A 66,598-nucleotide genomic window follows, 5' to 3' on the forward strand; every position below is an offset into this window, starting at 1 on the left:
TTAAAACTCTAGGCAGTGTGTGTCAAGAACTGCTGCATTATCAACTTGACCACGCTGTCCTCAGAAATCTATACCATTTGCAAAATAAAATAAATACATTAAATACAATAGATTAAGATTTTATTAGTAGGCTAATTAATTTATCACATAATCTAGTGGTTTGATTATGTAGGGTCCTGGGTGTCCAAATCCTACACAAACTTATATCATGGTAACGGGTGGGATAGTTGAAAGGTAAGGTCGTCCCAACTATACTACTTTTTAAATGCTTCTTGGTTCCTATCCTTACAAAATTTTTAGATTATTTTTATACAATCAATATGTATAGCTTTAATATCAAATTGGAGTGATTGATAATAGTAAAAAGATATATTCCTTATATAATTTTTATTATTGAAAATTATTTTGGTTTTTACACTTCTTAAACATAGGGAATTTAAAATGACATGTAATTTGGTCTGTAAGATATTGTGCATAAATATCATGGTTCTATTATGTTTCACTGAGCTGTACAGGTTTTACAAAAGCATTAAGTTGTTACTTGCATAAGAAAGTTTAAAATATAAATAAAAGTGTAACAACTGTGTTATGTTGATATTTCTGCCATTGATTTTTTGTTTTATTTTTATTATTTTAGCGTGAGTGTATTTCTGTACATGTTGGCCAAGCTGGAGTCCAAATTGGTAATGCCTGCTGGGAATTATACTGCTTAGAACATGGTATTGCTCCTGATGGTCAAATGCCTTCTGACAAGACCATTGGAGGTGGAGATGATAGCTTCAATACCTTCTTTAGCGAAACTGGATCTGGCAAACATGTTCCTAGAGCTGTATTTGTGGATCTTGAACCTACTGTAGTTGGTTAGTGAAGAAATAAATTTATAAACAAATTAAAAAAATTTAGCAAGTCACTAAAAATAAATTTTTCATTATAAATTTTAATTTTTAGATGAAGTAAGAACTGGTACATACCGTCAATTGTTTCACCCCGAACAACTAATTACTGGAAAGGAAGATGCAGCTAACAACTATGCTCGTGGACATTACACAATTGGAAAAGAAATTGTTGATGTTGTTTTGGATAGAATCAGGAAGTTAGCTGATCAATGTACTGGACTTCAAGGATTCTTAATTTTCCATTCTTTTGGCGGTGGTACTGGATCTGGATTCACTTCTTTGTTGATGGAAAGATTGAGTGTAGATTATGGTAAAAAAAGCAAATTGGAATTTGCCATCTACCCTGCTCCTCAAGTTTCCACAGCTGTTGTTGAACCATACAATTCCATTTTAACCACACATACTACTCTTGAACACAGTGACTGTGCCTTTATGGTAGATAATGAAGCCATATATGATATTTGTCGCCGAAATCTTGATATTGAACGTCCTACTTACACCAACTTGAATCGTCTTATTGGTCAAATTGTATCATCTATTACTGCCTCTCTTCGATTTGATGGCGCTCTAAATGTAGATTTAACTGAATTCCAAACCAACTTGGTCCCATACCCTCGTATTCATTTCCCATTGGTAACTTATGCACCAGTTATCTCTGCTGAAAAAGCATACCATGAACAATTATCTGTATCAGAAATTACAAATGCTTGCTTTGAACCAGCTAATCAAATGGTGAAGTGTGATCCACGTCATGGCAAGTACATGGCTTGTTGTATGTTGTATCGTGGTGATGTTGTACCTAAGGATGTTAATGCTGCTATTGCTTCCATCAAGACAAAGAGAACAATTCAGTTTGTTGATTGGTGTCCAACTGGTTTTAAAGTTGGTATCAATTATCAACCTCCAACTGTAGTTCCAGGTGGTGATTTGGCTAAGGTACAACGTGCTGTGTGTATGTTGTCTAACACCACTGCTATTGCTGAAGCATGGGCAAGATTGGACCATAAATTCGATTTGATGTATGCCAAGCGTGCTTTTGTTCATTGGTATGTAGGTGAAGGTATGGAAGAAGGTGAATTCTCTGAGGCACGTGAAGATTTGGCTGCTTTAGAAAAAGATTATGAAGAAGTTGGCATGGACTCCGTTGAAGGAGAAGGCGAAGGTGGTGAAGAATATTAAACATTTAAATTATAGTGCATCCTCAAATATCGCTTACTGCATTAAATTTGTTTAACAATAAAATTTTTTTTTATACAAGACATTTATAGACAGAATATTAAAAAAATAACTGCAACTGAATTGATGTTTTAGTTATATTTCCTATGAATCTGATTTCTTTTCTTATTAAAATTTTAAGTATGTTTAAGTGGTGTTTTGAGGTGTATATGATGTATGTTACCCACTAATATATTTTTTAATTAACATACTCTAGAAAAATAATAGTTATGTGTTATTTATATTGAAGGGGTACTCTAATAAATCAGAGAATACCCTAAAATAAAACTAGGATTTTTTTGTGGTAACGTCACTGAGTATTAACAAGTACATAATTTTCTTGAAAGTAGGAAAGATAAATTTGACACTTAAATATTGGATATAATTAATTGATAATTTTACAAAAAAATAAATGTAGAATTTACCTTTTTGTATAAAATTGTTGAAACCTGTAATTAAGGGGTTACTTAAGTAATCATATTTAGTTAATATATTGTAACTAAAAAAGTATAAGTATCGATTGCATCATCTAGTTTCAGTAAGAATTATAAACAACTTAATTTAGTATTATTCAAATCTAAGCTGTTTTATTAATTTAAGCATAAATATTTTTAATTGTTTTGTATGCAAAATTCTGATGCATGTAAAAAAACTTGCTTACGATGTTTAATACTTTATACTGAGTAATATGTTAAACAAATCTTCCTAATATTAACAACTCAAATTAAAGTAATACTGTTTTTCGTCTCGGAACAGTATAACAATTGTTTTCAAAAATCTGTATTTATAAATGGACGTAATAACTAGGTTTTTATTGAGATTAAAATGATGTCCGTTATATGACGAAAGTAATCTTCGTTGTTTTCAAATAAAATCCTACTTTTATTGTTTAATAGATAAATGAAAACTAAATTGACCTAAGAGTTAGTTATCTTAAGTACATTAATTTACTAATAACAAAAAATCCTCTTTTATATTTTAATTTAGAAAAAAATTCAACATTTATATTTGTTTTATAGAATATTTAAAACGATTCACTTATGCTTCAAACTATTTTTTTTAGAACATTTTTTAAAAACTTATTTGGATTTTTATATAATTGTCAATAATATGAACAATTATTTTTCTCACTATTTTATTATTTTACACATAAAAAATTAATTAAATTTCATCATAGAAAATTACTCAAGAAATATATTTATAAATTAATTTTCTACATAAAATTTTTTTTTTTATATAAATGTTTTGTTGAAAGATATTTTATGAGTCCTTAAAACAAGTTGATTAATACATCAACAACCGTGCACAGAATCTTAATGTTATTTTGGACCTTGGCTATTGCAATGTAAGCTTGGTTATTAAGTCATTAAACTAGAACAATCTAACAATTAAAATTATTCAATTATATTTTTAAATAATATACATTTTTTATTATAAAATAGACGTTATATAATATACAAAATAATCTGTAGTATTTAGTTTAACAACACGTTTTTCATGTCTTTCAAAATTTGAAGTTGTTGATAAAGTCCTGTAATTAAACACAGCGATACATAATAAAATATTTTATGAATAACGAAGTTAATATTCTAAGTTGATTACTTTCGAAGATAATGTATTTAGGAATTTTATGCTCTAGAACAATGGTATGACCAGAAAATTTTTTAGAGAGGTTTTATGATTTTTTTTCCAAGAAGAGGTGGTTCAAATAATATTAAAAAAACATAAATGGATGTATGCCTCAACGTCTCTTTTAAGGGAACTTTCAGAGTCCATATTTCTTTATCTTGTAGATTTTTATTTCTAGGGAAATTTATTTTATATTTTAATCTATATTTAAAAGGAAATCCCTAAAAAGACTTGTTGTTTTATAACAATTTAGTGGCTTTTGAATCATAAATACAGTAAGATAAGCTAAATATCAGCACACCATATTAAAGATTAACTCCAGGACCTTCTTCTTTAAAAGTAATTAAATTTTTCGCGATGAAGAATCCTTGTTTAAAATGCTTTTCCTTGGATACCGATGATTCTACTTTGGTTTTTTCTAGTAACTCTTCCAACTTGTTATTTTTTAATTTTTCGGCGTCTAATTCTTTTTCCAATGATTTCTAAAATTAAATATAAGATAGATAAATTGAGTTATTGAAAAATAAAACAATAAATTATTTTGTAGACAATTCAATGGGGAATAATTTTTTAGAGAATGAAAAACATCAGTAAAACAAATGTTTGAAGTATTATTAATACAAATTTCGCAATAATTCGTCCAATTTTCATTAAGTTATTTTAGTATAAAGTAAAATTTAAAAATATCAATATCATCTGTTTTAAAACAACTGTAATTTTGTGGATCATTTTCCTTTATTACGAGATTCGAGGGGATTTGAATAAGATACTTATTAAAAATATATATTAAATATGGGCACCAAATATATTATTGCCCTAGTGTACCAATGACAGCATGATACTGATAACTATACTCATTATCTACTGATTTTGGTAACCAGAGTAAAATTCTGTTAAATTTAGTTAGGATATGGTTAATATACAAGTGTTTTATAAAGAATTTCATGCAATTCATCAGCCATTGACTATCTTTATATTATTCTTTAATTGGTTTCGCTGTATTATCTTTAATGTTTTTACAATTAAATTTGACTACAATAGTATCATTATTATTTTTATTGTTTATTTTGCATATGACAATCCATTATTATTCATTACTTTAAAACCTGACAATATATTATAATTTTTAATTTTTGTTATAAGAAAAATTTAAATAAAAATTCAAACTTATATAGTAAGTACGTGTTTTCGAGCGCAGTGAAAGATGTGAGTGACGAGGAAACAAAAGTGTACGTACGACTTTTTAAAAATCATTATGGCAAGCTACTTTGGTTTATTAGCAATCGAGGTTCCGCTTATACTTCGGTGATTTTTTAATAGTTTTGTAGATATCACAATATTATACATGTAAAAACTGCAACCAAGAGTCCTAGGAGTAATGGTCAAGTTGAGAAAACAAATAAATTATTAAATGTTTAGCGGTGATAACTGAATGTGNAAACAAATAAATTATTAAATGTTTAGCGGTGATAACTGAATGTGTGTTGAAGGAAGAAGAGGTAGAGGAAGACCAAAAACGAGATGAAGGAATGTTATTGAATGTGATATGAGGACAGCTGATGTGAGCGTAGAGGACGTGGAAGATCGTGTCAAGTGGAAGTTTAGGATAAGGGTGGCCGACCCCAAGTAGTTGGGATTAAGGCGAGGAAGAAGAAGAAGGAGGTGATAACTGAAAGTGAGGAGAACAGAGATTGGGATATAAAGTTAATGGAAGTACAATGGTCTGTAAATAATAGTATACAGACAACAAAACGTAAACCGTTTGACGTTATACATAACTATGATCAAATGGATTAATTTCTAATAGTTTGAATGGAGAGATAGAAACAGTTAGGTCAATAAAGAAAAGGTAGAAAATGTTAATTTAGCTGAATGTCTAAAGGAAATTAGGGAGAAAATGTTGACAATAATAAACGAATGAAAAAAAAACATCAAAGAACAATACAAGTGAATTAGTAATGGTTAGGTGGGATCCGCCTGCTACAGGACAAAGTAAAAAACTAGAACTAAAGTACAAAGGTCCATATGAGATAACTAAAATGCTTAGGTATGACAGATAAGTGGTACATGATCTAACAGGCGAGATAGTCAAAAACCATTCAGTGCTGTGATAGGCTATGACCATTTAAAATTGGTGAGCTCAAATGTAGATGAATTATTGTAAAAAGAAATATGTCTATAGATATTAATATCGCACTGTTGTTGTTAGAGGGGTCAGCTTATTGTTGCTATACTGGTGATCGACCGTTGTGTCATCCGTATAGATGGTAATGCTAGTTAGTTGATCTTTTACCGTCTCCATGCAGACTACCCGCGATATTCATTTACTATTAATTTGTTGTAAACGTAATATATATTTATTCTTTTATTATATACTAAAAGTCGATGTTCTATTACTTTATTATTAAGCACCTGATAGATTCATTAGTATTATTACATTTAATTATCCAAATAATATGTAGAAAAAAAAATTACACAGTTGGATGTTAGAAAAATTTTTTTAGAAAGCATTTAATATTACTTAATGACTGAAATTTTCTGTATTTGTAAAAATAATATTTTTAACTAAAATGTAAGTAAAAATTAAGTTGCAAATGGACCTAATGCAAAATAAGCGATTTTCTTTTAATTTTATGAACACATTATACAGGTGGCCCACCACTCACTGACAACTTAAATAACTTTTGATCCAGTTAATATTTTTAGCTGATTTTTTTTTTAAATAATAGTTATACGTTAGGTCTATAGCTATATCTCAATAATTATTTTTTTTACATTTTATTAAAAATATTAATTATTTTTAAATTTTAAATAAAATGTAAAAAAAAAATCTAAGATAGCTATTTTGTAGAGTAGAATTTAAGAAAAATTTTAGTAAAAAAATATCTTATTAATATTCAGTAGTAAATATTCTGTAGCGTTTTGAAGTTTGTGAAAATTTGAATTTTCATGTACTATTTTACGGTATTAAACATTGAAATACGTATTGAGAAAAGGACAGAAGAAAACGCTATCTTTTCATGATTACTGTGTATACATATGATGATAGTGTGTATACATTACAAACTTGGCATAAATACCATGATAAGAAATTAGATAAGGCAATTATTACTTATCACTCTCATTCAAAAGTATATTGAAAAGATAGCGTTTTCTTCTGTCCTTTTCTCAATACGTATTTCAATGTTTAATACCGTAAAATAGTACATGAAAATTCAAATTTTCACAAACTTCAAAACGCTACAGAATATTTACTACTGAATATTAATAAGATATTTTTTTACTAAAATTTTTCTTAAATTCTACTCTACAAAATAGCTATCTTAGATTTTTTTTTTACATTTTATTTAAAATTAAAAAATAAATAATATTTTTAATAAAATGTAAAAAAATTAATTATTGAGATATAGCTATGGACCTAACGTATAACTATTATTTAAAAAAAAAATCAGCTAAAAATATTAACTGGATCAAAAGTTATTTAAGTTGTCAGTGAGTGGTGGGCCACTCTGTATAGAAAAAAAAGTTGTATGCATTTACTTGATGATTTAAACGTTTACTTACGATTACGTACAAGCCCAAAATCTAAACGCGTGAAATATAAGATTTGGGGGGTATCTTATAATTGTACCACTACTGTACACTCAGTGGCATGGGGGAACAAAAAGTAATTAGATCACCCATCTTATATTATAAGAGCATTTAAAATTGACTAATTAGATTTTTAAGAACTTTGGTACTACTTTAATAACAATTAAAAGTAATGATTTAAGAGATTTATTAGGTAGTCCTAAAGTAATAAGGTAAAAGAAGGGGAAAATCGGGCATTTATAAAATACAAAAATGTGAAAGTTTTAATAAATGTGACGTAGAACAAAAAAAGAAATATAGGTGTCAAGTTTAAAAAGCATTTAAGAAACATTAAAAATCGAGATGTTGATAAATCTCCAGTGCCTGAACATTTATTGAAACATAACTACTCCATTAAAACCATAAAACTATTTAAAAATGTAAATAGTTACAAACAACTTAATAAAAGGGAGGTAATAGAAATGTTTAAAAATAAAAACATTTTAATTAATTGGGATTCTGGCCCACTGAAAAATTCTTTATTAAAATTGTGTAAACTGGCAAAATGTGATAATATTATTTAATAATAACGTCACTAGGGTATATCAGGGGTATTTTTTCGGTTGGGGTGTAAGTATATGTTAGCGTTTAAAATGGTAACGTTGTTCCCAAAGTATCCACGATTTTTTAGTAATTTTTTTTTTTGTGGCTTTTTCAGTTAAATATTTTTAATATTTTTTAGTTTTAAATTAATAATATTTTAAATATAGTTTTAATTTTAAGTAATATAGCCACAAGTGATCAATTTTTATTATACACGATAAGAACAGAAATTATATTAAAATTTCACTGGGAGTCCTGTAGTGTATTTTATTTTTAGTTTTGACGGTTATATAACGAGAAAGACCGGTATAAACCGACAGACAATGTGTTATTTTTTAAATTTCACGGATTTATTTCGTCTTTCATTATTTTAGCTTCAATATAAATCTGAGATGATATTGTTTTTATTATGGTGTGTTTTTTTATGTCTATCCATGATAGTACTCAACTCTTATTTGATCGATAACTTAAATTTTTTTTCGGCATTTTAAAGTTAATATAACTTAATTATAAAACAATGAAACTAAAAATATTGATAGAGTATATATAGTATATATAGTACTATAAACAGTAGGCTTTCTTTTATTATTATGTTTTTTTTTTTTGAGAAAATTCAATAAAAAACAAGTACAAAAAGGGTTTAAAAGAAACCACACATGAGAATTTGTTTTTTTCAACTTAATTTTTAAAAAGTGTCGGAACGTTTAGAGTCTTCAACCTTATACCACATTAAAGTTTTAGAAATAGACTAAATTAAAAAAAAAATTCCAACGATTGTTTTATTATGATAAAGTAGGCCGTCTAAGTAAAAAACATAGATATTGTGAAATGATAAATATAAAAATGATTGTAAAATTTAACAAATTCCCATCGAAACGTTTTTTATGATAGTGGTTAATCATTGTCAGATATCATCCATAATTATAAAATAACGTTAGTAATTCTGGTAATAAATGAAATAAATGTTTAATGAATGGTTATAACCTGTTTTTTATTTAATTCCGCGTTTTCATTTAGTAAAGCCAGCTCTCGTTTTTGAGCTACTACTAGTTGGCTTGCAAGTTCTTGGCGTGTTAATACAGTAGCCCGCAATCTTTCATCTTTATCGGAAATTTCATTTTCCAATGCTGTTAATTCAGTTTTAAATTTTTTTTGATCCTTTAATTATACATACCAATAAATAAACCAATTAGCCAGCGACTTTTTATTTTTATTTATAAAAAAAATACTTCAATTTTAGTTTTTTCCTGTTCTTCGCGAAAATGACTTTCAAGTTCTTCGAAAAGTTTTTGTATCTAATGAGTTATTAAATTAAGATAAGAAACAATTTCAATAAATCTCTATTAAAATATTTTAAATAAACATACATTATTTTGATGTTGAACTTCACGACTTTGTAAAAGATCTTCTAATTCCTGATGTTTTTCGGCAATCTTAGTTAAGTCTATATGTAAGTTTCTAAGAAACACTTCGATACGACCCACAATAACAGAGTTATCTGTTTCTGGCTGAGCAGCATTACAGATAGTTTCTAAATGTCCTAAACTTCTATGAATTATGAATATTTTTTATTATGAAGTTATTATTTTAAATAAATTATATCTACTTAAGTATGATATATTTAATAATATCTTAACAAAAGGTAACATGTCAGAAGAGCGGAGGAAAAGATTTGTAGTACCTGTATTTACAGTCAAAGGAGATATACAGGAATGTAGAAACTATAGAAGTATAAACCTTATAAGTCTTGTTATGAAGATTTGGGAAATGAAAATAGAGAATAAGATAAAAAAAATCAACGATGTAGACGTTATTTTGTAAGAAATATTTAAATAGAAAATGTAGGGGAAGAAGAAAAAGCTTAGTATGGTGTTCATAGATTTGGAGAGAGAGTATGACAGAGTACCAAGGGAGGATTTATAATGATTGTTAATGAGAAAAGGAGTTCCAAAAACGTACATTGATGTAATAGAGGATATGTGTGAAGGTACTTTTATTAGGGTAAAAAGTGTGTGTGAAAAGACAGACGATTTCAGGGTAACAGTTTGTGAGCACCAAGTTTTTGGTTTAAGTCCTTGTCTATTTTCTATAGTAATAGATGAAATTACTAAGGAAATACAAGGAAAGGTACCGTAGTTCATATTGTTTGCTAATGATATAATGTTAATAGGAGAAAATAAGGAGGAAGTTATCTTAAGGCTTGAGATGGAGATATTAGCTCTTGCAGGAAAGTGATTAGGAGGGATTAGTAGAAGACGGAATATATACAATATTTATGATGGTAAATTGACAAGAATGAAGAGTAAAGTATAATTGTAACAAAGGTGAGAATGCTTAGATGGTTAAGTGAAATAAAGAGAAAAATAAAATCATTCAGAGTGGCCGTGCAATCATTTTAAATTTGTTTGAAATTTCACACATGAGTTGCCTAGTATTTAAATAAAAAAAAAATTTTTAGGTGAAAGTAGATTTATGACCTGTCAAAATTTTGAAATTGCAAATACCAGTATTTCGTAAAAATATCCTTGAAATCTATGTGTTTATACTTAAGACTTTTATCATAAAACTTTTTCATAATGAGGTCTTCTAACATGTCCAATAATTAACAATAGGATTTTTAAATTTTAATTAATTTTTTCAGTAATTTTGAGAAAGGTTTTTTTTTTGTTTTTGTACAAAAAATGACATTTTCAAAATTAAAATTAACGATGAAATACATTTTTTTAAATACAAAATTTGTTTACATATTAACATAACTCAGTATTATAATTTAATTGTATTTTGAAATTTTTTACTTTGGCCTGTTTTTAGTAACACAAGTGTAAAAGAGTTCAAATTTCTAAAATAACTATTTTTAGGCAACTTAACTGAGTTTTTCCCCAATGGGACAGAAAATTATATCATAAAAACTTTACAAAATATTATTACACATGTTACTTTCTATGGTAAAAATTTTTTAAAAAATTTAAATGATAAAATACTCAATTTTTTACTTAATAAATCAATAAAATAATAGATAGGTAAAATATTAGTGACTAAATCAGCTCTATTTGTACTAACCCATTGTTTATATATAATATTTTCTGGGCCATCATCTAAATCGTCAGATAGCATTTTTTTAAACTGTCACTCCAATTCAAACAAATAACGCATTCTCCAATCATACAATTACAATTTTCAATATTACAAACTAAGCAATTTAGATAGTATTTATAACCAGCTTTTAATCTAGCACCTTCAACCATAAGCTTTACATTTTAGCTAATTTTATGTTGGTTTCGGTAAAATACTAAATTTGAAATTTTTACTATAGAAAGTCAACATGTGTAATAATATTGTGTGAAATTTTTATGATTTAATTTTCTCCTCATAATGAAAAAGTGATGAAATTTTCAAGTATAAAGTAAAAATACATAAGTTTCAGGGATATTTTTACGAAATACCGGTATTTTGCAATTTCAAAATTTTAACAGGTCATAAATCTACTTTCATCTAAAAAAATTTTTTTTTATTTAAATACTAGGCAACTCATGTGTGAAATTTCAAAAAAGTTTAAAATGATTGCACGACCACTCTGAATGATTTGATATGGATAGAAGTAGCATCTATCGTGTATAAGATGAGGGGAAATAGGCTTAGTTGATTTGATCATATTATGAAGCGTGAGAAATCGGGAGCTGTAAAAACGGTTATGGAAATTAGAGTTGAAGAAGGAATAGGATAACCGAAAAAAAGATATTCGAATGTAACTGGTATGACTTGAGAGATCATGTTAAATGGAGGTTTAGGATACGATTAGCCGAATCCATGTAGTTGAGATAGAGAGCACGAGAGCGAGAAGAAAAAAAATATATCTACTAATATAGTACTTCAGTTGTTAAGAGGTACAAGTATCTATCAATTGACGTTTGGGAGGGGTTAAAAGATTTTATATATATAATATAATAGAAATCTAAGTAGGAGAAAAATTATTTGTATTGTTGACTTGGAAAATTCTAAATAAATATGTATATAAATAAGATAGCTCAAATAGTAACAAAGAACCATTTTGCAGTCAAGGTACTATATGATTCTTATCAAAACTTTTTATACACAGTAGTAATGTTTTTATAATTTTTTTTGTCTTCAATACCCAACAATTTAGGTGTCATCACAATATTTGTTGTTGGTATTTATATATTATTATTCTGATTGAACACGGTTTACTCATTATAATAGAAAAAAATAAAGGCAATTTGAAATTAAAAAAAAAATCATTTCATATTCATTCATAATAATTATGTAAATAATTCTGAATAAATTTTAAATTAGAATATTTTTTTTGTTCTTACAATTTTAAAATATTCATTTCTTTAATATTTTGCAGTAATGTTGGAATATCATCCGAAAATGACAATTTAAAAGTAACTGTATTTTCTTTCCATAGATAATTTTGAGTGGAAATTGTTGACGTGTCATCTAGAGTTATATATATATATATATAAAGAAAATTTAAAGCATTTATTCTATTACATATAAAATTTCATGACATAAATTATTATATCAATTTAATGTAATTGGTTTTTTTGTATAAAGTACTTTGATTTGAACTCGGAAAATACCACTGTAAATACGACTCTGGTTCGCTAAATATAAAATTTGTCTTATTTATTTGTTATTTTTCAAATCAAATAAAAATGTTGACTAAAACCCTTTTATGATATAGTAAAAAAATTGCCCAATTATGCCGGTTTTTGCCTCTTAGTCTAAAATATAAAGTTTATAAGATAGTGTCAAAGAATATTTTTTAGGAAATAACAATCAATGTTTTAATTTATTGTATATTCATCTATTTATAAAGTATTTACATACCTTACTCTTGTTATACTATTTAACACCAATTATTTCTGTAATTTTACGCTATTTTTTAACCCATCTATTAATTATTGTTGAATTTTCGAGCTATTATATTTATATAACAAAAGTTATAAAAAAAAAGGCGACCAAGGTATTTTATAAAATTTAACGGTAAAAATATTAATCGCGTTTTAGAAACAAAGTGAGTTAATTTTGAAATCTAAAACTATTTAAACTTATTTAGCCCTTAACAGAATTTTTTTTTAATTTATATTTTATTTGTTAACGCAATCACATATACCTTTTTTAGTTTCGATGCTAAGTTCAATAGAACTTGATTTATCATCAACCACGTTTTTATTTTTTTGTGCCGGTGGACTTAATTCTGGAACTTCTGGGCTGAAAGCTTCAATTAGAACTTCTATCGATCAGAAATTGTAAAAACTTCAGATGTCATAATATGTTAAAATGTTCCCGATTAATGCAAATATATTTATATAATTAATTAAGTAATTAATATACCGTCTCGAAGTAAGGTAGAATTTAAATAAGAAAATTAATTGTTTCGAAATAGCCATTGTTTGGTTAAAAGAACATAGAATATGAGAAGTCATTCAAAATACATGTATACAATGGTGTATTAACATAAAAGGACGAATCTTAAGCGGTATATTTTTATGCAAAAGAAATATTTAAAGCAATTTAATTTGTAATAATAATATTTAATACTAAATAAACATGATTTTAAAGGTGGTTTTATAGAATACATTAAAATATTTTGTCAATAACAGTTTCGTAGGCGAAGGGTTAAAAATATTATGAGGGGATTAACTGACATTTCCACTATATCTAATAGTATTTTTATAAAACATATGAACAATATTTCAAATTTTTTGGAGCTTATTTCTAAACTGAAAGAGCTATATTCCCTCAAGCCTATCACCATATGTCTATGAGTAATTTTTAAATAGAAACATGTTTTTTATATTTGTTCTTTATTTAAAAAAAGTATTAATCATACAAAAGGAAACTTTATATTTTTTTTAAATAACAGAATTTTTTTTTTTATTTTTAGAATCAAAATTGTAAATACACCCTAAACGTATAATAAATAATATACATGTATTTTTTTTAATTATCAACAATTTTTCTTAATAATCATTTACAAATGATAACCTTCACATTCTTATGTTATTTGAAGATATAAGATTCTATACAATATAAAATTATATATTTTTTTTTATTTAACAAGTATAAATTATTGTTATAATAAATTTAAGTTTTTTATGTTTAGGAAATGATTTCAAACAGTGAAAAATATATTCTACTTAAAGCTTCCAAAGAAAAATATATATATAATTATTACTTAGCGGTTATATGTTGCACTAGGTATAAAAATTATGTTGGAAGGAATTAAAAAGAATATATAATTTGTTAATTATCTTTAAAAATAATATTTTGATTAGATGTCGAGCATATTTTTATAAGTTTTGGTTGAATGAGACTAGAGCGATTATTAAATTTAGTCAATATCTGAAATAACTTGGTAATGGACCAATATCATGAGCGTCGTGGACATATGTGGAGGATAATACCCTCCATAATGAAATTAAAGACTATAACACAGTGTGGAAGTGGCATAGCTGGACCAATTATAGATGATATCTAACAGTGATTAAAATCATTATCATAAGAAATTCTTCAATGCAAATCTGTAGATAGTGTTTAATTTTAAGATATTGATGGATTATTCAAAAGCAAAATTCTAACCCCAAAAGAATTAAGGAATAATCATTCGTTAGTCGCATTCGTTTTTTGATAAAATTGGCAATCTGAATCAACTTTCAAAAGTTAAAATTTATTTTTTGATATAAAATAAAAAAAAAATTGAAATAACTTTAACTTTATATTCTATTCTTTTAATTTTATATTATATTCATGAAAATCAGTGTACCTCATAATAAGATATATTAAAATAAATTAAAATACAATATCAAGATTTTTAATACAAAAATAGTATATTTTTCAATATGATAATGGTTCATAATAAACGTATGAGCAGAATCAAGAAATGAATCAATGCGCATATTAAAACCATACGCATGAACTTTAAAAAAAAAGTTCGTAAAACGGTGAAAAATGAACGGATTGAATTGATTTTTTTATCATATCTCAGAAATGTTATTGGGCGGGTCTGATGAAAATTTCAAATCTTAAGTCGTAAAACGCAGGCGTCAGTGAGTATTTTTCTCGAAAACAGTCGAAAATTTAAAACGCTCGCGGGCGAGCGGCAAAAATTTTCCGACCTTCGCCAATAATTTTGTTGGAGTTTGGTAACCGAGTGCTTTCGTTAAAAAAAAAAATTTTGAAAATCCGAGCACGCTAAGTAATATTTTCAGAAAAGCGTTTTTTTCCTTGTTCTATTACTAAATAAGATTTATTTAGAAACAAAAATTTGTATTGATTCATACATTTTTCAAAAAGATAAAATAATTTAAAGTTTTTTTTATTTTTTTATTTTATTTTATTTTTAAAAACACTCTATATAGCTATATGTAAAATAAGTTTTTTTTTTGACTAATTAATGACAAGACAATTTAAAGTTGAAAAAATAAAATCTGAAATCGTAAATGTTTTTGAACTACCAACCATTTGCATATAAAAGTTAAGTCTTCGGGACAAATTTTTTTTTGAAATTATAATGCATAACATTACCTTTATTTTAACATATGTTTGAAGCTCGGAGTAATTCCTGAAAATTTTCAAAACTGAAGTTGAAAAAGTTATATTTGTGTTATAATTTTTTAGGGGATTTTTATCATTTACGGGGAACGAGGCCAAAATTTTCAATTTTTTAGGGTAATGTCTTCAACTATATACAGCTTGTGATCTTTTGACGTATCTTTGAGAAAAATCGATCCAGTGAGAGCTGAGAAAAAGTAGTGACAGAAACAAAAAAAAATAAAAAATCATATTCAAAAATATGCTATTTTAGTGTTAAAATTTTTGGTTTTGTATTTTAATTTATTTTAATATATCTTATAATGAGGTACACTGATTTTCATGAAACTTATATAAAATTAAAAGAACAGAATATAAAATTAATGTTATTTCAATTTGTTTTTCTTTTAAATCAAAAAATAAATCTTAACATTTGAAAGCTGATTCAAATTGCCAATTTTATTAAAAAACAAATAAAAGGAACATCTGCTGATTCAGTAAAAATCATTGTCTATGGCAGTGGTCGGCAACCTTTTTTAATTCTCGGGCCACATTTACAAATTAAAAAGAGTTCGCGGGCCAGATAAAAAAAAAAAATTTATAATTACATTATTTATTATGCAAAAAAATACTATCTAAAACTTAAAATAATAATATGACTTATATAAAATATCCGTACCAAAAACGCAACGTTCAATTATATTTATACAAAATTATATTCAATTAAATTAGTCGATTTAGAATTTAAAGCGGGCCGTATTCAATAGCCACGCGGGCCGTATCCGGCCCGCGGGCCGCCGGTTGCCGACCACTGGTCTATGGCATTAATTTTTTTTTTCAATTTTTCCTTAATTCTTTTTGAGTTAGAACTTGAATATTGAATAATCCATAAATTTCATAAAATTAATTACTATCTATAGATTTGCATTGAGGCGTTTTTAATAATAGTGATTTTAATCACTGTCAGATATCATCTATACTTGGTCCAACTATGCCACACCCACACTGTGTTACGACCCCACTGTGCTACCGTTTTTTTTTTAATTGGAAATATAGGTTTTAAAGTCAAAAAGCTATAACCTAAGAAATTTTCATAAAAATTAAAAAAAATTTGTTTTTTTTGGACGGAAATGTATGTTTGTGCTTTTTTTTTTAATTAAATAATTTATGATATTAGGTAATAATAATTGTTAAAAAATTCTATTTTATAAGTGGAAAAAATGACAATATTTTATGTTTTCTTAGAACTATAAGACCGATGTTGTATAAAGCTTCAAATTCGTCGAAATTTTCTTTACAGAAACAATTCCCTAGTAGGTGTATTTCGAATTCAAATTTTTAATAAAAAAAAGTTACTCTTAGTATATGAAGATTAATGACGTACGCAAGATTTTCTCAAGGGGAATGTTTAAATATATGATTTGATTGCCTTTTTTTTTTGGCACTCTAATTACATGCTTCCCTTTCAGTTGGTAAAATATAGTATATAATAATAGTATTTTAGTTTATAACAATCCATGTTTTTTCAACAAAGGTGTTTTAAATGAAAATTTAAAAAAAAAACACTTTGTAAGAGTTTAGTGTGCAAAAATATTTTTCAAATTTATTTTACATATTTATTAAGCTAACGTATCAGTTAATATTTCTTAATCGTTATATAATGTATATATACTTAGAAAATTATATTAAAAAAAAAAGGTTAAACAAAATGATGTATAGCATGTGTTCAAGTAGGTGTTACATCCCTTTAAGTACATCACTGATAAAAATCATTAGGTCTACTTTCCCGATTAATGTTAATGCTTATAATAGATAAGCCATTAAAATGTTTTTTATAATGTATTTTACATAAAATTTAATATAATATTTTATTAAGGAAGTAGATTTTTCGGGTCATTGTTAATAATAAAAAATTTAATTTTCGTTTGTTTTTTTTATTCAAACTCTTCTGTACATCTTCTTCTTCCTCGCCTTAATCCCAACTACTTGGGGTCGGCCACCCTTATCCTAAACTTCCACTTGACACGATCTTCCACGTCCTCTACGCTCACATCAGCTGTCCTCATATCACATTCAATAACATTCCTTCATCTCGTTTTTGGTCTTCCTCTACCTCTTCTTCCTTCAACATTCATTGCTATAACTGTTCTTACGGTTTCCGATTCTTCTCTCCTCATAAGGACCAAACCATCTAAGTCTATTTTCTCTCATCTTATCCACGATTGACGCTACACCTATATTCCCTCTTATATGTTCGTTTCTTATCCTATCTCCTCTAGTCACTCCACTCATCCATCTAATCATTCTCATCTTTGCTACACTCATTCTCTAGAATACTTCCTTATCAAACGCCTAACACACCGAACCATACTTCATAGCTGGCCTTATTACAGTCTTGTAGAATTTACCTTTCAGCCTCATTGGAATTCTTTTATCGCATAAGACACCAGAGGCTTCTCTCCACTTCAACCACCAGCATTTAATTCTGTGTCTTACATCCTCGTCAATACCACCATTCTTTTGCACAACTGTCAAACTCTTCTGTACATACGTTAATAATTGAAATAATAGTGGTATGTAAACATGGATACATTCTTAAGCACTTCAAGCAACAAAGCAATCCATGAAATCTTTAACACATTCATAATAATGGTATATTTAAAGAAAAATTAAATTAAGGATACAGGATAAAAATGGTAGTAGCACATTTTGATCATTTTTCAGGGAACAAAAACAAAGTTATATTTTTACTCTTAAATATAAAATAAAAATAACCACTTTTTTACTATCAAAACAAAAACATTTTTCTTTAAATGAATTTTATTATTTGATACAATTTATTTTTTAGATATAAAATGTATACATTTTGTTGTAATCCATACATTTTACAAGAAGTTATAGCAGTTAAAAATATCTAATAAGTAATTTAAAATAAACCAATTTTAATAATTATTATATTTTAGGATATTTTTCCTTATTGTATGAATCAAAGACAAAATTTGGGTGATATCATTAGCAATGAAAAATTTATGATCTTTTAAAGTTTAGTTCATTGAGAGCTGGTTGGGAATTTTTGCAATAAATAAAATAGGAAACAAAGTATAGTAAAATTCATACCCTAACGCTCTGTACTGAAGCTATAAATGAACTTTAAATATACATTTTATATTAAACTTTTTTGGTCCTATCATTTGGTAGGACAACTTCAAAAATTCTGGAAACGCTCATGTAATCATACTTTAAGGACTCCTTAGAATACATATATTAATTGAGTTATAATATGGCTCTGATTCAATATTTTAAAATATTTAATATATATATTTATAAATATATATAAATGTTTATAGATATTTGTATATTATAATAATAGGTCACCGATTTTAATTTCAAATACAATTATTTTTGAGTAGCTAACAAAATTATGTAAGTTTTAAAACATTTATATAAAAAGAAAAATTAATTTGAAGTGCTTAAAATATTGGTTTGTTAAAAGACAAGTACAGATTCAATGAGAAGTGAATATCTAAACTTTGAGTTAACTAACTTTGTAGTATTTTACAAGCACTGAATTAAAATAATTACTTGATGTTTAATGAAATTCAAATTAATATTAAATAAATTGAAATTAATGAATGTTATTACATTCATTTGTTAGCTTCGATGCGAAGCTGAGAAGGTATTGGTTTTTCTAAGATGTGTTTTTTTTTTTAATTTTTTATTTTTTTGTGTCTGTTACCANTTTTTTTTTTTAATTTTTTTTTTTTTTGTGTCTGTTACCACTTTTTCTCAGCTCTCACCGAACCGATTTCTTTCAATGATACGTCAAAAGATCACAAATCGTATTTAGTCGAAGTCATTACCCTCAAAAATTGAAAAAAATTCCCTCGTTCCCCGTAAATGGGGGAAACCTCCAAAAAAATTACAAATTTAAAAATGGCTAATTTTCGAAATTTTTTCAATTTTTTTTACTAAAAACTGTCATAACTTTTTTAAAAATGAACATATCAACATAATTTTTTTTTTATATAGATGCATGATATCATTATGATATAAACTTTCATTTGGTATATTTTTTTTATATATGTGACCCTTTACTTGCCCACAGGGGGGGATTTAAAATGACAACTTTTTTACAAAAAATTAATTTTTTCAACTTAACTTTTGAAAGTGTTCTGAAAGGTCTGACACTTTTATATATATCTTAAATTAAAGCTAATGTAATATACTTTATCGTGAAAAATTTCGAACTTTATTTTATCTTCACGGTGAAAATGGCTACCAAATGCTATTATTGTGTGAAAATTTTCCATTTTATTTTTTACATTTTTAACATTATAATGCTATAACTAATTGAAAAGTGTATGGATCAACATAATTTTTTTTTGAGAAATAATGTTTTTTAATATTCTCTTTTTCATTTGACATACTTTATCTTAATCAGGATATTAATAAGGAACTAGCAGTTTATGAAGCTTTTGGAATAATCCACCAATTTTTTTAAATTAAACACTATCTAAAGATTTGCATCGAAGCGTTTTTTTTTATAGTGATTTTAATCACTGTCAGATATCATTATACTTGATCCAACTATGCCACGTCACCACTGTGCCGCGACCCCCCTGTGCTGGGTTTTTTTATTAGTATTATATTACTTTATTTTCTATTGACAACCTAAAAAATTCTGAGGAGAAGATGTTTTAGTTTAATATTGTGTTTTACAAACAATTTTTATGCTCAAAAAAATAAAATGACTGAGGGTCACTGCTATATTCCAGAATTATATTTGAATTTTTCAAAAAATTTTCCATAATTTTACAAAAAGTAGGTTAGTGTTTCCTTCCATTTAAAGTAATGTCTTAATTGAAATTTTAAATCGTTTTTAATAACATTATCATTTTTATTAAATATTTATAATAATTGTAAAACTATTATTTCTTCATTAATCTACATTAAAAAAATTGATTGCATTTCTATCTATGACCAAATCATTAAGCTCTGTTAACAATATGTTTATACTTACTGAATCTTTCTAAAAATTGATTTAATGTAATATATCCTTTTTGCTCAATATCCAAAGTGTCAAAAACAACTTCAAGCTGTTCAGGTGACATACATAGCTCGTCTTTAAGTTTCTAAATATTTTATTTAAATAAGTTAATCAAATAATGTTAATGAATCAAATACTATACATAGATATTTAATTAATACCATGTTATCAAATTAAGTAATATGACTTGAAATAATTCTTCAAGGTATGAATTATTCAAGGGGGTTGTACAATTTTCAGTTTTTACTCAATAAAAAATTCATAAAAGAATTATATTTTTCTTGAAATTCTTTAAGTTTATTTTAATAGTATCATAAAAGAGTTGGGTAACTTTTGAGACTGTTGCAATAAGTTTATCTTGTGGTTTTAGAATTTCAAACTTGAGTATAACGACGGCAGATTTGTGTGTAGATGATGTAAGAGATCGTGTCAAATGGAAGTTTAGGATAAGAGTGGCAGACTCCAATTAGTTGAGATAAAGGATAGGAAAAAGAAGAAGAAGATTTTTCAAGTAATTGAGTAGTTTATCATAAACATCTTTCATAAAAGTTCTTTTAAAAAGACTTAGTGTGTTTACTATATGTTATTAAAACGAAAATAGAAATAAAATTAATTAATATTTATATTAATCAACTAGATTTTATTTTTCTATGATTATTTCACTATATTTAACAAGGAGGCTACGCTCCCTTCAGAACTCTAATTTTGCAAAGAAACGCTTACAAAAATATATATAATTAATTTAATATGACATTAAAACTAGCTATGAAACTTTGTATAATCTATATTGTGGAAGGAATCAGTCATATTCCTTCCACAATATAGCTTTTAGGGTGATATTGCTTTTAAATCCTACTATTTCTAAATTATAGTCCTCTTTAAAGCCCTGCTTAAATGCTTCAACTTATATATTATTTTTAAAAAATTTCCTATAATTTGGTATTTTTAAAATATAAATAAATCTTTCTACCATATCGAATATGCTTTATATTTGTTATGAATTAATGTATTTAGTCTTCATGATAACATTAGAAAATACACCTATAATGTTTAAACAAGTGTTGTTATTACGTGTGCAAATTCATATTGTTTTCATGGATGTTAAAAAAAACTGCTATATAATAATACTGCTGAATATATATATATTATGCTTTTCAGTCCAAAAAGATAACATAATCTATCATTAATTATTCCAAAAATAAACTATTTTAAATTGTACTGAAATCTTATGTGATATCTGATATAAATACATCTTCAATCCTTTAATGTTTTTTTAGCTATTCTAGGACGTTTAAAAATCTACAATAAAATGTTATTCATCGCAAAATTAAAAAAAAATATATTGATTAGGTAAATTGTTGGAAAATAGTTTTGATCAGACTAACAAGAAAAGTAGTCAAATAAAATCTGGATTAAAATCTCGGACTCATATCATTTCTTAATTGTGAAAACTTCATTTTTAAATAATTTCATCAACTAATGAAATTATTCTAGACTATAATTAAAGTAGACTAAATTATTCTTTAAAAACATTTTTGTTGAAAATACAGGTTTAGTAATTATTGAGTAACGAAATACATTTAAGGTATTTAATATGAACACTTGCTTTAAAACATTTTGACTAGCATATGTCGCTAAATATATTATAATATTTATAATACATTGACTGCTCTTTATCTAATGTTTAAACTATCATTCACATAAATTGTTACGCATAAAAATGTTTGCAATTAGAGTTTCATTTATAATATCCTGTCAAAATATAAAAGAGAAGTCTCACTTTTGCTTTGTTGCAACAGATTAAATTTAAGTATTAAAGAATCTAAAAGTATCCATACTTTTATACTAAAACAAAATTTTAATGCAATTTTTAAAGCTTTTGAAAAAAAAAAAAAATAAAGTGTATCAAATAATTTCTTTTGAGTAATCACATGTTTAAAAGAAATACTTTTTATTAAAATGTAATTTACCTATACAATTCTGTAGTTTCCATTGTAGTCTTGAAGAATGTGTGGGAATATTATGCAAGTTTTGGGAATTAATTTTCGAATATTAAGCTTGAAATATACTCAATAATTATTGTGTCTAATGTTTTTATTTTAATTAATCAATATAGAATAAAATTCAATTTATTTTAACCAAAATATTTTTTGTTAACAAAAATTAATAAATGGTATTTTTTTAATTAAAAAGCCTTAGTAAGAAAGATATAAATATTAAATATTTTTCTGAATTATTATCATTATGATAAATTTTGTGCTATATATTATTAATTTAAATTTATTATCAATTTAATTTTACCTGCATATCTCGTCTTATGATAAATCCTTTGCCTTCGGGATCTCCAAGTTGAAATAGTTTATGTCCAATCGCTTCCATTTTATTAATAAAAGTTTCCTTTAAGAGTTAAATACTAGTAAAACAAGCATTTACATAAAATGCACGTGCAAATTTGACATCTGTAGTAGGGATACTGTGAACACAAACTGCTCGTAATGACTAGAGAATCATATACCTCAAGGACATGCAAACATGTGCGGGAAAGAATTTAAAAAAACAGTATTGATTTATTGATATATTTAATATTTTAATTTAGAAATTGTGGATTATTCGTCACATTCTATAATAAATATTTTCAACTACCATTTTTAATCTATAAAAATATCAGAAAAAATAACTATTTATTGTTTCAATTCACAAAGTGGCATTTACTGTCCAGCTTCTTTAATACTTAAAATTATTTTTAAAAGTGACATTACGAATGCAGTTCTAAAGCATCATGACGCTTTAGATTAATGTGCTAATTTTTCATGGATTATTGTCTTCTTCTTCTCTACTAAAGGCCTTGCCTTGTCGCTGCAAGCCTGGTTCTCCATTTTTCTCTGTTAAAAGCTAGTTTTTTCATATTTATGTATCAACTACAGTCAGCTTGCTTATCATTTCTCATATATATGCTTTCCTCTGTCCGCCTCTACCTTTGTATCCATTTATTCGTTATTTAAAAATATTTTTCCTAACGAATTATGCCTCAGTAGGCACAATGGATTGTTGTATTATTTGGAATATTTATAGATATATTCATGTCTTCACCTTTATACTTGTTATGTATCAATGGTCACACCGATAACCCACCTGTACGGATGTAATGACGATAATGATAATGTATGGTTATGTTGATTGTTTAGTTCGTAATAAATGGTTATAGAATGAATATGCCCTAGCTGCTGCTTTCTACCCTACGTCCACACATAACAATACTGACGTTTCGAACTCATTACAGATTTGAACCTGTAACCAGAGATGTCCACAGATCAACTTAATGGGAGGGAGGTGAATTTAAAATAACTAGTTTGGAAATAATTGGTGCGAATAGTGTTTTGAATTTGGGGGTGCTTCATTTCCAAAAACTTAATAAAATTTTCTCGTAATGCTCGGAGTAATATTATTTTTATCTATTATTAATATTATATCTATTTGGATTTTTTTTAATTTTTGACGTCAATCAATTTATTTATAAGATTTTTGTACACAGTAGAACAATCATATTTTTTTATTGAAGACTCAAGTTAAAAAATTGATCCATCATCTCGGTGTATTTAGGTGCCAAATAACACTCTATATATAAACAATTTTTATGCTTTTAAAGTTTGAAGGTTATTTATCAAAACTAAATATTTTACAATAAATTTCTAATGCCATATAAAGTACTTAGAAGCAACATTTCACGAATACTTTTTTAATCATTCTAAAAATAATTGAAAAACGTACCAGATACATTTAGTTCTAAATCATGTAAATGAGATCTGGATCAATTAATACCCAAACATTAATTTTATGCAGTGCCGACTTATAGGGATGTTTGACCTCAGATATCGATATTTTTAGGGTTTAATTTGTTGGGTGAATCTAATAAGTATATAAGTAATAAGTAAATTTTATTCTTTAGGACCTTCCCCAAAAAATGTTGAAAATCCACCATTGATTTTATGGATATTTTATAATAGTGTTTTAAAAAAATACCTTTATAAAAATAACTTTAAAAATTTTAATTAAAAATTGAGATGCAAATAATTTTTTAAAACTGATAAAATTGATCTTGACATCGGAGTGAAACTTTAGATCTATATGAAGTTCTGTATAAATAATGCATACCAACTTGGTTATAACCTTTTCATTTCTTAAATATAATTTAGAAGATATAAGAATTATTTTCAAATTTTCTTTACTATAAAATACAATGTAAATTGAAATCAGACTCACTGCGAGGATATCAACCATTAGAATTTGTGCATTTTAATTGTTTTATGAAATTTAGAGATGTACATCAAAAATGTTAAAAATATATATATTTATAAAAATCATTAAATAAAGTGAGAAACGCAATAAAAAAATTTATACTTGAACTCTGTGATATACAAATTAAATTTTATACTTGAGGAGCTATTTACTGTAGTAATAAGGAAATATATGTATATATTACAAATTCCTATATCTTCTTTTTCTTTTTCCTCGTCTTAATGCTAATTATTTGGGGTCGGCCACCTTTATCCTTAACTTCCTCTTGACATTGTTAGGGACTTGTTTAATACTTGAGGATCTTGGCCAAAACCAAGAATCGAAAGCTAACTGACATCTACCCAAATATTGTCCCTATCTCCTTAAGTGAATTTTAATTATCTGAAGAAGACACAGGCATCGCGTACCTTAGTTACAAGAGATGGATTATATGATAAATTTAGACTATTGTTTTATGTCAACGACAAAGTAAAGTTATATTTTAGATGTTCAGTAAATATAAGTTATATGTACAATACGTCTGACCTGAATACTAGTACAGTTGGTTAGTAAGTATATCCAAGTGAGACGGAGTTGGTTGCCTATGATTGGTGATAGACGAGTTGTTGAATGATACAAGTTAAGTTATTAATAATATAAATAAGACGAAAGTAGTACCATTAAAAACTATGTCTATAATTGCCACTCATACACAACTACCTTTGTTAGTTCGACGTCAGTAGCTCCAGCCTACAGACGAGTAGAATTGTCCCATCAGCATCTCCCTCTATGCTAATTAGTACGAATTAAATAAATGGAAATAAAACGCATATAATATAAGTTGTAAGAATAGAGTAATAAGTGTTCTTAAAACATGATCTTCCACATCATCTACGCTTACAAGCTTGACAGATCATTAACTTTTAAACAACACCTAGAAGACAAGTTGAAAACACGAAATAATATCATCAGCAAACTGCCCAGAACAATCTGGGGATGTAGGGCTCACGTCCTACGAATTTCATCCTTGGCATTTGTTTACAGCGTTGTAGAATACTGCGCCCCAGTGTGGGCTAGGAGTACTCACACTAAAAATGTCGACGCACAACTAAATCGTATAATGAGAATTATATCAGGATGTATCAAATCAACTAAGTTAGAATGGCTACTAGTACTCTCACATTTAGCCCCACCAGAAGTGCGTATGCTAAAGATGATTGAGAAAATACAAAACTCTCTAAACCTTCCAATTTATGATGACTTGTATAACGCACCAAACAAAAGATTGAAATCCAGAAATCCTATATGGACGTTAAAAAATAGTACAAATACAGAAGGAGACTTATGGAATTCGCATTGGAAGGATGGAGTAGTACCGAATAACCACCTCATAAGTGATCCATCCCAAATAGTCCCAGGCTTAGAATTCCCCCACGCAACATGGACTGCCCTAAACCGCGTAAGAACTGGATAGGGAAGGTGCAATTATTTGATACACAAATGGGGAATGGTGGATTCTCCGCTCTATAATTGTGGCCAGATCTAAACTATTAGGCACATTGTTGAGGAATGCCCGGAAACAAAGTTCAAGGGAGGAATATCAGGTCTAAATAAAGGCGATAAGGAAGCGCTAGATTGGCTACGTAACCTCGCCATACACTTATAACATTTTATAGTTGTTACATTGTAGCTTTTTTATCTATTTATTATTTTATTTGTTTATTTTATTTTATTTATTGATTTTATGTATTTATTTATATTAATCCGTTATCACTTTTTATTTTATTGTATTCCGTTTTACTTTTTGTTTTTGTACATCAATACCATGCTATATGCAATAAAAATCTACTCTCACATCAGCCGTCCTCATATATTCAAAACATCGCTCTATTTCATTTTTGGTCTTCCTCTAACTCTTCTTCCTTCAACATTCATTTCTATAACTTCTTACAGCATGCTTTTCCTCTTTCCTCATAACATGACCAAACCATCCAAGTTTTTTTTCTCAACTCTTATCAACGATTGACGCTACATCTATACTTCCTTTAATATGTTCGTTCCTTATCCTATATTCTCTAATCACTAGACTCATCCATCTAAGCATTCTCATCTCTACTACACTCATTCTCTGCTCTACTTCCTAGTCAACCGCCCAACACTCAAATACATAACAATACATCAACACATAAATAAATTTATAAGATATATCATTATTATTTAGTAAATAATAAATGAATAACATTAAAATAAAAAGTATATGTAAAATATTTAGAAAAAAAATAATAATAATTTTTTTTCTTTGACTTGTCTATTTTAATTTATTTAGTTTTGATCGATGTTTACATAAAAGTAACAAAAAATAACACATTAGTCACATTTTAGTGAATCATAATTATAAATACAAGAGTTGAAATTAAGTAAAAACATTATTATTTTTTACCTATACATAATAAACTATAACACACATAGACATACACACATATAAATATATATCAACGAAAAATAAACTTTTATAAAAGAATAATTTTTGGTTTTGTACTTGCTATATTAGAGACATTTAAGTATCATTATAAAAATTGTAAAAATAAATATCTGTTCTAACACAACAAGAGTTATACATGAGCAATACCATTTCTGTGATCACATTTTATAAACCATTGCGCATTAGGATTCATTTGATATACAGCCATCATATTTGCTGTAGGTTCTATTCTTCGGTGTCCTAAAAACAATTTTACATTCTTTATATTAAGGTTTTTTTAAAATTATTTAATTTTTATTTCAAATTAATTTGGTTGCAAAATTTTAAATTAAAAAATAACCACATCAATAATAAACTTTACCTTTCTTTTATTTAATAAAAAATTACAATTTGTTCAAATTAGTATTGAAAGATAAAAATAGAAAAGTAATATATTATTGTCTCTAACCTATATTTCCTCCAGTCTCATATAAGAAATGTGTTTTTATAGCCATATCCGGATCAGCAGTTGTTAAGAGACATGACAGATTTCCATTAGGAGCCAACTCAGTCAAAGCTCTTGATTTTAAATCTTTTCGGCCTAGTTTAATTGAATTACCATTTTTGGTTACAGTCTGTTTTGCAGCTTCTTCAACAATTCTTAAGTAACATTTTTTTTATATTAATAATAATAATTTTAAGAATAAAATTATACAGGTTACATACTTGAGTATTACATCACCAACTGTAGTAGAGTTTGTTAAAAATAATGGTATTGCAGAAATTCTAAACTGAGGCGCATCAACTCTAATAACACCTTCTTGATAATCATTGTTTATCTTTTTGTTGACAATATCAGTTTTTTTTTTACCTAACAATCTCCTAACCTATATGTATTTAAATTATTAATGATAAAAATTAAAGGTAACAAATTTATAATTTAATATAGTTTTTTTAGTTAATACAGTTTAAAGATTCATACTCTGTATATGGACAGAAGTTAAAACTCTGTTGGATATATTAGTTGTATGTTAATTATAATGTTAAGCTACTTTCTATAACATGTATAAAATAGATATCAAAAAGATTTTAAAGAAATAAAAATACCTATTGTATAAGATTAGAGTGTTAAAGACAGATTACTTGAACAAGAAAATTTATATTAATGTATGGAAGCTTAAGTGGATAGTCATATTTCCTGAAATGATTATGGATGTATCCATGTTTACAGTTATGAGCTGACGTTATGACTCTACAACGAGTCTGAAACGTCAGTTCATAACTAAAAACGTAGATACATCCGTAAACATTTCAAGTAAGAAAGTTCATTTCACTTTATTTAAAATTAATATCTAATAATATAGATATAATATATAAGTAAAAAATAAAAAAGATTCAAAATTAATAATTAACTGATTTTTGGTTAGTTAATTGGGTTCTAGTCTCTCAATTTTAGTTTTAATTTTTCGACTAGGCCACTTTCTTTTTATATATATATATATAAAACTTAATATTCAAAATTCTTTTTAAAGATTTAATAATTCCTTCTAAAATAAAAATCTTACAGGGTTATTATTTTCTTTAAGGCGGTGTTGGTAGATTTCATTATTGTGCCTTAATTGGTTCATGAGATCTATAGGAACTATGCATAACTCTTCAATATGGTTCATCAAAGTTTCGGTTAGACGGCAACTTCTAGCAGCCTGATCTAAATGTGAATGCAAGTCTTTTTTTTCTAAATGTACAGATCTATAAATGAATTAATAAAACATAAAATTTGATTTTTTTTACAGAGATATTAATTATGGGAAATAATTTACCTAGGAGGAAATAATGATGGAGCAATAATCATTGCAACATTGTGTTCTGTCATTTTATTCTCTAAATTGTGCCTTTGTTGGTAATCAACTAACTTAGACATAAATTGCAAAAGGGCCCGTAGTGAGGACCTATTCTCAGTTGGTAACAATAGAACTAATAAGTTTAATGCTCTCACTGTATCAGGTATGGCTATAAATAACACATGTTAAAATGTTTAAATAATCTTTTTTATAAGTGTTATAGAAAAATTTATTAATGTTTGTTATTGTATACTAGCAGTAACAATAACAATAATACTTACAGTTACTCTGGTAAAATAAATTAACCAATTCGTGGGTTAGTAATAATTCAGGTAAATCTCTTAATAAACGCTTCAATAATGCTACCAAATCATGCACAGAACACTTTTCAAATAGTTGATCTACTTCTTCTGGCTTGGTATAAAAGTATTTTTCTATAGCTGAACATAATTTTTCGACCTTAGCTTTTGGAGCAGCCATTCTTAATAGACCTTGCTCACCCAATCCACGTTTTTCTAATTGTCCAAAAACTTTTTGTAGAATTAAAGGTACTTGAATCCGACGGTTGGTGATCGTTAAATCACGGTCAACAAGATTTGATAAAGAAACACCAAAAATTGTTCCTTCTATGTAAAAAGATTAAATGTGATACGTAAAATTAAGTAAATCATAATTCATTTATATTACCTTCTCTCCTTTTGCGCTTATGAGGTTTTCCTTTATGAAATGGTATACCTGCGATGTCAAACATAGTTGACAATTCGAGAAACAATAATGGTCGTAATTTAGCTAAATCATCGTCGCTTAGTGAATCGGGCCATGTTCTTCCAGTGTTTTCATCAATAGATATATAAGATTTCTGAAAAAAAAAAAAAAAAAGTAAATTTTGTAAAACAATTAAGCTTGACCAAAACTACCTCCAGATGATAGTTGCTATTTTGCCACATTTGTTCAAATCCTACATTTTTTGAATTGTCACGGTTGGTATCGCTCGAGTCATATAAACTACCGTGGCTGCGAGTTACAGATGATTGGGGTATAGCTAAATTCATACTTTATTAAGAAAACAAATAAAAATGTATTAATAAATTATAAGTTTTATATTAAAATTATAAGAGTGTAAGTGTAAGTAGTGCATACTTGGTTGAATTACTCTGTTCATCAGGAGAGCTAGAATAAAGATGTAGAGGATCACTTCCACTACGATTTCGATCTCTAATTACAGGTATCGGTCTCTGTTCAAATTTAAAACCCCGAACAGTACCAAGGCGTTGAAAACCAACCATTGTTATACCATCTATAATTATATTGATAAAAAATAATATTAATTACCATTAAAAATTTGGCAAGAAGTTTTTATGAAGAAATATTCTACTTAAAACAAGATTGAATCAAGGAAAAAATTTTCCATACGTTGATCTTTTGATAGTACTCTTAACAGAACAACAAGCCGTAAAAAAAAAGACTACCTTTCTTTTTATTGGTAATTATTCTAGACTAACAAACATTTTTTGGGTACAATTCATTCAAAATTTTTAATGTGGATGACGTACTCAAAAAAAATTCATGAGTCTATCAAACATATAAAAGTGAATCGTTCTAATTAAAATGTCTATAATTTTAAGAAGCAATATTGATTTTTTTTTTTTTAAAGACTATGTCTCATTTTGACGCATTTGACAATTGCTCTTTTTGATTTGCGGTATTTTTAGAGTTTTGGAAATGTTATTTATTGGTAGATATTTAAAATTAGGTATTATATCTTTGTAAATTTTGACCTGTTATCGAAAAATTATTAATTTATTTATTTACTTTAATTATCACTATTTTAAAACTATTTACCATCTTCAGAAGCAACAACTCCATTGTTGTAACGATTACTTCGACGAAATATATCTCGAGTTGGGAGAACTGGGGCACTGGGCATTCGATGAACATCTTTTTTGGAAAAATATTTCAAGTCAATGTTAGGATCTATGAACCTTTAATTAAAAATAAATTTATAGAATTTATTTAATTCTTCAATAGTATAATTTACAATTATTATAGTGGCTTTTATTAAAGAAATACTAAATTTTGAGAATTACTTTTATTGAATAGTTAAAAATATAACTATAAGCTGTTAATTAGTAACGATAAAAAGAAAATGTGCTCTTAAGGAAATTTTTATTGTTAAATAATCTTAATATTATATATTATATCGATGCTCCGTAACAAAAATAAGTTATTAATTTTTTGTCATAAACAATGCCAATTCTTTGTTATCAAATTTTCAACAAAAATATTATTTACAATAATTTAGAAGCTTTGATATGACTCACAAAAGGTGAGTTAAAAAAAAATTATATAAAATAAATATTTAATGACGAAATTCAATTGAATTCTCAACTCAAAACCCCTTTAAAATGTTTTACAAAACATTTTATCTAAAAACTCTATGAAACCTACTTTTATGAATATCATCATAGATTATAATTTATAATCTATAAAAAATAAAATCATAATACGATATCGAAAGTAACTTCTCCAGAGATTAGATTTTACCTTATAGAAAAATAAACTTTTAGGTTATATAGTAATGAATAAAGGTCAATATAAAAGGTTTAATTTTAGAAAATTATTTTTTGAGATGAATTATTACATTGACATATTAAAAATAAATAAATACTAACAGTAAAAATTAAATCAGACTTCATTTTAATTTTATGATCAAAAATATTATAAAATAAAACTACAATTCCTTTTTGAATGAAAATAATTTGATGATTGGTAACTTTTTTTTAATTAAAGATTATAGATAAAGATATTTTTTTACATAAATCATCTCTCAATAAAACTTATATACTCTTACTGTCAATATTTAGATAAATCTACGTAAAAGTTTTTTTTATTGGAGTATGTGTTTTTTTTAAACGATAACAATAAAAGCCGCTACAAAGACCCCTTAATAAGTTTGAAGACCAACATGAAGACAAAACAAGTTATTAATATACAGGTCTTGAATCAAAATTATTTATTTTGTTTTTACATTATAATAGTTAAAAAGTTAGTAATATTATTGCGTTATACGTTTTAAATAATTATTTAAAACGTATAAATCATAACATTTTAATTATAATTAAAACGTTATGAATTTATTCTGTTTTTAAGTATTTTAATTTATTTATATTGATAATTCTTTTTAAAGTAGGATTAGGAATTACAAGCATTTATATACATTTTGTTAATCCTTTTGAACACTTCAAAATTTTTTATCAATTGACTCGAAAACTTAGTGATGAGTTGTTACCGAGGTTATAAATTTAATGTTTCTTAGGAAGTTTATCCTCCTTAAAATGAAAAATATTTCTATACTACCACATGACATCATATGACATAGTTGCACAAACTTAGGACCCTTCAAAGTAGCGGAAATAAAATTTATAAATGCATATAATATCTACCCTAATAATTAAGAATTAATCTGTCATTGCTCACAAGTGAGAATTTCTCTTGCACAGTATTTATGTTGAGAAACAATTACTTCCTCTTAATTAAATTTTCTCAAATTTACTGTACCTGATAAGTTACAACGAATCATTAATATGTTTTCTATTTAATTTTGTTTTATTTCGTTTTTAGTTCCGATTGTTTTGTTTGTTGTAATTATTTGCTAATCGTTATACGTTTTACGATTCCAATCGTTTCTTAGTAGTTATTAACGTTATGCAAACGGTTTCAAGCTCTGTTAGTATATTAATATATTAATAAAATGACTTACTTTGGTATTGGTGTTGTTATTTCTGTTTGAGACCATGACATAGGTGGACTGTTAGATTCGGAATCCGGGGTAGCACTTCTGGATCTTGAACTAGAACTCAAACTCTTAAAAAAATAATTAAAATTCAATAAAAGAAGATTAACACAGTACTTAAAATTATAATATCTAAGTATGTAATTTAAATTATGAATAGGCGTATTTAAAGATAGAATATCTAATAAAAATATACAAGTTCAGTGTTAATTTTGAAAATTTAAAATCTAGTGTTAAGAGGTCATACAACGCTTAAACTTACTTCAATATCACGAAATACATCCCTTATATCAGGTTTTTTATGTCTTGCTTTTAATTGCCTTCCCCGCTGTCGTACAGTATGATTCAGTGAGCGAACTCTCAGTCTTACGGCGTCAGCCTGTCGGCTTGACAAATGTGTGATGGCTGGTTCTAATTCAGAGTCTGGTACCTCACAGCCATTTTCAAATGCCTCGGTTAAAAATGATAAGCCAACGGATGATAACCACTCAGCTTCAATAGCTCCATCCTGTAAATGAGAACCAGTGATTTCTTGCTCTGGTGGACATTCTTCGTCTAAGTAGCTGTCTAGTTGTCTGGTCTCTTGGATGATCTTGTATTCATTCCAGTAATCTTCAAAGTCTTGACTCACGTCAGTTTCCATAACCTTTACACAAAAAATTAGTTTTTATTGAGTTACTTTCATGCAAATGTATAGCACTAATTATAATTTATTTTTAATGTTGTCAATTTTTGTTTTTCTTATATATATTTTATTGTGTATTTACACCATATATGATTGTCTAATCTAGAAAAAAAAATCGAATATTGAAATACGATCAAATAAATTTAAAATTTAATCTTGAAGAAACTTAAATAAGTACTAACTAAAAAAAAAAATCTTCTCTTTATTCATAAAATCTGTGGAATGGCCACAATATACTTCTAGAAAGTGCTGAAAGAAACTGATAGCAGTACTGAAGGATAATCACAAGTTATCGTAATAAAACACTTTTAGTGTTTTTTTTAATCGTTATTTTAAGTTCATTATGGACCATAGTGGCCTCCTCTAAAAGAGTAGGTACAGTTCTAATGAAACGAAAAATTCAGCAAAAAAAAAAAAAAATTAACTTTAGATTTATTTTAAACTAATGTTTTAGTATGTATTTTTTTAGATATATAGTTATTACAAAATTAAAAAAAAAAAAATAACGCACACAATTAAAAAAAAACCATTCAATGGGCAAAAATAATTTTTACACGCCTTATTTTTGCTTCGATATAACGCTAATTAAAAGATTATGCGAGGGGTATAATAATAAAACAATGATCATTGAAAGCATTTTAAAAAGTCATTAAATATATATATATATAATGACCTATTCACTATTCAGTTATCAACTAGTTATCAACATACACAAAGGTTTACTGTTAAGTGAATAAACGCGGCTTAATATTATAGCTTAACAGCTACTAGCAAGTCCACTGCGCTAAAACATGCCTCCGTACACATAAAAAGTATATATTCTATACATATATGTAAAATGCAATAAAGATATATAAAATCCAGATATATTACCGGTTAACATACTTGTTGAATTACTGTGTATGTATGCACAGAACTTATGCTATTACCAACATTAAAGTTTACTAACTAGCCAAATTTATAAATTAAAAAAACAATTTATTATAGCAAGATTAAACGTAATGAAATTAGTAAGAACTATTTTAAAACGGCGGTAAAAACTATTTATATCAAATAAAATTCTAGGTGCTCCACCTTTAAATTTCAAAGCTTTATTATGTGCTTAAATCAGAATAATTCTGGGTAAACATGGTTACTTTTTAACCACTATAATAATATTACTGATTTTATTACTATTTTTGATTTTAGAGAAAAAAGGACTAAAGTGTTCAATTTTTTGTGGATAACAATTATACTACTATCAGAGTTGAAGACAGGACATTTTCCTAGGGTTGTCTTGATATGTTAGCTAGCAATTTCTATTTCCCGTTTTTGTTTATTTAATAGAATACGTAAGACTAACAGTGACGTATTTGGGGAGGTGACACTGTGAAGGAGTTAAGAGATACGAAGCGCCTCACTACATCATGTTCTGAAAATTACATGGATTCTTTTCATAGCAAATTTCTAAATAAGCCACTGTAGAGGAGCCTTATAATTTAATAACTGTCTAGAGGACTTAACAGTCCAAATATAGCTCTACAAATATAGAAAATGAGTTTCAAAGACAGGAAATGTTCAATGCAGTTTTTATAGTCCTCTTTTCAGCCTACTATTAGTTAAAACTATTATTTTAGCTAGTTTTGGTATTGTTTCTTTAGTGTCTTAAGTTATTTAATTTTTGCATTTAATGAAAAGCATAATAACGATGCTAATAATTGGCAATATTCTTTTAATTAGAAAATTCCAAGTATCTCTCAGAGGCATAAAGAGTTATTTTAGAAAGCCCAATATCAAGACAGAACAGTAATAGAACCAAACCTAAATAATAGTCGACTATGCGAATGTGGCAAAATACAGTCCATTAATCACATAGTCCAGGCATATCCTAATATAAAGTTTAAAGGAGGGTTTATCTAATTGCTTGATGAACTAACTGTACGTCTGTGATATTTCTTTTATTTGTTAGCTATATAATATTATAAAAAACGCTTCCATGCAAATTTTTAAATAGAGTTCGATTTTAAATAATTGGTGGATTATTCTAATAGCTATGTCGAATAAAAAAGGGATATAAATATTATTTCTCATAAAAAAATTGTGTTGATCCATACACTTTTCAAAAAGTTATAGCATTATAAAGTTAAAAATGTAAAAAATTAAAACGCGAATTTTCACACAAAATTAGCATTTGGTTGTCATTTTCACTGTGAAGACAAAATAAAGTCCAAATTAATTTTTTTCACAATAAAGTACATTACATTAGCTTTAATTTAAGATATATATAAAAGTGTCAGACTTTCCGGAACATTTTCAAAAGTTAAGTTGAAAAAGTAAATTTTTAGTGAAAAAGATGCCATTTTAATTCCCCCTGTGGACAGCGATTTTTAAATTTGTAATTTTTTTGGAGGTTTCCCCTATTTACGGGGAACGAGGGAATTTTTTTCAATTTTTGAGGGTAATGTCTTCTACTAGATACAATTTGTAATCTTTTGACGTATCGTTGAAAGAAATGGGTTTGGTGATAGTTGAAAAAAAGGGGTAACAGACAAAAAGAAAAAAAACACATCATAGTAAAACCAACACCTTCCCACTCAGCATCGCATCGAAACTAATATTGTACATCAAAGGCAAACTATACTACAATTGAGACTTAGCTGTTTCCTTTAATACTTAATAGAACTTTTTTAAAATTATATATTAAATTTTAATGATCAAATTATAATTCTAGTTTAAGTATTAAACTAAAATTTAAAAAATGTTCATAAAATAAAGGTTGACCTTTTTTCACATTTTAGCTTTATTTATTTATTTATTTTTTTTTTGTGTCTTTTACCACTTTTTCTCAGCTCTCACTGAACCGATTTCTTTCAATGATACGTCAAAAGATCACAAATCGTATCTAGTCGAAGACATTAACCTCAAAAATAAAAAAAAAAATCCTTCGTTCTCCGTAAATGGGGGAAACCTCCAAAAAAATTACAAATTTAAAAAACGCTAATTTTCGAAATTTTTTCAATTTTTTTTACTTAAAATTGCCATAACTTTTTTTGAAATAACCAAATCAATATAATTCTTTTTTTATAGATGCATGATGTCTTTACCTATCATTTGGTATATTTTTTTTATAAATCTGAATTTTTACCTGCCTACAGGGGGGATTCAAAATGATAATTTTTTCACAAAAAATTGACTTTTTCAACTTAAATTATGAAAGTGTTCCGGAAAGTCTGACACTTTTATATATACCTTAAATTAAAGTTAATGTAATATACTTTATTATGGTAAAAAAAAATTTTGGACTTTATTTTATCTTCACGGTGAAAATGGCTACCGAATGCTATTTTTGTGTGAAAATTTTCGATTTTTTATTTTACATTTTTAACTTTATAATGCTATGACATATTGAAAAGTGGATCAACATTATTTTTTTATGAGAAATAATATTTTTTAATAATCCCTTTTTCATTCGACATACTTTATCTTAATCAGGATATTAATAAGGAACTAGCAGATCATGTAGCTTTTGGAATAATACATCAATTTTTTTAAATTAAACACTATCTAAAGATTTCCATCGAAGCGTTTTTTTTTGATAGTGATTTTAATCACTATCAGATATCATTATACTTGATCCAACTATGCCGCGACCCCCCTGTGCTGGGTTTTTTTTGTATATATTTCCCTATTTTTGCATATTAAATCATTAAAAACAATATTTTTAAGTGGTAATTATATTGCATAAAATAACACATTATAGCCATAATGTGTTCATTAACTTATAGTACTAGTGCTATAAGTTATGAAACTAGATTACTATATTTATATAATATAATTAATATAATATTATATATCAATTTTATTAGAGTCTAATTTGAATCACTATGTATTTTTAAAAACCTCAGGATAAATTTCTTTAAAAAAAGCCACGTCGTAGAATAGTACATTACAACTACTTCAAAAATATTATTTGCTATATCTAGCCACGTGTTATTATTGTTGCTTAGAAATTATTCTTTAGGATGTTTAATCATGATTTAACTGAATATTTTAACAAATAGAGAAAATATACTACTAAGAACAACAACGGGTGGTATACGATAATCAGCTTAATGAATATTACGATTGCACTTATTAATTTGTTTAATTATAAAGGGTTTTTGATCTTTGGTATTGTTCTAGGTTCAATATACGACAAACAAGAGATCCTATGGTGATTTTTTTTATCCATGGAATTTCGGCTTGAGGGGGTGTTAGATATCGATTGTTTTAGTAATAAATAATAACATTGTAGTACAAGAATTTCGACTTTTATTAAATTTTGTTGAACACATAGCGCATTAGTCTTATGATTATGACAAATTTTAAACAAATAAATATTTATCATCTGTTGGTGAATATTTTGTTTGTTATTTACCTAAATTAGATGTTTGGAAAAATAAATAAATTACATTCCTTTATTTTAAAGTTCATAAAAAATACATCTTTTAGGATGTTCAATTTTAATGTTTTTTTTTTTATATATGTGTATTATTAAAAAATCAAACAAAAGAAGCACTCTGTATAACCAAATAGAGTAAAATTTGATTACGTTATATCATTTTTCATATTTTTATTTCGTACAAATTTAGAGTATATGTGAGTCTAACCTATAATTTAGTTGTATCTTTTATTATTACACTATTCATTATATATTACTATTCACTTATCATATATATTTTATCATACTAAACCCAAGCTTTTAAAGTCCAACTATATGATACAATAGAATACACATTGAGCAGAATTTAAATTATACATTAATATTGTAAAATAAACATAAAATAATACATTTGTACCTTATACAAGTTAAGGGGCGTATTTAGAACTTATTTTAGGGTGGTGACTTATTTTTTTTTACTTTAGTAGACTTGGAGAATAAATTCTGAAAAAATTTTGTTGTTTAAAGATAAAGTAATGAACAAAAAAAAAAAGAACTTTAGAGTCATTTCGTAAATAAAGAGCGACAATCGATCTCTTTAAATACGTCTTTATAATATTTTAATATAATCAAATTAAATAGGAAAAATAAATAATTATTTCAGTAAAAACGATTTTTAAATATTTTCTTTTTAGTTATTTTATTTGTTTTTTCACTTAAGCAACTTTAATACGTTAGCATATTCTAAATTTTTAACAAAAGTTACTACTCAATCGTAATAAATCTGGTCAGTACAAAGCAATTTTATAGTTATTATTTAAACACACCCAACCTCATTCTACAAAAATTAATTATAAAGTATAAAATAAGTTAAGTATTCAAAATTTAATTATTATTCTTTTACTTGCGAGAGCAGTGATTATTTTTCTTATGAATTTTCCTCATCCAAATAATGCTCTTACTACGCCACTGAGTGTCAAATTATTGCACTGTACTACCACCACCACATTTTTGTGATCTTAATTTACGAATGGATATTTACATATAAAATTATTTTTTAAATTAATAAACTGCCCGACAAAAGAATGAAAATCATATAAATAGTTGACAGAAATTGAAAAAATATTCTAAATTTGTAGAGCAATATTCTTTACTGAATAAAAAATTTATGTAATGAAGATGCAATTTTTTTGCTCAGAGGTAGGGAAATTTTTTTTTTTTGTATATCAAAGAATATAACTATTATTACGCTACTGTTAAATAAATTTTTAATCATAGTTCAATTTTATAGTTGATACTCTTCTAACCAATTCAAAACCACGACAATAGAAAGATATAAATTGGAACGTGTTCATTTCATTGCACTAGTTATGTTACTCGTAGCCTGGTGTGATATCATGACCTCGTTAAAAAAAGAAGAGCATGTATAAGGTTTCAATTGTTCATTTTACAATTTCTTATATAGCTAAATAATATCTTAATTAACTTAGCATAGAAATAATATTTTGTAAAACCATCATGTCTAATACTTAATATATATATATAAACACACCAAATTAATTATTACAAAAGATAATCATGTTAAAAAATTTAAACTTTAAATAATAACTATGAGTTTGTTTTATTTCAAACAATTAAAATAAAAAAATAAAAACATGGAATGATCGTGAAACTCATGGCAAAATTTCATATCAGATATATACTTTAAAACCGGTGTTTTGATACTGGATTGAAAAAATTAAAAGGCCAGAATTTTTTCTTTGAAAATTTTATTTCTCGGTAAAAAGTATCACTTTGAATTTTAATGTTATTTCAGTAATACACTTAATATGTAAAAATGAAAATATCCCTTTTTATGTATCCTGAATATTTTTCAAAATATTAGATAGGTACATGGCATTTAAAATTATTAATTATATACATATTTTTCGATTTCTTTTGTTATAGTTTTGAAAAAACGTGGTTTCATTAAATACAATAAATAAAAATAATTTGTTTATAAATAAATTTTTTTTTGTGCCATTATGTTGTATGGCATAAGTGCACATCGGGACATAGATTTAGTAAAGTTTAGTCTTTCTAAAAATGTTTTGAATACTTTGTTGAAATTTGTATGAATTTAAACGATTATTAAATTTCTGTGGCTATTTTCTAAAACTGGCATGTCAATTTAAGCCAGTTTTCAGGAATGAAAAACAAATTTAAAAATTTCATCGATGTCTTATGGAAAATAACGATTTAAATGTTAAAAACACGTTCCTGCATAAATATTATAAAAAATTTCGAAAACCCAGTTTTGTGATACACAAATATATATATATATATATTTTTTTTCCTTGCCTTAATCCCAACTACTTGGGGTCGGCCACCCTTATCCTAAACTTCTACTTGACACGATCTTCCACATTCTCTACGCTCATATAAGCTATCCTCATATCGCATTCAATAACATCTCTCCATCTCTTTTTTGGTATTCCTCTAGCTCTTCTTCCTTCAACATTAATTTCTACAATTGTTCTTACGGCTTCCGATTCTTCTCTTCTCATAACATGACCAAACCATCTAAGTCTATTTTCTCTCATATTATCATATAACGATTGACACGCTGATATATAAATTTAATAAATATATTATAATCTACGAATTTATAATTTTAAAAATGATAAAAATAAACATATTTTATAATATTATCAAGTGTTTTTTTGTTTTTTAAACTAATTCAAAATAATATTGTATAACCTATATTATACATTAAATAAATAGAAAGGCATATCTACGGTTTTTCAATTTGTGGGTAGCTAATACCAGATCACCTTTTATTATATATCATTTATAACTTATTTTCACATTCCCAATATTTCACATTAATAATATATAAGTAGGCAAAGAAAAATAATTTTAACTCTTCTAAAATTACTTCTTAAAATATTGTAGAATATAATAAAAGAGATATAAAAACCGGTCTTCAGAAAACCTGATTTTTTTCAACCAAAATATTTTAGGGTATCGTTTTTATTTGTTTGAAGACACGAAAAGAGTTCTAAAATATGATGCAAATCTAATGTGATCGTTGATTTTAAGTAAGAAGAGTTACTTTTTTTTATGATAAACATTAATTGGAGTAGTCAATCATGAAAAGCACTCCACTATCCTATAACAAAGGTACTTAATGTTGAATATGTCGATAATATTAATATTGCTAACACAATAGGATTTAAGTTAACGGCTTAAATATTAGCTAAGGTACTATTGATTTACTCAGCGGTTTCTTTTGTATCCGCCATTACTCAAATTCATACTGAACAGATTTTGTTAGACATTACGTCAAAAGAACACAAAACGTATATATTTGAAATTAATACAATTTCTATTTGAATTTTAAGGGTTATAGGACATTAAAGCCAAAAATCATACAATTTTCGGTAAAAATTGCTGATTTTGTAATCTTTTGTATAGTAACCAGAATACTCTTTTCATATCGAATTATTTCAAATTAAAGATTGTTTATTGTAATATATTGATAAAAAAAAAATACGTCTCGGCGACTTATTTTCTATGATTAATTAACCTCGAAAATCAAACTATATAAATGGATATGTTACATTTGATTAAAAACGCTTGGAATAGTTTTACGATAATAATTTTAATCATAGTGACATATTAATCAGTATTAATCTAAATAAATGCTTCAAGTCTACTACGATGGATTCCAACTGTAATTCAATTTTATAGAATGTTCTTAAAATTTAATTTCCAGTTTATGACAATGGGTGTATTTAGAAATTCATAATGGGAAGACATAAAAAATATGATTAATAGATAAATAACCTTAAATAATTATCGTGTACTCGAATTATAAAAAAAAGACCAGCACAGTAGGGTTGCGGCATAGTAGCATATGGCATAGTTGAGACAAGTATAAATGATATCTAACAGTAACTGAAATCACTATCATAAAAAACGTTTCAATGCAAATCTGTATTGTTTAATTTTTAGAAGGAATTATTGAATTATTCTAAAAGTAACACGAATTCCTATTTCTTTATTTATATACCTATTACCAGCTATATGATTTATAAGTATAATACATGAATAAATACTTATTATAGTAATTAAATTTAGTATGAAATTGACGTTTAATAATTTAATATTGTAATTTTTACGGATAAATTCTAAAAAGTTATTAAGTTGTTGAATACAGAATGACTTTTTTAAATATAAACAATTTGATTTTTCTTAAAATAATAATTATATAAAGAAAATTAATTGATATTTTTTTATTTATATATTTCTTGATTTATTAATTATTAAGTTTTTTTTAATTTATTCTTATACATTATAAAGGTTTCAACTTTATTTCTCAAATGATAACATAAATATTTAAATGTTTAATAAAATAAAAATTATTTAATTAAGAAAATGATAGGTCAAAACAATTTTTGAAATAGTACTTAAGAAGTTTTTAACATTTTTCAATATATACCGGAGAAGGAGGGTAGCAGAATAATACGTTATGGTAAAAATAACCTAACCACACCTCACCTCCACTCTATATTTCAAAATAGTGATAACTTACGAAATAATAGATTCAAAGTTGTCATTGACAACTTTGTTTATACTTTGTCTTTCGTAACCGTAATTGATCATAAGCCATTATTAGCTGTAACATTTTTTTTTAACTGGTAGCCTCCTACCATTTAATATACTTAACAAGTATTAGTTATTGGATTAACATTAAAAGTTGTAAAATATTTAAAACTAACATTTAAATAATTTTTTTAATATCCTATTGTTAAAAAGAGAGAGGAGGTTATATGGGGCATTAACCTCATACCCATTTCTATAACTATACCATTTAACCTGAAATATAAACATAAATAACTAAAAAAAAAAAATTTTAATATAAATAATAATATAAATAACAAATATTTTCCACTCCAAAATAACTTTTGTTTAAAATTTAAATACGTATTTAATACGGTGATCGTTTTTATATAGATAATAATGTGTTAAGACAATTTTTTTTAACATTAGTAAGTAATTTAAGCTTTAATTTAACATTTATTTAAAGCTCGAAGTATTTCTGGAGCATTTTCAAAAGTTCATATGAAATAATATACTTTTCATGGAAAAGTAACAATTTTGATTGCCCCCCTTGTGAGCAGGTTAAGGGTCAGATTTTGAAAAAAAATAAATCTAAGGAAAATAATTACTTTAAAAAATAAATACACATAAAAAGAATTTTGATTCAATTATATAAATAAGCTATGACAATTTAAAAAAAAAGTTAAAGATTGTCGAAATTTACCGATTTTAAAAATTGTTATTTTATAAAGGACTTTCTCCATTTAAGAGAACAAGAATATTTTTTTAATTTTTACGGTAATGTCTTTAACTAGATACAATTAGAGATATTTTGACATATCGTTAAAAAAATCGGTCAAGTGAGAGCTGAATAAAGTAGTGACAAGCATAAAAGAAATATATATTTATACTAACACATTATGGTAAAATGAATACCTTCTCACAGCTTTGCATTAAAGCTAAAAGGTCAATAAACATTTCTGTATCAGCTAAATATTTTCAACGGTGGGGTATACTCACTCTTATATATAATGGAAAAGTACACATTAGCTACCCCTCATTATATCCCCGTAAAACATAGTATTAATTATGCATTAAGGGTGTTTTCACAGATAACTAACATTTTAAATTGAAGAAAGGATTAAAAATAAAGAGGAAAAATTATTTACCTTCGTAAATGGAAAACAAGTTTACCTTGGGTGGACCACACAACAAAAAAACCTCATGAAAACACTACCGATGTATGCCGTCAGACGATCGACCCTGTACATACTACTCCCACGTTGTCGATTTTACAAAAAGATATTGCTATTTACAACAATATTAAAACTGATTCAAACAATAATTGCTATTATTATAAATTTACTATTCAATTATAAGATACTTTAGTGATGTCTAAGGCGAAAAATCAAAATGATTTATTGATTACTTTTGTTTTCCGACCTCCTTAGTCCATACACCGTTGTCAAACGTCGTTAAGTCGATACACTCGATTACATCTCAATGTAGAATATTCCCTATTGTAACAATACCGGTGTATAACCATTATCAATAACACATTACACAAACCGTACTCATTATGACACTGTTGTCCATTATATTGTTTTTTACGGTTGTAACACTTTAACACAATGTTAAAATTACTTTTTTTCACCAATGACGGTAAAAATTTATAATTGGTTAAACCACATAAAAAAATCACTACTATGACTAAATTAACTCAGACAAGAAATACTCAAGTAATTCTTGAATAGTAAAATAATTAATGATTTAATTTTAACACAAAATTCAATATTTATAACAGTTAACTGACATAAAAATCTTGCAGTATTATGTTAAAATATATAATTAGGCTAAAGTCACAAAATATATAAAACACAGTATGTTTCAGAAAGAATTACTATCAAAATTTGACATTTTAATGTCATACACATTTTTTAATTAAAAAAAACTATTAACATTATATTTTATAACGATTTAACTATTCTAAAATGTTCAGTGACTACAATAATTTGTATCTAATCATTGCAAATTATAAAATTAACGAAATATTTATAATTTATTTAAAAATATACAGTCAATATTAAATAGAAAAATCATTTTTTATTATTTCTTATTAAAATTAGAATGTAACAACTTTTAATTTTTTACATGTAGTTTAGCTTATTTTAAATATATCAAGAAAATTACTAAATAACAATATACTTAGTATTAAATAATATGACCTTGAAAATATATCTTTAATGATTATTATACTATAATATTTGATGTTATTAGTTCTCTAGACTAAAGTAATTATATACTTTAAAAAGACTATAGTTTATGAAGTGAACTCAAGGTTCATTATACAGGGAATATTTAATTATAAATAAATTACGATTTTTAGAGAATATTTTTAACTTACTAAAAATAATTTTTTATAAATAACGATTCCTACCTTCGTGTATTTAGCCCTTAGTGTTTGTTTCAAACTACAGTAAGTTCTGGAAGTATTTTTTGCTTCAGTATTGACATTTATACTGTTTAATCATAAGATCAGTTTATGTAATAGCAACATATTGATTAACCAATTAAAAAAAAAAAAAATTTCATTTCAAAAAATGAATTTTAAAGTTTAAAAAATATTAATTCTTATTTATATTTCTAGAACGCGGGTATAGTTTTCTAGAATTTTGAATATTTTAAAGCACATTCTACATTACAAAAGTCAAGCAACTGATATAACAATAACTCAGAAAAACCTTCTTTGGTAAAGTAAAGAAAAATATACTAAATATATTTATAGAAAATAATTGCCTGTAAACTAATTGGTGTCAAAGCTTGTGAAGATCATGATAAAAATTAACATTTTTTTTTAATTATACATACTATTATTATCAGGAGCTAGTATAGAGGCAGATCAAGTAGCCAGAGACCTGGTTGTTTTTGGGGCAGCTTTTCTTTAAGAGATCATATTATTATTTTAGATTAAATTTTAACGGGTAAATTTATTATATTTTTTTAAAAGCAGGGTTTTTCAAGTAAACCTGAAAGTTATAATATCATTCACATTTTTATGAAGAACATGCGGTATGTAAAATTTAAACATAATTTGAATTTAATAGTCTTAAAATTGTTTTATGTTTATTTACACATTTTATGGTGTGATAATATTAAGTTTTACATTATAATTTTTAGAATATGTTTTTTTTTAATATTTAAGACTTGTACTTTTAATAAGAGAAATTTTAGAAGTAAGGTTAAAAATAGATATTGTTAGTTTTTAAATGATAAGGAAAAGGTGTAAGAATAATTTAACCTAGGCATGCCAAAAGCGAAATATGCCACTGAATAACATAAACATTATAATGACTGTACTTTTTACTACTTATTTTCAAAATATAAAAATACATGAATATTAAATCATTTTAACTAAAAGAAAGTCACCAAGTATTTTCAGTTAACATAAAAATGTTTCAAATGAAAATATCAGAAGTCTAATAGTTTTACAAAAATTACTATAGGTTCACACATCATTAGTTCATTATGCAATACAATGTTCATTATTAAACATGTTCTTGTTAAGTAAATGTTAACCATATATAATGTTTAATTTTTTAATGAACACTTGTTTTCTCAAATACCGAAACGCGGACAAATGAGAACTTATAATGGATAGGTACGCGCGATAAATATATTTACCATGGAAATTTCACCCGTTCTACGTTAATCAGCTTCCTTCTGTAAAAGTACGCTTATTACACTATAAAAAATACACAATTAACACATCTCAGTAAACAATAGAGAGTAAAAGGCAACAAAAACAATTATAAATCATTAAATCCAAGAACAGTAATCTTAAAAAGAAACGGAAATTTGATTACGCCGGTGACGTATATTAACTCATGTATGTTACACTATTTTCTCGCGTGTGATTTTGCAGCTTAGCGTTTATTTAGAACACGTGTCGGTTAAAGCAGAAGGCAGTAACAAAAAAGCGAAAGTCAGCTAAGACTGAGTATCTTCGGACGATAATTCGGATGGTTTATTTGACCCGAGGTGTGCCATATATCTACATGCTTGTCACCGATTACCAACACCATAGTGTGCATGGGATTATAATCAGGATAAATACACTATCAAATACAATCATTTGAGGTCGTTGTCCCGGAGGCGAATTTCGCAAAAAACTGTATATTGAAATGTAGTCTTATTCAAATTATTCTTCACACGTTATTAAGCGAAATTTTAATCTACAGAAATATGTCATATTTAGTTATGCATAAGTTACAAATAAAAATCAGAACATCAGCAAATTTACATATAATAAAAAAATATATATGTAAAATTATTGTAGTTTATATTTATTATTATAATCATAGGCGTAAATTAGGAGAGGGACTTAGAAGTGCTCCAAAATTTCAAAAAACTACATAAGGTGACTTCATCAATTAAGAGTTTTTCAACTTTACAATTCTTTATTAATTTATATTTTTATATAATTTTCATAATGTTAATACATATTTGTTTTCTGTAAAATTCTCTATAATAATTTTGTAAAAATATTTATAATTAATTAAGACGAAAATTGTAGTTAATTAAATATGGAAAATTGGAATTTTCTAGTGAATGAACAGTTTTGTATATTGCATCAAAAATTGTTATATTGTAGTAGGACTTATTTTATATATTTTCTTTGTTACAAAAACCTCTAGCAAACAATTATTACAATCAAATTTGATAATTTTTTACTTAAAAACTCAGTGGTGTTCTTTTACTTTTAGTATTTATTCACTGATAGAAGTTAGATATATTAAGCCCTTTCAAATATTTTTTGATTTTGACCTTATGATTATGATTAAATATACAATTATTATATTTTTAAAATTTCCGTTCTAACTAAAATAAATACTGATATTATGTTTAAAAGTAATTAAGACATTTTTAGAACAAGAGCACTAATCATATTTTTTTTCTCAAAGACTAAAAATGTATTTAATAAAAAAAGTATTATTATTATTAATTACACTGATTTAGAATCTTCATCTTATTTAATAATTTTAACTAAATTAGTTAAAATTTTTAGATTGAGTTCTTATAAGTGTATCAATTTGTATAATGTTAATAACATAAAAATAAAACTCAGTATAGTCTGGACCCTACAAGTGAAAGTAATATTTATCATTATCATACAACGCTTCACAATAAGATAGTTCTTAAAAAAAATTGAAAATATCTAACGTAAATTTTACAATTTTTGACTTGTATTATCAATTACCTAAAAAAAAAAGGTGATCGGACACATAAATATATGTATATGTTTAAAATATGTATATAGTTTATAATTTTTAAATGCATATTATTTGTTATTATTTAAAAAGTTGTAAAAATTGACAAATTTTTACGTAAATTTCGCACTTTTTTAGTTTACTCATAGAAGACAAACATTTAGAACATTTTTCTTTTAATTATATCATTATGTTACAGGTTATACTTAACATTATCATAAATTTCAAAATCTCCCATTTTTACCAGAAATTGTTTGATTTTTGTAATAATTGGCCTATAATACATAGAAATTAAAATTTCAGATATTGTCTCTTTTATTATCTTAACGTACATTACTACATTTTCTTTAATTTGATATAAATTTAAAGAACACATTCAAAACATTTTTGAAACAAATAACTTTACATGATATTTAAACCTTCTCAATACTTTGATTAATGTTTGGATTTTCTAAAAAAGTGCATTGTCAGCAATGTATATATTTAAAAATGTTGTTATCAAAAATTTCGTAATGATTTTTCTAGTGTTTAATAAGTTATTTCATGATAAAATGAAAACTAAAAATATCAATATCGACTATTTTATAACAATTGTAATTTTTTGGGGCATATCATTTTATCATGAGAACTGAAATGAATTTTGCTAAATTATGGCACTGATAGCTTCAAGCAATACAATTAGTATTTTACGATGTATTGTTGAGAAAATTTGGTCGAGTAGGAACAAAGTATTCATAAGGATAGATAAAATAAAATACGAAATAATAATATCAATATCTTTTCAGCTACGCATCAAAGCTAAAACTAAAATTTAAAATGAAATTATATTGTGCTATATAAATCTCCCTATTTTTTATTTGAAAAATAAATTAATTACTACTGCTTTGGTTTTTCCCATTGGCACAACTAACAGGGATAGAGGGGCTTAGTCAAAGAATAACAAGGCCCAAAATTAATTCATAATTTTTATTTTTCATTTTTGACATCCTCTCTAAAAACTATTACTTTTGCCAGTGTGGTGTAAGGGAAAACCTTTATAGCTCAACGGAATCGAAACCCGGTGCTTAGGACTCAGGCACGACGTGTTATCGACAGAACTAAGTAAGCCGCCTATAATTGTAGAAAAAATGTTTAGCCTGTTCAATAACTTTTTCCCAGTTATAGATTCTCCACAAAAGTAATACTGTTTATAGAGTTAAAATGGTCATAAACACTCGCAACCTGTAATATGCATTATTACATTTTAACAATTATACCTGATTAATTATAAAGAAATCAGTAAATAAACAATTCTGTGCATACTAATCAAAATTTTATCAGCTGAAATATAACAGAAACGCATCTTGCATTAATTTTTAATGCGCATTGTTTTTTATTTAGTTAGTATTTCGCAATTGTTTGAAAATTATGTATATAAATTATACACACAAGACTATAAACAATAAATAATTCCAATAGCATAAACGGACACGGTCAGTCTATAACGCATACCTGCACACCTTAAGGCATAAAAATATATTGTGTCATTAATATAGACACACTATTTTTCTATGCGGCTTTGCTTCAGTAAAAAAATTCGTGATTCAAATCTTCCTATTACGAAACAACTTCATAACCAGATAATTCATTATCACACAATAACTAAAAACGGATGATTTTGAGGAAAGAGATGCAGTAAAATAATAACAGTAAAAATGTATTAACACATGAATATAACTCTTCAAAATAAACTAACGATTCAAAAATCAATAAATAATAAATTGATCACAATATGTTTATATTTTAAATAAAATACGAATAATGTCATAATTCAATTCAACATTGCCACGTAGATAGTTTTGGATCAATAAATATTGAATATAATTAATGGTAATTGTACAAAATGTATATTTGTCTTTGATATTAATGCAATTGATAATAATTTGAATTAGTATTTATTTTTTAAATTTTTTTGGTTCATGACTAATTCCAATCTGGGTTTTATAACTAAGCTATTTGTCCACACCTTAAAGACGTCATAGTTATAAATGGTTGGTAGGTGAACTGCTTATAATATTTATTTATGATTATTTGTTCTTATTTTATGATTGTATAACAATTAAACGCACGTGTTTACAATCTATTGTTTAAACTTAAGCTTACTATTACGAAGTTATTTTAATTTAAAGGAAAATTTTTAATTAATTTGTAAATACAAGTCATAACCACATAATATTTTAATTATTACACTAGTTATGTTAATTATAACTCTTATAACAAATTTATGCTGCATAATAGTATTTTTTTATACCTAATTGATGATCAATATTCAATGTTAAGTTATACCAGTTAATTAATTTATTATTATTGAAAGAAAATTGTGTTTATTAATATTTTGTTTAATTACATTGAAATTAAAGAATTCAATAATTATTGTTGTAATCAAAATTATAATAAAATTATTTAAATACATTACAACTTATCTAAATCAAAATACCTTATAGATTTTTTTTTAAAACAATTTTAATACCTTATAGAAAAATAAAAATTATGAACTAATTTAAAAATGTAATTTCATTGTATATTTTTGTTTAATTATTACTAATAGTATTGCACGAAATATGGGGCCGACCCCAAGTAGTTGGGATTAAGGCGAGGAAAAAGAAGAATTGTACGAAATAAAATAATATCATGTTTTTACAGATAACGAGATTTTTTTTTTAACCAAAACACAAAATTACGGATTTAAATAATTTTTAATGAATAATAAAAGTATTTTTTTGTCTTCCTCCCTTCCCAACATTTTTTTTTTTTTGAAAATAGGTCTCAGAAAATATTTTAACTAAAATAAAACAAAATTCTAATGATAACGCAAAATAAAAAGTTAATTTTTAAATTATACTAATTGATATAACAAGGACCGATGTTATTTATGTATGTTTATACATATAATAACAATTTATTTGAATTTTACTAACTATTACTTTTTATTTATTTACAAATAACATCTATAAACAGTAAACAAGATGGAATATTTAATAATAAAGCCAATTCAACATTTTTAAATTTGTCTAATACGAATTGAACAACTCCTTTTATTAAGACAACATTTCACTTTTAATAGATTCTTTAACCAACTATGTTTTAATATGATTAAAATTCAAATATTGAATACTATATCGGTTATTTAGATTTGAAGTGGATAATATTGTAGTTTTTTTTTTATCTAAGATATTGTTAAAATAATGTGTAATTAAAACAAACTACACATTATTTGCGCGAGAAATAAGCAACCGATAAGCGATAATCTAAAGTAGTGTTAAGATAAAAAAAATGCATGGATTAAACACATAAAGTAAATAAACTACACTAAGCTAATCGTTAGTGTTATGTTGACATAATGTCGAATAATCAAAAATGTTTAACTAGACCGAGTACTCCAAACTAATGACATCGTAAAAGCATAATATTACGAAAAATAATGAGTGAAATGTGGATCATTAATAAAACAATAACCAAAGAGTGACGAAATAATTTGCCAAAGTATTATTTTGAAATACTAGGATGTATTTTATTATGGCATAATATATTATCATAAATCGTCATGGTGACTGCTCGCTTAGTGTCGAGAATCACCTCATATTTCCATTATTTTGTACAATTTAAAAATAATAATTTATCATTACATCATCAGTTTTATGTTTTGAAAAATCAAAAGAAAACGTTTTGTGTTAAAAAGAAGCATACAACATTTGAGACGTTTAAGTCATTGATGTATTAATTTGCATGATTATTTCTGTCCCATGGTATTTGGTAAAGTTTAAATTGAAACGATTTTCTTAATAACATCATTAAAAATAAATAAAATATTCACTATTTAAAGTTATTTTGATAAAATGTTTTACAGATTACATATAATATTTTTAAGTGTAGAATGAATTCTTCATAATAAAATATACAAGAGAAGAGTTAACTTTTTTTGAAACCAAGAAAAAAAACGATTTCTATTCTATTACCAGCTACGTTTGTAGGTATAATTTGGTTGATATGATTGTTCATAATTATCTACTATGTCATGGCAATAACTGCATTACGTTAACAATTATGTTGGGGCTAATTTTAATTCTTTAAGATAATAAAACTTTTATATGTGACAGTATAATTAACTTTACCAAGATTTATTATAACACATTTAACTAAAAAAACAACTAAAAAAAATTAGATATATCTATATTATTTTTTAATTTTATATGTAAATGTAATTATTATATACAACATTACATATTTAATGTCTCGAGAAGTCGCAGATCTACTGTGTATTTACGGATTAGGATGAGTTAACGTATATTAAAATAAAATATTGCAATTTATCAAACATATAACATTCAAACAACATTCTAATATACAATCTACGATAGGAGCGACGTTTTTTGTTGATTATGTATAACACAATAAGTCATATAGACATATTTGTATCAAGAAACATAATAGTTTTTAAATTCTAATTCTTATCAAGTTTCTTTTACTAACAATTTTTAGAAAAATAATGGAATCTAGAAATATTTCATGTCTCTGATAATGATAATGGGTTGAAAGCATTTTTAAATCCTCTTAAAATTTAATTTTAATACTGCCTTGGGTATCCTTATATATTATTATCAGCTGTTCATGTGAGTCGAAACAATCTTATGAGTATATTAAAAATACATAATATTCCAATTTCGACTTGAGTTATGAAGATAGCTATTAGGATTACTGTATAAAACCTTGTCCTAAGAAAATACCATTCGTGTTAAGCCATAAACATAATAAACACATAAATACATATGCCTTAAAAACAGGAAAATCTTTCTTACAGATTTAGGCAATTTTAATATCAATGAAACATTCCGTTAGCTATTTTATTTATGAAGCAAATGTACATAGAGTAGTAGACTTGACATAGAATTCTATTCATAAGAAATGTTAATCCTATATTAGGGTCATACTCACTATTGATAATTAAAATAAACGATACAAAGGCTATTTCATGAATAATTATTTAAAAAACATATCTCCCCCCCAAAAAAAAATCTTTATTTTATAGATTGGATATAATCATCGAAACTTTATAAAATTATTGTCAAAGAGTAAATTGTGAAGTAATAAGTAAAAAATGTTATCTTTATTAGGTATTTAAATATTTGCCACTAATTGTCATGGGTTTATTAAGATTAGTCATCAATGGTGGGTACTGACTTAATATTTTTATAGTTTTATACCGACGATATTGCCTTATTGTCTCAATAATTACAAACGTAATTTTTTCACATTATTAACACTTAGTTTAGAATTTTAACAATTTCGATCAAAGGAGTTCTCAAGTAATTAATTTTCAGTTATCTAAAATACTTCTAAGTTCATTACTCAATAGATTGTGGCTAAATAAATTGAATTGGTTTAAGACATACTCACTGTCACTTGTAATAAGATTTTATCTTGATAAAAGCATATAGTGAAAATATATCTATATGTGATTATAAAAAAATTAGGCTGTATCCCCCATAACAAAAACCATCATATTATTCTATAATATTATAGTATACTTTATATTATTATACTTTCTAATATTTTTTCTTTTGAAAAAATACTCAATTTGGATGTCGATCTTTATTTTGAAGTATCACAATTATATGGTCGTAATCTATCGAACACTAGAATATTACATTTCTTAATAATTTATAAATATATATATTTATATAAATATCTAAAATATTTATAAAAAAATACTTTAAAAATATCAATTAGAAAACGTAAATCGGGATATCCATTCAATAAGTTTATTAATTGTGTACTTTCCATAAATGAACATAACTATGTTATATTTTATATTTTTTTACTATTTATACAATGATATAGTACAAATTAGAGACTAAATTATGATAAGTGTAACATACATTATAAAACATGTGAAATAAATCTCTAAATCATTACACGAGATTACTACATTGTTATTATCTGCTGATACTTACAAAAATTAACGAACATATTAGTAGTTTTTATCAAACATAATATGAAATATTATAGTCATAACTGTTTTAGTAAAAAAGAGAGAATTGACTTATAATATTCAATTTCGATGAGAAACTGAATGGTATATAATAATCATTATAATAATATATATTAATAATCATATATATTAAATAATTATTTAACATAATTATATAATTACCATGTATTTACTACAAATACATTAAAAACTATACTTCTAAGTCTACTGATATGTTATTAAAGTCTTGATATTATTTTAATGAAAATGTTTTTGATATTTTGTTTAAAATCTAATGTAATTATTTCAATTGTCAAAGTAAATTAATTATATTCAGAAAATAATTAATAATATCTACAGTATACTCTATTGTATAGTTAAAATATAAAATTTTTTTAAGAAACAATGACATTTTTTTTAAAAACAGTAAATTTTTAAAGAATATTACAGTTTTGTTACATCACTTTAGTGGTCTACAATGATGATGATGGATTCGTTAGAGACCACAGTGTAAGATGATAAAAAACCTTAATTTTACTTTCGCTTATAATAGAATTTTGTTAGTTTTATCGTGTGAAACACAAGTGTATGAATATATTTGTTAGGTAATAAACTTGTGACGGGAAAACCTTTGGGTTATTACCAAATATCATTCTGATTTTTAACCAGATCCAAAAAATAGATAGGTCCGTAATATTGATTTCATATTTTGGACCGGGTTGGGTTAGGCCTTAATTAAAAATTAACTGACCTGGGTACCATAGGGGAAATTCAAGCATTGATAGGACTGTGTACGTTTATGTAAATTTAAAAAAATAATTTTTTTTTTTGAAAATAATATTTATTGAGTGAAACTTAAAAAATTATACATTATAATTACAATTTTAGTATTTTTTAAATGGATAAGATAGAATTAAATTTCGCTAATTTTTTTTATAGCACCGGTCCGGTATAAGGCCTAAAATTTTACATATGTATTTGATTNTTTATTGAGTGAAACTTAAAAAATTATACATTATAATTACAATTTTAGTATTTTTTAAATGGATAAGATAGAATTAAATTTCGTTAATTTTTTTTATAGCACCGGTCCGGTATAAGGCCTAAAATATTACATATGTATTTGTGTGGGATCGACCCGTATTTTTCACACCAAAACTGATCTCTGGTTTTTTATTATTTTATACAAATAATCGGTACAGATACAATTCGTAAGACAGTTGATAATTAATATAATTGAATAAACACATTTTTCCCAGTACCTTCTCGGAATTTGAAACTATTTCTAAAATTAATAAACTTCATTCTCCAAGAGTCATAAGAGTTAAAAATATTAGATTCCAATATAAAATGATATACATTATATGTTCATTTAAAGTAATTTATATATCATTGTACTATAGATAGGTGAAAATTAAATCGATACTATATCAATAAATAAAACACAAAAAAATATTTTACATCTGGACATTATATTTATAGGTATTTTTTTTTAATCTATAATTTGTGTTATCAACTTTTTGTCTAGATATACGATTTTTATTTTTGAGTATAAACATTTTTTTTCAAAAATATAAACTAGTTTTTTGTTTGATATTAAGCTGTGGGACTTTAAAGTGGTATATGTAAAATTTGTTATGGACTAGATTTGTCATAAATGAAAAATTTTAACTATCCCTTCAAATTGTATTTTTAACATACTAAATGTATTTCGTAAAGGAGTTTGTGACTCCTTATCTACCCCGAGGTATGCCTTTAAATATAGCCATCTGTTACGTGAAAAATATTTTAAAAATGTAGATGGTAATCGCAGAAGCGTAAGTCGGGAGACTTAAAGGATCTTAGTCCTCCTCTAAATTTAAAACAAATTATATGTACTTTTATAAAACAAACAAAATTTAGGATGACAGAAGAATTCAACTTAGCACATAATTTTTTTTTCATAAATATATTCCTATGAGTATTAAAAAAAAAAAGGCTAGAAAACGCTAATATATTTAATTACTAGTAGTGACATACAGGGAATTTTTTTGATATCCCGCCATTTTAGTCCGTCACAATAAGAAATTAAGTATTTTAAACGGTTCGATTATTGTTTGTGTTACATAAAAAAAAGTATTATAAAAATAGAAAAAAATGTCGTTGTTGAAATAGCTAAGACATTTTAATTGGCAAATTATATTAACATAGCAATTTACTGTAAACATTTAATTATAACGACATCGAATTAAGTGAAATCGATAATAATTAAAACCTAATAACAAAAAGTCATCGATGTCTTATGTAGTTAGGAAAATTTGTTTTTGTTTGCTAGTTAATTACCATTACAATTGCACAATATTCTTTCGCAATAAATGGAAAACAAAACAATAGTACTGTATTTCTGTTTTAAGCAATTTAATTAAAAAAATAGGGGAAAGTATAAAAAATATTTGTTTAACCACTGAAGTTAATTTTTCTGACTTTTCTGAATTTTACCAATATTCAATCATCAAATAGTTATTTTTCTATTTTGAATTTAGATACCGTATATGACAAATTACAAGATGATGCTCATTAACAAAAAGTTTCATAATCACACGTTGATTTTTAATGTTCTAGGAAATGTCTATCGTTACGCTTAGTGCACTTCCCATGTTTCTGCTATTGTGTTTAGATTTTTTTTTAAACTAGGAAAGTAAGAATTGTTTCTTATATTTTACCGAGGAAACCAAAATTAATCTAGTGTTTCTGATTAATAGCTTTACAATAGTTTAACTACAATTTATATACACTATAAAATGAGTCTTAGATTTAACGATTTAACTAAAATGAATAAAAATAGTAAAATTATTTCAAATAAATTTAATCTTGCAAAAAAAAAATTATATCCAGCCTTTTTTTAATAAATCTTAACAGAGCTACAGTTTACATAAACCTTATTTTATTATATTATTTAAGACTTTGATTGGAAAACAAACAATACTAGAAAACACAAAAGAGCAGTATCATTTAATGAACCCTATCGAGTTTCGCTATTTCTTATTTATATCGTCAAAATGCTCAAGTTTTTTTAAAGTTATAGTTGTAGTAAAAAATCTGTAATACAAATCATAAGATAATAATTTTTCATAAAATCCTTGACCTAGTTGGATGATGTGGCACTGGCACATACGTATATCTAATCAACCGTATCATCTCGCTCTTTCTGAAACTTCATTGACCAGTTTCAGATATCAATTAATTGTGTGTATTAAAAAATTCTCTTGAGTTGCAAAGCGACGACGAGTATATGATACAGAAAAGGAAAGAACGTTGAGATTAATAATTATTAATGAGAAGAAGGAGTGGTCTGTCAGGTAACAGCGACGGCAGATTTTAAGTGTTTGCAAGCAACTTTAAGGCCGGGCAACAGGTTACAAGGTAAATTCCTCTCGTGTTTGACTGCTGATATTATGACCATGTGTAAATTACAATTCATATTTAGAATGGCGATGAAAATAATAATAATATATGAAAATACCCGCAGATGATAACACTGAATCAACGAAATGTAGTATACGAGTAGTAATGATATTAACACGTATGCATTAAAGGCGTTTAAGTCTCCAAAATGCAATGCAGTTTAAAAATCACTGAGTTTAATGGTTTATTAAAGTAAATATTTATAAATTTATTATTAATTTTATATATTTTTACATGATGAATTTGTGTGTGCGTAAATGTGTTTACGTAAAGTTTTAGATAAAACAACACAATGTTAAAAAAAGAAGTTTAGCAATTTAATATTAATAAATAATGCAATATTTTAATATTGAACTTTACAATGGGACGTCCTATTAACAACTGAATTACTTATTAAGAAATGGTATTTAACAATTACAAAATGCAAACAGATTTTTCTATGTTTAATTTTGAAAATAAACTATCAGAAAAATGGAAAGTTTTTTTTGTCCCTCCAAAAAAAAAAACAATGCATTAATTAATATATTGTTGTATATTTTGTGTAAACTTAAATGTATTGGAAAATTTTAATTATTCACAATATCTATAAACACAATTTCAACAAAATTTTTGGAGGTGCTTATTATATCTAATATCAGACTCTCTAAAATGTCTTTTTACATAGTTATTCATGTTGTTTTTCTAAAATTTTGGATGATCTAGTTTTAAAATTAGAGTAGTTAAGCCCCCAACTCGAACCAATATTTTTATTATCAATTAAAGTATGGCCAACCTGTTTGTAGGGGTGTAAGAAGTCATTTTTAAGTATTTCGGGAACGCTGATTCTGAAAATTACATCAGAAATATATTGCCAATCTTGTTTTTGGGATAAAGCGTACTTTTAATTTTAAAAGCTTGCATGCTTTTAAAGTTATCTAGCTTTTGTAATAACTATCCAAAATCGAATCATAGTATATCTAATGAACGATATAAAGAATATATAAATATATGAAAGATATAAAGAATATTATAAAATAATAAAACGACCAATTCTTCAGCCTAATTAAATATTAAATTGTTCTAAGAGTAAAAAAACTATACATTTTTGTCCAAAATTTCACAATATATATGTGAAACTGTGTTTTATTTTATCTCGTTTCTTCTATAAAATTTTGGTACAAATTGATTGAAAATTAAATAAATTAGAATATAAATAATAACACATAAAATAAATTGTTACTATGACTATGAATATTAATTATGTCTAATGACTATATTACATTATTATATGAGTTACAAGAACTTATAAAATGTTTCTGGTATTTTTCCCTGGGATTAGAAGATAAGAATACTTCCACGGTCCCTCTGCCAGTCATAAGAGGCGCCTAATGAGATTGCGTCAGGTCGACAGCCGGCGTAAAATTTTTGTCGAAAAATATGAAGAGTCCTAAACAAGTTTTGGTGAGTAAAAAGTAAAAGAATAAAATGTTTCTGGCTTATAAATAGTGTGTTAAAAATGCTTAATCGTTATAGAATAGAAAACAACCCTTCAACCCTCTACTACATATATATTTACCAAGTTTTATAGCATGAAGTGTAATTGTTCAAAAAAAATTTTCTGACGACTTAGTTCACCACTTCATAATAACCCTCAAATTTTAATCATAGATACTACATTTATTAAATAAAAAGGTTATCAAATAGTTTGGAAGAACTTAAATTTAAACAAAACTTTGGTTTTTCTACTCCACTAGATCAAAAGTTGATATGTAAACATATTCACAAGAGAAAATTCCGTTAAAATTTGCTAAAACTCAATATTATATTAATGCATTGAATTTAATTTATACACATTACATTAAAAGTAGAAATACACTGTTATTATATTTCTAATCTATTGTTATACTTCTACATTACTAAAATATAACGCGCAAAAAATAGTTCACAATTTATAAAAAAAATTTTTCATCTATCTACAAAATCATATTTTTTTTTATAAAATTGCTCTGACCTAAACACGAAAGGGTATAAATACTTTCTACCAATTGGAATTTTATGAGTGAACCAAAACTTTAAGAAATATTTAAAAAAAAAACCCAATAAAATAATTTTTATTTATTAGATTTATGGTAGACAAATAAGTAGGCCAATTTTTTTATACTGCTGAAAATTTTCTATCAGTAATTTGAAATTATAACTTTAAAATATTCTATTCCATTTTATCACAATAAAAATTCAACGGCGTAATTAGGATTTTGTCTAGAGAAAAATTTTAACTTCCCATTAAACATGAAATATAATTTTATTTATCATATAATTACTATTATCTTGTGGAGGAAATAACANATTTTAACTTCCCATTAAACATGAAATATAATTTTATTTATCATATAATTACTATTATCTTGGGGAGGAAATAACACATCAATATCCCCCCCCCAATAGTTACGTTAGTGTAAGAATTATCAATATTTAATAATGTAAAATAAATAATATCAACTAATATAACGGATAAAGCATCTTTTTTGTTAATTTTTTTTATATGACATTTTTACACACAACTTTTTTAAGGTATTAGAATCTAATTATTATTACTCATTTCTTCATAATTTTGAAGGTTTTATTATTAATAAATTATTTAATCCTAACAAAAAATTTTTTCAATTAAAAATAATACATTTTACGATTAATATCGTACAAACTTATAACTTTTGAAATAAATAAATAAAGATGTATAAATGATGTACTTACGTTTATAAAGTAATCATTTTGCACGAAATTATATACATAAAAAATATAATTGTTTCATATAATTCGTTAAAACTCTTCAGTTTCAAAAATATTAAAAAATAGGACTAGATGTCAATTGTTAAATTATTTTAGAATAAAACGAATCACTAGGAGAGTAATTTAAAACACACTAAATGGTAATTCACAGCACACACACGAATACGATACGGAATGCGGCCAGTTACTAAACACAACGTAAATCGTTTTAAAATGAATAATGCGGAGTGTGCACTGTGTGGCAAGTATACCAACGCCACCGACCAGGTAATATTCAGGTTAAGATGGGTACACAGCGCAGTTAAGAGTTGCAACCGGGTGGGGGCGACCAAATAATTTCATAGAAAAATGTGTATTAGGGAAAAACACAATGAGTTTATTAGTCTAAGTAATATTAGTAATAGCCCATCAATAATGGTAATAAGAAACTATGTGAAATACAAGGACAAAGTTGATAAGGCTACAGTTTTAGCTGATATAAAAAATTTATTCAAAATGTTTCCTTTAATATGTGTTTTTGTTTATATAAATAAGAAAAATTTGTGAACATTTTTTAATTAATTTAGGTGCTTTCAAAACAGTTGGAAAATTTAAATAATCGAGATTTTGTTATTGTTAGGCAAAATATTTCGTGTCCAATTATCTACACTTTTTAAATGTATTATTTTACCTTAAATAGGAATAAGGCGGACAAGCTTATTATGAGATAACAGTGTTCAATACGCATTATTATGGGCGTTAACAATTTAAGAAGAGGATCATTTCAGTAATAAAGAGTAATTATCCAATAATTTTGTAACTAACCATCTATAACATAGTATACTCGGCTAAGATTAGCACATTAGTTCAAAAACTTTTATATTTTTTATTTTAAAAATCCCAGCACAGTATGGATGCAGTATAGTTGGGATTAGTGTAGATGACATCTGACAGTAATGAATCATTATCATAAAAAACGTTTCCATGCGAATCTATAGTTTTTAATTTTTAAAAGAAGTTGGATTATTTCAAAAGCAACATCAAATCCTTTATTTTGTTTATTTTATTGTGATTACAAGATAAATGATTAATAAGTATAATACACAAATCATCTTCATCCCCTTAGCCTCTATCCCAATTATTTGAGGTCGGCTCTACCTTGTGTTTTGACAAGATTATAACGCTACCTGTCAACCTGATGTACCCTCTTTATAACTAAGGGAGTAAGGTGTGTGTCACTGTTAAAGCTACAGTATGATTATTCATACCCTTGTAAATTAATTATAATTTCAAATATGATATTAAAATTGTAGTTTATTATAACCCATTGATAGCTAGAATATTTTTTTGGAATAGGCAGCCCCCTTCCTTTTAATATATGTATATACATTGAATTAATATTAAAAGTTGTAAAAATACAAATAAATCTTGTTTATTTTTTTGTAAAAGAGGTAGATAGATATTGGCACTTTTCTCCTATATGAATATATCAGTGGCGATCAAATAATTTTGCTATGTTCATGATCAAAATTAGTGATAGGAAATATTGAATAATAACTATTGAACTATTCGATAGTTGTCCATTATTCGATATAGTCGATAGTCATTCAAAAACTATTCAAATAGTAAAAATATTCAATAGATATACAATTTATTCGAATAGTTTTAAAAATTATTCGATAGTCTATGCTAAAAATAAACTATACGGTTGTATAAACACAATTCGAATAGTTAATCGATATTTGAATATTGGAAAATGCCCATCACTAATTTTTACAATTATTAATTGTATAATAATTTATTTATTTTTGTGTTGAAAAAGTTTAACTTGTGTGTAAAAATTGTTATTTTGAATCCCCCGGTGGTCATGGCAAAAGTTAGATTTTCAAAAAATGTATATAAAATGAAAGAAGTAAAGATAAAATATTTATGAAAAAATAATTGTATTGATCCATACATTTTTCAAAAAGATAAAATAATTTAAAGTTGAAAAAATAAAATCTCAAATCGTAAATTTTAACACCAAAATTGCTTGTTTTTTAACTACGGCAACCATTTGCACACAGAAGATAAGTCATCGGGACAAATTTTTTTTTTAACTTATAGTTCATAACATTATCTTTATTTTAACATATGTTTGAAGCTCAAAGTATTTCCAGAACATTTTGAAAACTAGTTGAAAAAGTAAAATTTTTGTAGAAAAATTGATATTTTGAATCCCTTTCTGTGGGCAGGTAAAGGGTCAGATTTATAAAAAAATACACCAAATGAAAGGTAAAGAAATCATGCATCTATAAAAAAAAATTATATTTTCAAATTATTTTTTAAAAAGTTTTTTTTTTTTTTTTTTTTTTTTCAGAATATTTACAATCTATACAACAAAACGGTACAATAAGTAAATTTGATTTAAATTGATNTTTTTATTTTTTTTTTTTTTTTTTTTTATTCAGAATATTTACAATCTATACAACAAAATGGTACAATAAGTAAATTTGGTTTAAATTGATAATTAAAATGACATGAACTATTATGATTGGGAAATGACTCGTTAGTCACACCTCTAGCATGCTGTTTAAGTTAGTCTTTAGTTATTTAGTAGATCTCTATTCCATTGTCGTTAATAAAGTTTAAAAAGTTATGACAATTTTTCGAGAAAAAAAATGTCAAAATTTACCAATTTTAAAAATTGTAATTTTTTTGGAGATTTCCCCCATTTACGAGAAACAAGGGAAATTTTTTCAATTTTTGAGGATAATGTCTTCAACTAAATAAAATCGGTCCAGTGAGAGCTGAGAAAACGTAGTAACAGGCACAAAAAAAAAATAAACACATCATGATAAAATTAATACCTTTTCAGCTACGCATCGAAGCTAAAAGGTTATAATATAAACAAATTTTACTTTTACAAATGTTAGTATAAAATATTTTTCAACTTGTCATAAACATAATCAGATCTCCATTTTTAATCTATAATGATTAACCTTAACTCAACCTTGAATCTAATTACCGCCATTATTTTCTATGGCTATGATTTTTAATAGACCGCAAAATCTATAATTAGTAGCGATTATTCTTTTGGAAGATTTCGCCTAATTAACTATTCATGATCATTGTTTATTTGATCAAATGAAATTTAGTAGGAATATAAGATAAGTCTGTAATAATTAATTATCGTTATTAGTTCTCATCTCTAATACTAACGAAGAATTTTTATGCATTATTTATTATTATGTTAAATTAAATTAACTTGTAAAATTGAAGGACATTATATAATATATATTTTACTAACGAGTTCATTTGAGGGAAAGGGTGATAACTTAGTCATTTTGATGGAGATTCACGGATATGAGGTAGCAGCTAGTTAAAATGTGATAATTATTTTTATAAAAGTTTGTCTTTCTTCAGATTATTTAATTTTATTTAATTGCCTCACATATGTCAGCATTTTTTTTTTTTTTTTTGGCTTTAATTTTTATAATTTGAAACTAAAATTAATGAAATTTAAAAAATTATAAAATTTTTTTTGGCGATTGAACACTGAATTATTCAGTGAGTCCATGTATATATTTTTAAATATTACTCAAGATTTATTTAAAATTTTATATTATTATTTGGTTTAATTATTACTCTTTGTTTTTTTTAATATAATAAATCGTGTATTTACCAACAGAATGTAATAAATTATATGTCGATTATTATGAATAATAATCATTATACAATGATACTATTGTATAATAATACAATTTATTATATAATTGGCGATGGTAAAATAAGTCAATTAAAATGTTAAAAATTCATTTATTTTATTATTGGAACGGTAAAAATTAATACAGTTTTTTACCAGTTTTAGTTCTATATTAATATAAATTTATAGAAATTAGTATGACTTTTTGAATAATTTAAACATAGTAATGGGTAATTCTAATCTTTTAATATGGCCATACCCAGAGAACCTTTAAAATTATAATATATATTTTTTAAAGTTTTGATTGAAAATTATAACTATTTAATTAAAAAAATGTTTTACAAACAATTATTCTTATCGTGTCCGGTGCTGGACATAATGAATACTAATTGCATTATAAATAAGAATATATTAAATAATCTATAAAAATAAGTAAAATATAAATGTGCTAAATATTTTACTTCGGCCAATGGATGGCACTGATATAGCATTTTCATTGTCAAACTCCAAGTCGTTAGTATCCTGATGGGTCAAAGACGTATTTTATAAGTATTCATCGGATTGGCTTTCGCCGCATTCACATGTGTCAGGTCCTTCTTGGTATCCCTATTTCACTATGTTAACTCTTCTATTAGCTACTCCAGCTATTTATCGTTTTCTATATGGGCTATGATAGATTTCCGCCTAATGATAGTCGTTGATCAAGCGGGACAAGTGTTTCAGCTCGCAGTTCTTCTCTCTATTTACGTAGTCGGCTGGGGAGATCCTGGATCACATTTGTATTAGCAATAAAACTTATTCTTGAATAAATCTCCTATGAGGTTCTAAATATCTATACATGGGATGCGTGTAATCAATAGTTTGTTTAATTTTTTCAATACATGATACTACTAATCTTTGTACTCCTGCCGGAGCAATTCTCGATAATGGATAGATATATTTGAATGAAGTAGCTTTGAGACATTCAGTTATCAACCTACAGTTTTTATTCAGTATCAACGTGTTTAGTTTCGACCGATTCCACACTGGGCAAGCGTACTGACCAGTGGAAAAATATAATACCTGTCCTGTAGTTCGAATCGTATTTCTTGCTCTACTTTCTTGTCAACCACCCAACACTCTGAACCATACATCATTACAGTCTTGTAGAATTTACTATTCAGCCTCGTAAACTTCACCTCACTTAATGCATACTTGGCTTACACAAGTGTTTATATTTCATCCAATCTTCTCACCTTTTGCTTTTCTGCCACACTTTGAACTGTTTTTTCTTCTTACTCTCTACGATTTTTTTAATGTTCTCATTCCACCACCAGGTTTCCTTGTTTCCTGATATTTTGCTCCTACTCTAATTACTAATGGATATTTAAAAAAAAAATTATGATTTTTTTAGTTAAAATAACATAATATATAATTTTTTGTTTCTTTAAATATATCAAAAGTTACCCATAAAGAAATGTTTGAATTATTGTTTTATAATCGAAAAATTTTTTGGTGAGTCTAAGGATCACACATTTCTAATTATGACCTTGCATCATTTTCAAGAAACTTACTTCAATTTTAATAATATAATTTTAATATATGAAGATAATTTTAAAGTTTAAAATATTTACGGTGATAAATAAATAAAACAATTAAAATATTTTTTATAGATAAAACTCCAGTTAAAATGAGTTAATATAATATAATATAATGGTATAATAATAATAATGTTAAACACTTAATAGTTGTCATCTTTGTAACAACACCAGTCATTTATGAATTTTCACTATAAAATTCCTGTTACACTTTAATACATTCTTTAATCTGGAAATTTAATTAATTAAATTTTTGATTAAATCAGATAATTAGTAGATGTAAATAAGACTATTATTTTAAATACAAATCCAATATAATTTTGTGATGAAAATTTTATTATAAAAAGCGCAATGACAATTTTACATGTTTTTTTGGTAATCAAAACTAATGATTTATTACTACCAAGATAACCCAAAAAATTCTTTGAGGGTTACCTGATCTTGTGACTCTGAACCAATATACTGGGATTTTTGTACTAATTTTTTGCTCCTCACTTATAATTAAAGAAATTTATACATTAATTGGATGCACCAAGTATTTTATTAATCATAAATAATGTAACCAATAAATATAACACATTTTTTCTTCGAAAAATCTAGTTTGTTCAGAAATAAAGGTATAAAAAGATTTATTTGTATATTTATATACTAATATTTAAAATTGAATATTATTTTTGTATATCACTGATATGCACATTGTATTCAAATAGTTATTCAGAAAAAATAACCTGAAGTATTGTGCAAAATCTTACAATAAAATGTTAATTAAGTAGTGAACACAATGGAATGAAGTGTTTCAATAAGATATAAATTATTCATCAATTTTTCTTTAAAAAAAAATAATCACTGGGTTAGATGACTTAAATTTGTTTGCTTCTTCTACGGGCAATGTGAGATAATAATCTGTTTCCAAACAAAAATGTGGCTAATCCTAAAATAAGTAGATACTTGAGAGTAACAAACATATTCAGTTTTAGCCAAAATAAGACAAATAGAGAGAATATGCCTGAAACAAAAGAATAATTAATACAACATAATAAAAATTAACTTTGATTAATTTTACCGCCTAATCCTGTATGGAATCCTAAAGCACTTAAACTAAAAGGGAAATTCTTTATGTTAACACCCAATTTTGTCCACTGAAAAAAAAATATAAGTAAAATAGTTATAAATAAAAAATAAATGTTTTTTACTTACCAAAACAAATAAGATCAATAAAGGTGTGAGTGATAGAGCTGTAAATAAGAGAGATACAATATGAGGAGGTCTAGTTTCTGGTTCTCTAAAAGTATGCTAAAAAAAAAAAAAAAAAAAAAAA

At 25.6% G+C, this 66,598-nt stretch overlaps 4 protein-coding genes across 6 annotated transcripts in view; 1 reads left to right on the forward strand and 3 right to left on the reverse strand.

Moving 5' to 3' along the window:
• Positions 1 to 2,195, forward strand: part of LOC126895603 (tubulin alpha-1 chain) — an 11,606-nt gene extending 9,411 nt beyond the window's left edge. Inside the window, exons 2-3 of the mRNA XM_050667669.1 lie at positions 638 to 860; positions 949 to 2,195. Coding sequence (XP_050523626.1) covers positions 638 to 860; positions 949 to 2,075 — 1,350 coding nt within the window. The 3' untranslated portion in view covers positions 2,076 to 2,195. The remainder of the gene's footprint in view (positions 1 to 637; positions 861 to 948) is intronic.
• A 1,298-nt stretch (positions 2,196 to 3,493) lies between these two features.
• LOC126895604 (EF-hand calcium-binding domain-containing protein 4A-like) lies at positions 3,494 to 23,031 on the reverse strand. 3 transcript variants are annotated; one of them, XM_050667670.1, is made up of 9 exons: positions 22,819 to 23,031; positions 20,491 to 20,602; positions 13,051 to 13,170; positions 12,245 to 12,371; positions 9,281 to 9,461; positions 9,143 to 9,208; positions 8,898 to 9,071; positions 4,066 to 4,222; positions 3,494 to 3,642 (listed from the first exon to the last, which is right to left on the reverse strand). In XM_050667670.1, exons 1-9 carry the CDS (start codon positions 22,894 to 22,896, stop codon positions 3,587 to 3,589), a joined length of 1,071 nt encoding a protein of 356 aa, XP_050523627.1. In that variant the 5' UTR covers positions 22,897 to 23,031; the 3' UTR covers positions 3,494 to 3,586. The 3 variants fall into 3 exon arrangements, with proteins under 3 accessions (XP_050523627.1, XP_050523628.1, XP_050523629.1); XM_050667671.1 differs by having other exon boundaries at positions 4,042 to 4,222; positions 22,819 to 23,028; XM_050667672.1 differs by lacking the exon at positions 13,051 to 13,170 and having other exon boundaries at positions 22,819 to 23,030.
• Positions 23,032 to 27,354: 4,323 nt separating this feature from the next.
• LOC126895600 (rho GTPase-activating protein conundrum-like) lies at positions 27,355 to 60,264 on the reverse strand. Its single transcript, XM_050667667.1, has 13 exons — positions 60,004 to 60,264; positions 33,150 to 33,533; positions 32,855 to 32,958; positions 30,937 to 31,076; positions 30,235 to 30,391; positions 30,012 to 30,147; positions 29,782 to 29,953; positions 29,376 to 29,720; positions 29,074 to 29,263; positions 28,819 to 29,002; positions 27,980 to 28,140; positions 27,723 to 27,913; positions 27,355 to 27,514 (listed from the first exon to the last, which is right to left on the reverse strand). Exons 2-13 carry the CDS (start codon positions 33,528 to 33,530, stop codon positions 27,405 to 27,407), a joined length of 2,271 nt encoding a protein of 756 aa, XP_050523624.1. The 5' UTR covers positions 33,531 to 33,533; positions 60,004 to 60,264; the 3' UTR covers positions 27,355 to 27,404.
• A 5,331-nt stretch (positions 60,265 to 65,595) lies between these two features.
• Positions 65,596 to 66,598, reverse strand: part of LOC126895601 (dolichyl-diphosphooligosaccharide--protein glycosyltransferase subunit 2) — a 15,215-nt gene continuing 14,212 nt past the window's right edge. Inside the window, exons 11-13 of the mRNA XM_050667668.1 lie at positions 66,478 to 66,573; positions 66,344 to 66,419; positions 65,596 to 66,286 (exon numbers count right to left, since the gene is read on the reverse strand). Of these exons, the coding sequence (XP_050523625.1) occupies positions 66,141 to 66,286; positions 66,344 to 66,419; positions 66,478 to 66,573 (318 nt within the window). The 3' untranslated portion in view covers positions 65,596 to 66,140. The remainder of the gene's footprint in view (positions 66,287 to 66,343; positions 66,420 to 66,477; positions 66,574 to 66,598) is intronic.

The sequence above is a fragment of the Daktulosphaira vitifoliae genome, unplaced genomic scaffold (genome assembly GCF_025091365.1).
Source record: "Daktulosphaira vitifoliae isolate Bord-2020 unplaced genomic scaffold, ASM2509136v1 Scaffold_1, whole genome shotgun sequence".
Taxonomy (NCBI): Eukaryota; Metazoa; Arthropoda; class Insecta; order Hemiptera; family Phylloxeridae; genus Daktulosphaira; species Daktulosphaira vitifoliae.

Bases quoted from the DNA above. Each gene is read 5' to 3' on its own strand.
- LOC126895600 (XM_050667667.1), bottom strand. From the start codon at position 33,530: ATGGAAACTGACGTGAGTCAAGACTTTGAAGATTACTGGAATGAATAC. The intron at 28,141-28,818 runs GTAAGATTTTTA...AAATACATATAG, and splicing joins TTAAAGAAAATAATAACCCT to GTTAGGAGATTGTTAGGTAA. The intron at 27,914-27,979 runs GTATGTAACCTG...ATGTTACTTAAG, and splicing joins GTTGGTGATGTAATACTCAA to AATTGTTGAAGAAGCTGCAA.
- LOC126895604 (XM_050667670.1), bottom strand. From the start codon at position 22,896: ATGGAAGCGATTGGACATAAACTATTTCAACTTGGAGATCCCGAAGGC. The intron at 4,223-8,897 runs GTTATAACCATT...ATTTAATTTTAG, and splicing joins CGGAATTAAATAAAAAACAG to AAATCATTGGAAAAAGAATT. The intron at 3,643-4,065 runs GTCCTGGAGTTA...GTTTAATTACAG, and splicing joins AATTACTTTTAAAGAAGAAG to GACTTTATCAACAACTTCAA.